Source organism: Trichoplax adhaerens, genomic scaffold (genome assembly GCF_000150275.1).
Source record: "Trichoplax adhaerens TRIADscaffold_7 genomic scaffold, whole genome shotgun sequence".
Lineage (NCBI taxonomy): Eukaryota > Metazoa > Placozoa > Uniplacotomia > Trichoplacea > Trichoplacidae > Trichoplax > Trichoplax adhaerens.
Genome location: NW_002060949.1, coordinates 17,290 through 89,378, shown reverse-complemented (window position 1 = coordinate 89,378; position 72,089 = coordinate 17,290). Strand labels below are relative to the sequence as shown.

The following is a 72,089-nucleotide window of genomic DNA, read 5'->3' as shown; positions in this document are numbered from 1 at the left end:
AGCAAGTTTTTAGGCAGATAAAGTGAAAAATTAACGATTAAGCTTTCTTGGTGCTGGTAATTAAAGCGATATTGGCACTATCCAAAAATCAATAGTCAAATAGTCAAACATTGATAGCAAGTTTTTCCGAATTACTTGAGCTACTGTCAAAAGAAATCAATCTACAGAAATTTTAGTTATGATCTTATAGTTACTGTACCGAGCGTACATGATTTTTAAGTTTTGATAAACTTAACTAGTGTACCTTAAGTAGTCTAGCAAAAGTTTAAAATACAGTGCTTATCATGCTACACTAATACTTTTGGTATAGATTGATCTTAGTTAAAGAAAAAATACTAAAGTTTTTCATCAAGTTTAAGATATTTAAGACACAAATTGATTCAGTGTAAAGATGGGCTAAGATTTAACTTACGTAATGGAGGTAAAGCTAAGGAAAGCAAAGCATAGGGAACTGAGTTAGACATACCGTAGCCTATAATTAACAACATTGATTGGGGTGTAGAACTGTAGATGAATAAAATAATAACGTATTCCACTTTCAATAGAGCTAAAGCTACATACTATTTTGTAACTGCTAAAGATGCAGCAATTACTTTCAAAATAATTTATGATTATTTCGCAAGACCTAATTTATTGATTCCACTTTAGGTGACTTGCCAGATGATTGGGAACGATCAGAAACTGATACCGGTATTCCATATTATGTCGAGTGAGTAATACATCTTGTAAAAGTATCAGTTTAATATTTTAGTAGGATTATTTCACTATTTAATCCTCTATCATTAAGTTAAATAAGACTAAGTACCGTAGATGTTCGTATAAAATTATAAGACTAGCATTTATGATGTTAGTTCAACTGTATTATCTGTACTATGCATAAATAATTGATTAATATCCGATATCCTCGCCTTAAATTAGCGTAAGTTGTAATTTGTAATTTGTATTATATCATCAAACCAACATATACCGTATCATAATCAATTTTTTTATCAACATTTCTTATAATTTGTTTTAAATATCTGATATGATTATCTTAAATAGTCACAAAACGTGTCGAACGCAATGGGATCATCCGACTACAACGGATATCCTACGAGAAATTGGTATGTTAATAATTGTGTTTAAGATTAATCTTCAATTAACAACTCGTATCCTAACCGCACATTATCCAAAAATATTTGCTTGCGTATTGAATAATTTTAATCCTAGTGAGAATAAAGAAATAAGTCTTAGTCGCAACGATTTAATGCGTATAAAATTGAAATAATTAGAGAACATGATCTTATAAAATAGCTTCAAATGAAATTACTCGTGTAAACTGGTAAAATATCACTGCAGCTTCAAGTAGTTAAGGTGTTAAGCTTAGTAGAATGTCAATATACTGTACCATGTTATGAATCATCCATATTTTAGTTTAAGTATACGGTTTTCTTCTTGATAATTTTCAGATCAATTGAATTATATCAAGTTTGCTGCATATAGAACGGCCATTAAAATGCGCATTATTCAGCAAAGATGTGAATGTAAGTTAACCACTCTATATAAATTTCAATATTGAATTATTAAAACAAGAATTATATACCGGTATCTCCTTTGCGTCCCATTATTTTCAACTTCTCTATTTAATCTCTATTCTAGTTGACAAGGTGGAATTCTTAAGATTATTAAGCGTTTTTGATCAGTTGGGCTATGGTACTCAGCAATCAAGTGATGACGATGAAGTCCAAGATATGAATGTATTAGATTTAGAAAATATCTTGGTAAAGCTATTTAGCCAGCCGACGTTGGCCAACGACATAGAACTTGCAAATCCGTTATTAAGCACAGATTTAGCCTTAAATTTTGCACTTAATATTTTCGATCGGTAAGTCAAAATTTTTAGGCCTGTCTCCTTCATGCTAAAGGTTAAGTTTCTAACATTCGCAGAATAGAAAATAAATTTTAACTATTTAATCATTAGTAGATACAAAATTTGGCTAACAATTAGTTATATTTTCAGTAGTTACGTTGCCGTAACCACTTCATTATTATAAGCTATATGTGTTAAAAGCATAAGCATACTATTAAAACAAGATCTAATTTTAGATGAAGGTTTAAAACTTCAGAATTATTATTCATCATTCTGCACAATAATGTATCGGAGTAATACATGACTAGCAAATAAATGATCATTACTACTTTTACCAGTACGAATTATAAGTAGCGATAGGCCATAATTTTATAACATTGTCAAGTAACTAGTATATAGTACTGAAAAACCAGATATGAATTTAGTATTTTTATCGCTATTATTTATTGCCATTAGCAATATCTATCTGTAATGGATATAAACTAACATTAAAACGTCTCATGACCGTCGCTTTTTCGTTTTTTAATGTAGTGATCGTAGTGGTAAATTAAAATTAACAGCGATTAAAATCTTTTTAACCGTCATGTGCAAAGGCTACTTACGGGATAAATATCAATGTAAGTTGAAGTTTTCTTAAACTCATTACTATATTCAAGAACAATTTTACTAAGTGTGTAAATCTACCCTTAAATCAATTCTAATCTAGTTCTATTCAAGCTGATAGCCAACCGGGGTAAATTTGCTAATGCTGAAGGTTTAGAATCCCTCCTAAGTCAATTAATGCAGGTTAATAGAGCTTCAGTTTGATTTTATATCGTTTATATTCTAAGTAACTTTCGTTATAAATGCGTAGACCTACTAAAACCTTCAAATCATTTCGTTTTTATCGCTATACTTATATAATACTACATTTGTATGACTGGATGATTTGGTGTTTGTGTCGTGTATCTGTAGCAGATCAGAGGCAAAATATCTTAAGCTTTCTATTAATTGCGTAATATCTTCATGATACTGTGATTATTAAATGCATTCTTGATCTATAGCTTACAAATTAGGTAGTTACTGCTGCGAAAATTAACGTCACATCTGTGTTACATAAAAAATAGACACGTATCCATCATAATATTTTTGGTAGATTTGTAGTGCCGTATATACGAGCATCTTTATTCTAGTAAAGTAACAATATCTTTATATGTTATATTAACTACCTAGAAATACATATAAAACTCTTTGCAGTATTTTAATTTATTTGATATGTGAATTTTAAAGCAGTTATTATAATTAATTAATAATAGTATGTCTACATTAAATAGAAATAAAGCAGACATATTCGTCACTATATAGTTTATTGCGATGTAGACATGTGGCATATAACTGTATTGTCGCTAAGTCATGTTTTCTAACATCTTATTGTTAACTAGTCTATGAATACTGATACAAAACTTTCATCGTTAGATTGTCAGCTATATTAAGGAAGATCCGTCTTTTGGTGGTATCCACAGTATACAGAATGCTGTCAAAAACTGCTATGATAAAGCTGCTCATCCATCGGTAATAAGTTATCATCAATATATATCGATATTTACATACAATATTTACTCGTTTCGTAACAGTGAAAGAGTAGTCTACATACCTCTATTACATGCCTGAATTAGCTCGTTCATAAAGCATGAACAGTTTCATTTAGAGATGGGCGTGAAATGTGGCCTATAGTTTTACTTTTCAGTATAATTCTAAAACACTGTTCCTTACGACTCTTCCTCTGTTTAAATATAATGACTGATCTCTACCTATACATCAGCTGATATAAAATACTTTGGAATTTTACTAGTTTTCCTTGAAACTACCCTAAATATATATTACTTTACTATTCGTTCTTATCACGGCTGCAGTACCTTTACTGACACTAATATATATTTAGAAAAATGGACCAGATAGATTAGAAGAAGAGGAATTTACGCAATGGGTTCTAGAAGAACCACAAACAATTGTCTGGCTATCGACAATGGAAAGAGTCATTGCGGCTGAAAATGGTAAAAAAACAATTCAATTCTCTTTCTTAGCTCATTATCTCCAACATATGCCTTTCATATTATGTTCAGTTCATAATTTAACTTTCTGCGATAATTATTTTAATATCCATAGTTGTTCATGATGTTAAATGTGGAATCTGTAAAAAGACGCCAATTGTTGGATTACGGTAATTTCATAAATATTGGTTTTAGTTAGAAAATAGGCATGAAAATAAATATAAAAATAAATTTTAGGTCGCATAGTAACCTAGACATTAAGTATGCAATCTTATAAGATTGAATTCATTTCCAATATTAGATTTAAAAGCTTGAAAAAGTTTAATTTTGACATCTGCCAGGTTTGTAACTATACTTTACATACTAACGTTTTTAGAAATGGATTTAAAATAGTATTTTGATGATGATTTTTGTTAACGCTTTCGTCTACACTTTACTTGCTTGTCTCGCGATCTTTAAATACTGCGCTATTTCTATTTATTCCGTGTTTGTCTTATATGTAGAACTGTTTTTTATCTGGTAAATCTGGTAAACACCATAAAGCAGGCGATCCAACTCAAGAATATTGTGTAGCGGTAAGTTATGCAATCCCCTACGGAATTAGTTGTGACTAACGAGCAACTTTATCATTTGTTCATTATCTTTTAAACAATAAAAGTAGCCACTGATATACATAAAACTTTAAGTGAAATACATAGCTAAACTTGCCATGCTATTGCACTCATTCACGTCTAAAATTAATCATATGTTTTACTGATAGGAAAAATAGTGGCTCTATTAGCGATAAATAAGATACTTTATATTTAAAACTACAGCTAAATTTATACGCTCATCCACGTCTAAAATTGATTATAATTGATTATATATTTACTCATAAGTAAACTGGCGGCAAGTAGCTAATTACATTGATGCATCATGTTCTTCAATTACTAGACAACTTCTAAGGAAGGAGTGAAAGATTTCGCTAGAACCTTTCGTAATAAAGTAACGAAAAGATACAAAAGGAAAGCCGCAAAACCACGCTATATTTGTATTGAAAATTCATCTTCCATACTAGAGGAAACCGAACCACAAAATGATCAGGAAGAATCAAGTCAGAATCAGTCTACTAATCCACCTGATCAATCTCAGAATAGTACTTTTAGTCAAAATGATGCGAATAGGGATGGTAATGAGACTGAAGAAGCAGAGGAAAGAGAAACTGCTATTATCGATTCTAGTTTCATAGCAATGTAAGTTAATCACTACTAACTTGCTATTTAATATTACTTGCAATTTCTTAGAACCAATTATATAGCAGCTAATATTGATAACGTTGATAGTTAAGGTTGTGACATGACTAATACTATTCATGAGATGTAGCTGTTTAAGATTAATAGCGATTGCTAATACGATAATGAAGCATGAATATTGATTAATTATGGAATTGAAATTAAAGTTAGGATAGAAGATAATAACGGTAACGATCATTAGTCAACTAAATCGAAAAATTTTCGATGGCTCATTATAGAAGCGAAACACCAGCGTCGAATTTGAATATGCTACCTGATGACGAGAATACAGAGAGCGACATTCACGCTCCAGGTAATGACTCAAAGGCAACCTTATCATCAATGAATCCTGAAGATCAGAATATTGTTAATACAAGCCAACTAGCCTCGAATGGAGATGAAAATATTTCACAAGCTGATCATGTAGACAATTCTACTCAAATAATTTTTCGTGATGATGAACTAGCCAGCCAAGGTGATTTACAACGTCAAATATCAGAGCAATCTCGGCAATTGCAAGAGCGTACTAATGATATATCTGATAATATTTCTGAAAAAGCAAGTACTATAGCATCGACAAGGTATAAAAGAAACAGTTATTGCCTTTTATTTACGTTGGTCGATATGCATTTGTAAATTTTTTCTTTCGATTTTTTACTTGTAATGATGATAATGAGTAGAGGAAGCCGAGCAGTCGTTGGAAGTATTCATGAAGATGAAAACAAATCACAAGCATCGGTTCCACCTGAAGAGGATTTAGTCCCTGTTAGCGATAATTGTCAAAATATTACAAATAAAATAAAATCGAATGCGTAAGTAGTCCGAATAATTGCATATAAAGTTTATTATAAATGTAATTATCAGATGTAATCAGTCATGAATTGGAATAAGTTAATGAACTGCTGAAAATTTTTTTGCATTTTTAGTAGTTGTTTAATTTTATTCTAATGTCAATTTATTCAGTCGTTACTTCGAAGAGTTACACGTTGTTAGTTTATTCGATTCAACTTTGTAATAATTACTTTAATTAAACTTTAATTCAATTTTAACTATTTGAATTCTATTCAGGACGGAAGAACATCAAATCATAGCTCAATTAAGCGCTCATCTGGGCAGTTCTGGTGGGCAGACATCTGAGGTAATGACTTGAGTTAAATTACTTTCTTGAACAACGTCTCTTGATCGCTAATATGGTCGTCCATAGTAACGAAGCCATATGACCGAAATAATTTTAAAGTAACTTTAGTTCTACCATATCTACAATACGCTAAGATTATATATTATGCTACTATGCATTATTGTTATTCAAGTGATGAAATAACACTTAGAATCACTCTAATATTGACATAGGCTTCAGAGTCAGGAACTGAACGAGAAACTCCTAATTCTGTTAGAAGGAAAATAAAATTGTATGAACTGCTGTTAAAACTTTCTCTTAATAATTTTAAGTTATAGAAATACCTAAGTTGGCTTTTACATGTTAGAATTTATTGATTTCTTAAATCTATATTCCACAATTTCAATATAGAAATTTAGCACGAGAATTGACTGAACGCCAACAAATCCATCTTCAGCATCAACAAGAAATGGAAAATGTTATTCGTCAACCTAACCCAAATCCAGACGATAATGATGATGATAATCGTTCTTTAGCTGCTCAATCCATTTCATCTATCCATGATAAATATAAAACAATATTCGATCATGATATCAATCAAGGTGTCGAAATGGTAAATTCTTTGAAAGACCGTGAGGACAAATTACAAGCAACGAAAGAGATAATCATGGAGCGAAACAAGGAGTTAGAAATCCAAATAGAACGCCTACGACAACGCTTGAAGGTTAGTGAAGAATAGCAATGATATTTTATTGATTGATTTCTACAATCATGATTAATGACCATCAGTTTACAAATATAATATAATGACAAAAACTATGTAAGAACATGATTACTATTATAATGTACGCATTTATGACTAATTCGGACGATACTTCATTGCTATGATCATCAATTCACTTAAACATAATATCTAATAACGTAAACTTTTAAAGAATTGCTATTATAACATATACAGTAGTCTATTTGATAATATATTTCTCTGATCATCGATTTACTCATATCACTACATCATATCATATCATTATATAATTATAAACATAAGCTATACAAAACTTAGTACGATGAAAGCATATAGAGATTAACGGATACTGGTACTGTATCTCTTAATTTCAGCCTTAATTTCTGCAATTGCTTATTAAGTAATTGATTAAACTGTTCTAAGAAATATTAAAATTAAATTTATTTCCTAACTAAAATATTAAAATTACGCAAAAATTAGTATGATGTAAACATATACAAGTGCTAATGGATACTATATTTCTTAATTTCAGTCTTAATTTCTATAATTCCTTCTTGATGAATTGATAATTAACCTATTATACAAAGTATGTAAAATTAATGTTACTTCCTAACTCCAAGGTTATTTTCATATTTCATTTAGGCTACTACGTTTGCCGTTGATGGAACACCAAGTCAAACTAACCTCAACGATATTGAGACACTACCATCAGATCAAGAAAATCATGATCAAATAAATGGAGATCATCTTCAATCAAATGGCAATATCTCTAATGGACAATACCGACCTAAGGCAAGTGAAACATCACCCATAACTTCATTTACCTTACCGACTAGGTCATTTTCACGGCCAAAGACCAGCGAAATTTCTCCTGTTTCAACATTAACCTCGTCTACAGCACAGTCGTCATCAAGACCTACTTTCCTATTAAAAAGTCGAGCTGACCCATCAAAAACAAGTGGAATGTCTCCTTTTGCAAACAATTCCGCGTCACCTAATTCATCTCGTTTCTTACAAGATCGATCTGCACATCAAGGAAGAACTAATGGAGCATCACCGGTTCCTACGTATACTAATTCAATAGCATCACAACAACCTAGAACGAGTAGTCCATCACCCGTTATGGGATATAGTAATTCTGCATTGGCAACATCGACATCGCCACTACGTCTGCTGCGAAATAGATCTGATCAGCAACCTAAAACGAGTGAAGCTTCACCAAATCCGATGTTAACTCATTCTGCTTTTGCATCATCATCATCTAATCAACCTAGAGAAAGTGATGCATCACCAGTTGCAAGATTCTCTCATGATGCTTTTGCGTCATCATTGCATCAGCCTAGAGCGAGTGGAGTATCGCCAATTACTACATTGTCTCATTCTGCATTATCGCAACCAGCTATATCACAAAGTCGCCTAGATCAACAACCAAGAACAAATGGGGCATCGCCAATCCATACTTATTCTCATTCAGCGATCAGATCATCATCTCCACCATCACATATTTTACGAAATCGACCAGAAGAAATATCAAGAACTAATGGAACATCACCTATTCCTACTGTAACTCCATCTATCCTACCATCAGCATCATCTCCACCAATTATTTTACAAAGTCGAGTTGGCAATCATTTCACTTCGTCGTCAACGCGTGATCGATTGCAACCTACTAAATCTGCACCCGCCACCAATGGGCATCATTACGATTATAGACGCTATTCTGAATCAAACTCTTCCAATCACGATCATGTCATGGGTCAGAATGTCTTACAAAGTATGGATAGCAGATCAGAAATGGATTATTTTAATCAATATACAGCTGACTATGAAAAAGTTCCACAAAATGGGCTTGCATCATCGGACGAATTAAACAATATCTTGAGTCAGCTAAATTCATTTACTGTAGAAAGTACAGGTAAATATGAATGCTTTATCCTTCATTACCAGTTTTATTTGATGCTATACAGATCATTTTCATGCTATTTGTAAGATTATAGTCTTATAAAACCATGATATTGAAATTGGAAGAAATACAGTGGATTTTTATTTGCTTTACTTCTTACATTATAAATTAGCCAGATTTGGCCAATATATGACTGCTTGTAACTATCTCGTTTCTACAAGAGGAGGCACTGCATTATGTGTTACTGTGAATTATTTACTTTGACTTAAACGATAATGTTGATGATATAAGAACGATTATTTTAGTTGATACATACTGGCCAAATAGATTAATTTGATCGTTACAGTAGCAAACTTTTATCATTAGATAGTAAAAGATTTTTTAGTTAACAATCCATATCAACTTACAACTTAGAATACAGTCCAACCACGTCAAGATTGCTGTCTACTTATATAAATCTATATAGACCATATCGACATATGACATAATTTTCTAGCCAAATTGATACTGAAAAATTTTGTTTTTTATCCATGATACAAGATGAATTCGATCCTGCTGCCTCACCTGAAAATAGTGCATTAATGTCTTCTATTAATGCAACCGGTACTGAAATGTCTAAAGTAGTAAGGAAAATATCTGATGCAGGTAAGACTTGGTATGACGGAATTGAAAATTTTATATCTTTGAAATTAAACGACATAGTTTCTCTTAACGTCATCCGATCAAGAATCAACTTTTATCTCGTACGGCATAGCATAGAATTAGCCCATAGGATATACTGTATGACTTTACTCTCGTTCAATTAAAGTTGAACGACTGTACCATTAGAAATTACAAGTATTGACTACAAGTTATTAAAATATACCTATCACCCATAGTTATGATTATGCCTATTCTCATGTGAGTTATTGTTCGATTTGATATTGGTAATAACAAAACATACTTCTAATTTGTTTCAGTTTATGGTAGAAAATCCCCAACTTATGACAATTTCAGATCCAGTCAATATGACCTTCAAACTTCACCTCGTTACAAGGTAAATCTTTAAGCTGGGTTTATCTACTAGGCAAACAACATGCAAATGGATACGTTCTTTCGTGTGGTAACAGTAGACTTTGAAGATTTTGAATTTATCTTCTTTAATATATTGAATTGAATGGCATTTTAGGGCGATAGTCTGAAACAATCCGGACGATATTCGCCAGCCGTGTATTATACCGATCGCGGAAGTTCTCTACATGCAACTCGCAGTTTACAGTCCAGGTAACTCCGATATTCACGTATGTAAATCATCTTTACAACGTTCTAGAATCATGCATACAATGGTAGATTAATTATTAACTGGAAAAGAAACAATTGAAGATCAAAATTATTTCTGACCATATTTTAACTACTGATCGCTTGTTTAGTTTATACTAGAACAAAAATTCTCAATCAAGAATTATGTCCGTTGAAGAGCTGCACTAACTTCTACAATATATAGTAACTGTAATAGCGACTGTAGCATATTAAAAGGAAACCATCTTTTCGCAACAAACGAACACTTGCTATGTTTGATTCAAGTCGATTCCAGTATTATTCATTTAATTATAATGCGGTCTATCCCATTTGTACTCTATAGTACTTCTTGTAGGATCTGTTTATTACAAATATTGAACCTTTTTCAATCTCCGAAATTTTCTCAAATTTTCTTCTCAGTGTACCATCCGTTAAAATACACCAGAATTGACAAACAGTAATACTAAAATTTTGGTTTCATAATTATATGTCATTTTCTTTATTAATACCATGAAAAATCCCGTTTTAATTGTATAATGACAAGGATGTATTATACAATTAAAATTAGCATATTTTTTGTAGGTAACCTTATAGTGTTAAATATAACATTAGCATGTAATCATACGATAGTAACTTTGTGTAAAAAACTGGTTGTCTGTTGAAATTATATTAACTAGAGTCAATGATTTCTGTTGATTCCTTTTTAAACAATCAGTTACGACAAGTCGTTATATCATTACATAAATAAAGACTTTTTGGTAAAAAATTGTTGCGATTCTTCTCCTTATACGCCAGCGATAAATTGTACAAAAGCCATACAAATAATAATTTAGAAGCTCTTACGTAGAGTATCTCGGTATCTATCGACATATTCACATGTAGAAAGTTCACTTTAATATCAAAATTATAACACTGTAAGGTTATCTGAGCCTGTACAGTAAAAAATCTCAGTTTATACAGTATTGTACATGTCCGGTCATGGTAGAACCTACACATTAAAACATTTTTGCACAGATAGCAAGAAATTCAGCCACTTTGAGCAATTTTAGTTGTTAGTCAATTTAATTACTAGAATTTATCATTTCAAACCACTGTCTTAGAGCGCTTGCCAAGACCTGAGGCAACGAATTAATGTCTCTTAGAACAATGTAATATGGGAAAGGAAATTCATCCATATAAGTTTTAAAACGTTCAATCTAAGGAAAAAAATTATTACATTAATGACATGCAATTAGTATAGAATTTTATAATAACAACATTTACCTGGCCTAAAGCATTAAATACCGGCATCCGAATGTCAATAATTGAATCCTGTTTATATGCATATAGGAAAGCACACAAGAGATATGGTATTAATAATGGATAACAGTGTCTAAAAGGTTTCAAACTTTTAAGTTCATCATCACACACCTTAGTTTTAGGGTTATCCAAGATCACGAAAACAATAAAAGTGCCAGCTTCAATGGCTGCACGGACTGATTTTAAGACAATCTAAAAAAAGACCAGATAGTGTCCAGTGATAAGTTCAAGTGTACGTATTACCACTTTATCGATAATATTTTACCAACCTCAGTTCCTTCAACAAAAAGCCCTCGACCATCTGAGATAATTATCAATAGCTGATTGATATCAACTTGATTAGTTGCTGTCATATATCTTTTGGTAGTCTTTCCGGATGTTAATATTGCTGCACTACTTTGCAACAGCTGTAAAAAAGAATTAATGATAACATAAATTCTAGGAGTTTGGTGTCATGTTATCAAATTTAACAGAGTATTTTTTATACGAATGATTTACCTGCGAGATTCGAGTCTTCTTTTGACTAAAGCTGAACTGTTTTATGATTTTCCCTCCAATTTCATCATTAAATGGTTGATGAAATGGATGTAAGAGTTTCACCTCTTCGCCAAAGTTCATAATAGCTAACTCTCCTGCTTCCAACCATACTAAAGCGTTACTAATAACCGATAAAGACTCGAATGCAAGTTGTTTTGAGTGATTGTCATTCATACTAGATGAATCGTCTATGGCTAAAACAATCTGGTACTGTCGCTTGCTTTTCTTCGATCTACGGAGCCAAATCTTATCCTTTCGATAATTGCTAGCTATATAGGGTATCACTTTTCGAATATTTAATCGTTTACCTGTACGGTAATCTCCCTTCAATTTATTAGCTAGCGTAGGTTCCAATACAAGCCGAAGCTGTTCGCATAATTCTCGGGATAAAGGAGCTGTTAATTGGCAGTAATGCTGCCACATTTGCTGTGCACTGATATCATCCTCAGCTTCACTATCACCAGTTGGTAAAAATAGCCCTTGTAATTGCTGCTCAAGTTGGTGTCGAATATCTTCAAACGTTTCAAAATCCATTCTTAAAGCTGCCTCTGTTGAGTCCTGGAGGCGACTTAATGACGTCATGTGGTATGAGTTTTGAGCCTTATTGCAGATTTCTATCTCTTCCATTGGGTTGCCACTAGAATTTTCTTGCTCAGATTGCTGTTGCTCAGTTTTCGGTAAATCTTTTAATTCACCTCTTTGTGATTTCGCGTCTACATTCTGCACCTTGCTAGTAGTATCTTGAACTTCAGTATCCATAGCTTCAACTAAATTTTGATTTTCTGCTAGATCTTCTTCAAAATTAGCTTGATCATAATTATCCTGATTTTGCGTCAACTGTTCCGATGTTGCAGCATCTATGGCTGTATCTTTACTGCTACTTTCTTCGTCTGGTCGCAAGTGTTGAAAATAATTGCTATTTCGCCCTTCGTTATCGACAGGTTGTTCAGATTCAACCGCAGAACTATTTACTGCTTTGCGTCGCTTAAACGGCATCTCGTTATCTTGTGCCAATTTTCGTTGTAAATTAGATTCACGGAGTTCATTGAAAGGGCGTTTTTCAGTTTTAATTTCATCTTCTACATGTTCCACAAAGTTCGATTGACCTGAATGGCCATATTTAGCATTTCCACTGGCTAAACCATCATTAATATCAGCTGTATCATCATTAGTATTTGGGGTATTATTCTCTATATTTTGCGCAGCATTGACAGACCTTTCCTCAGTAGAATACTGATTGTCGGCGCAAAATACGTTAGTTGTATTCATTCTAGAGTTAGATTCCTGTGTTTCATCATCGTTTATTTGTGATTCTTCTGGCAACATATCAGATAATTGTTCATAATCCTTTCCATTGTCGTCATCAGTTGCAGTTTTATCCATTATATCTTCGTCATCGTCGCCACTGCCATTGCTGCTTTCATTTTCCGTACCACTTTCCCCTAAGTCATCTTCCATTTTATCGCTATTCGAACTTCTAATATCATCATCTAATGAAAGCTCATCTGGAATTTCGAATTCAGAACTGTCTTTCACGTCATCACGTATATGATCCTGATCATGATCTGCCTTTTCATTTTCATCAGCATTTGGAGATGGAGGTGAACCAGAGTTGTTTTCTGAGCCAGATTCATCATCTTCATTATCGGCTGCATTATCTAACTCCTCGCCCGACTTTCCATCATTCGCTTCTCGGTTTTCTTTGGCAACAATTTCAACATCTTCTTGAGCTCCAGACCCTCCGTATTGATCGGACTCTTTAATCTCTTCTCCTTCATCATCGCTATCACTTCCCCATAACTTTTCATCAAGAATCTCTTCATTATCATTATCATCAACTTCTCCCATTTGCTTATCAAGTTCATTTTCATCAACATCTGATTCACTTTCATTTTCACTATCGTCATTTTCCTGTCTAGCTGCATCTTGCATATGACCGTCAAAATCCTCGGACATTTCTATGGCATTATCTTCTGCTTTTAGATCCTTTTGTTCGTCGTTTTTTGATTGTTGACTCTCGCCATCTTGCCTTGCATCTAATAACTATGATAAATTATGCTGTCATATTTTTCTTATTAAATTTATGAAATGGTATTTATTATACCTTTTATGCTGTACAGTAAATATTACCTGATCCTCATTCTCAATCATATCCGATACGTCTTTACTACCTTCACCTTCACCTACACCACCGCTTTCTTGATCTACGAATTCAGTTAAACTATCTCCACCCACTTTACTATCAGATTCCTGTGGTTGACAAAATCCCTACAAATAGATAGGAATTTGATTTATCAAATACAAAAGTCTTTCCGTAAATTCATTATTTGATATGTAAATACCTTTGCCATAAGCTCGACGAAAGTATTCATAAGTATGTGTGATAATTTGCAAGATGTCCGATGCAATAATAAGTATTGATGGAAATAGAATTCGACCAGTAAAACGTAATTAAAAATCAGCGGTTTAATAGTCATCATTACATTACAACAGCATATTAATAATTTTTGGCCAGGAGCGTCATAAAACTCGTCATGTAATTGTGATAATAACCTTATGCTGCTATTGTAGCTCTTAATAATCTTTGGTATGCGCAATTTATCTAAGATATCCAGTACGTTACTCTCCGTAGCAGACAATAGTTCCGGTTGCATTTTCTCGAATTCTCCGTCATCTTCATCTTGCGAAGCTGCTTTAGATTTAACCTGCTCTCCGATGCCTTGGATGTCAGTAGATTGCAACAATATTTGAGCAACATAAAGCGTATGTGTGATTGCGGCATTAACTTCTCGTAAATAATTCTGCATTAAATCGCTATTGATTAAAGCTGTTTCCGCACTAATGTTGATTTGCCAAGTATAAAACTCGTGACATGTTTGAGCAATATCTAGCTTTAACTGAATAAATGGTTCGATACATTTCGATGGTTGGTAAATCCAATCTTGTTCTGCTTTAAAAGCTTCCTCTAAGTCACTAATAATTTCACTTGCAATTTGTAACTTTTCACAAAGCCTCGCTACACTATCAATTTGCAACCACGATACATAATCATTGTATGAGTGATCATCTATTCTACCGCTATTAGTAGAGACAGCAACGCTTATCAAATCATTTCTTGCAATATTGATCTTTTGGATAAAAGCTATTACTTGCACATCACCTGCGATTGCTTTACTTACATTAGGCAAATAGTTTATTTGCCATGGCGTTGGTAATGGTTCAAGTCGGGTTGTCGGACAGCATTCAAGAAGTAGTCGCATTTCTAGTAAACCCTTTAAAGTATTTCTGGTTAATCTTTTAATACGGTTAATCCATGTTATGCTTTGCGTCTGAGGAGGCAAATCGGATGGTTCTATTCCTTCAGTAATCTTATGCCTCGGCTTAATTCTAGCAATACGTTCTCTAATGACATTTAGTTCGTATAATTCGTCAGCTAGCAATGATACCTTACCCTTTTGTACGATGATTTTACGAAGGATCTCTGATCCGAATCCATGACATCTTTCTACGTCATTATAGGTTAAATCTTCAGAAGGGGAATTTAGAGCAGTTATTAAAGCAAAATAGTGAGAGCAGCTTTTATAGAAATATGATTCGCATTTATTCCAAATAGTGGTGAAGGCAGCCGCTGCTTCTTTACTGGATATAGTATTCCAGTGCTTAATAGTGTACTCGTCGATTGGTTTACACAAAAATATTTTTTCTTGGATTCCATCTTTATCATATCGCAAACCTTTACGATAGGACATACCAATAGACTTTAGGCTCAAGAAAAGCATGGCCAATGAACGGCGTTTACGTAACCCTAACAGCTTTACATCAGCTAATTTTTTAGTATCTAATCGTGCTGTATCATCTTGCAGTTCTTTTATAGTTTCAATGATAACTTCACAAAAACCGTTTAATTTTAAAACAAGAGATGAATAGTTTCTCGTTCCAGTTACAGTATCAGAAATTGCACGAAATTTACTAGTCATTGACGATATTCGTGATAACACATTGGTTTGTGCTGTAGCGGCATCGTTAGTAAAAACATTTTGAACTAAAGTGCTCTCAAAAAAAGTTGCCAAATCCACCTTACGTTCATTCTCTTTCAAGTCTCCGTCAGTTGAAGGTTGAAATTCGGCTCCACTGGAGAAAATTGAAATCTCTAAAGGTGGGCTTACATGAAATGATTGAGAGGTAAACACTAATAGAGGTCCAACCGGTTCCGATAAACATTGTCGAAATCTTTTAATATATTTATGTAACGTACGATGTGTGCGTGATATTCCTTCCTTTAGTGACCAATAGTTATAATCATTCCATTTCGATATTTTAACGAAATCTTGTAGCTCCTTATCAATTGGTGAACGCATTGATTTCACCTTATCTTCAACAAGACGCAGAAATTGAAAATAATATTGATATATGTTACCCAGAATACTCTGTAAGTGTTCTATATTGGTGCTAAAAATATTAGTACTGTTTCTGAACGCTGAGTGCTTTTCGTAAGTTAATTGACAATAAAATGAACGTAATAAATCTAACCGAGCCGTGAATTCCCCTAAATTACTGTTCTCAACGAATTGGCTTAATGTCTTGACAATTTCAGAACAACTTAGCTTGTTGCTCTCATTATCTGATTTAATAAATTGAATATATAATTCATAGATATGAAACCACCATCGGTTTGCACTACTCTTAAAATTATGATGAACTAAATCTAATAACTTAGACCAAGATTTTAATTCTATACTTCTCCATCGAATAATTAACTTTGTAACCTCATCCAAGTGGCAACGAATTGAAACTGCTTTACTAGCATAACTCTCCCAATCCTGTGCTTTCTTCAAGATAAATTCTAATCCAGTTAGATATTTCATTAACGGACTACTACTTGAAAATGATAGTACACGTCGAATGGATGTTTGTAATTCATGTAGTACGGGATGATCGGGCCATTCAATAAGTATTTCATCTAAACGGCACATTAAACTTTTCATAACCGCCGGTAACTCTTGAGCTTCACCAATGTTAGGGTCCTGGTAGAAGTCGTAAATGTAGTCGCGATATCCTGGTAAGAAAATTGTATCTTTATCCGCTAAATCGACATCTGTGTCTGTTACCTCATCCAGTAAAAACTTACTCATCAGGATATGAGAACGAATGCAAGATGAATCCAGATCAGCATTAACAGCAAATTTTAATAATTTTTTGATCGAACTAGCCAGCACATATTTACGTTGAAATAATGTTTTATAAACTTTATCTGAATATTTGAGTACGTTATGATCACTTATCTTCTCCAATGTTGATAAAATACCGAAAACTACTCCGTGTAGGCTCGTTAACTCTTGAATATCAACGTCTTGAAAGTCAAATTTCGATAGCGTACTTTCCTTCGTCATCGTACTGTCTTGAGTCTCCTCAAATTCATTATTGTATGTAGGAAATAGTAGTCTAATTTCCTCATTGTCATGAATCTCTTCATCTTCCGTTATATGCTCTTGAATTTTATATTTAAACATACTACGTTGCTGATCTTCCTTTAATTCTTTTTTCATCTGATGGTCTTTCCACATTACGTAATAACACTCAAAAATTGAAAGTACCGGTCCAAAATCGACATCTGCGATACAATAGCTTTGTTCGATGACAGTACTATAAGCTAACAGTAGTAAAATATTTGATAGCTGCGCTTTCAGCTCATTACTTTTACGTGGAGTACTTGTTCCGACGATACTTTTAAAAACAGAGTTTACGTTTGAATCTAGTAAGTATGTAATTGTTCGAGCGTTATCATCAGCTGGGTAAACAATTAATGTTCGTATAATGCTATCGCTAATTAATTTTAAATCCCAGAAATTAGAATTGTCCTGATTATCTGATTTAAAGAATTGGGATACTTGATGAATGTTCATTGTCGGTGATGCTGAAAGTCGCATTCCAAAACGCATAAATGACAATGCTATAGAAAACGGCATATGAATATCAACATAAGCAGGATAATTTGCCTGTATATTATTTATAACCCCTAACATAGATCTTTGCCATGCAATTTCCTTGGCCAACGACGTTTCATCACGTTCAGAAGGTATTCCTTTGCAGTTCTCTACATTTAAACTTTGTAACAGCTGAACAATATTAGCAGGTAACGTTAAGCTTTGTCGAATATTGTTAATATCTAATATTAACTTATCATATTGAGGTGAAGATGGCCTAAAAGCAGTTTTATTTTCCAATTTCTTGATAGATTCTTGCAAAGAACAACGCCTTTTTATCACATTTTCTTCATGAGGTGACACATAATATGGTATCTCAGTACAACTTGGTTCATTATCACTAGTGTAGGGAAATCCGGCCAATAAATTATATGCTTGTAGTCTTACTTTGATTTCAGACTTAGTTTCTTCTAATTCTTCTTTAAGAAAATTTAACTTTGTTGCACGTTTGATTAATGGATCAACAGGATCTGTAGGTGCTGCAAAGATTGATAATAATAATCCAAGTTTGACCCACGCTGAGCCCAAATAGAACAGCATACAACGGTCAGATTTAATCTCTCTATCATCGCTAAGATAACTCTCCATTGCTAAGCGTAAATCTTCCAGTAACCCTAGTACTAAATTCTTCACCAATTGGAGGCTACTGCGGTATGCCATATCTGAAGAATTTTCTATTTCAGTATCAGCAATTGCAGCACTCAACATCTCCAAAAATTTGATGTCTTGGACCTTCCGTATTGACAAGCAATCAGTAATAAAGCTATTACACAGATCATCTAGTCTTGGCATTTCAGTGGCAAAAATTGTTCGATAAGCTAACAATACTCTAGATGTCATGAAACATATAGTATTATAATTTGTACTCCATATATTGTTATAACTGTGACAGATTTGTGAGAAATTGCACCAAAGAAATGAAGCTATAGTATTTAATTGCTTAATTTTTTCCTTCAATTGACCAATCTGGGCTAGATTGTAATATTTATTACTGATTGCAGTTTCCTGTGAGATTAATCCAAACATACTATCAGTGATAATGTTGCCGTAAAATAATTCACACGGTCCTCCCAAGTCATTCTTTATATCATTTTCAGTTAAAGATAAGAGGCTTTGCCATCTAAAGACACCCTCACTACCACTGAAGTCCCAATATGAGTTCATAGTATCAAATAATAATTGTTGCGTAGTTACCTCCAATAGGTCAATCTTATCCTCACATTCAAATTCATTCATTATACGTCGGAACGGAGAGAAGTACTTGGGTGATTGCATAGTATACCGTAAACCGAATTCTACATGTTGACGTAATTCCTTAAAAATACCATGCCAGTTAACATCTTGTCTATTTATGTCATAAAGCCAGGCTATCAAAGTATTTTGGAGAAGCTGTCGGTGAGTAATGATACTTTTTTCAAACACAGGTCCAAAGTAGTTAATTGTACTTGAAAGGTCTATTAAATTCATTTCTAATTCATTCGATTCGTCAATCGTAGTACCGAAAGATTGGAGAGAATTACCAATTTTATCATTTTGTAATGTTTCTTCCACTTTATTGATAGCTGATAATATATTAAGATTATCAACCAAACAGTCACTAATGTTTTCTTTCTTAACGAACATCACTGACGCAGCAATATTTAATATCAGTTGCCGAAAATAATAGTCGGATCGCAAATTAAATTGTAACGCCAGCAATCTCATCATTTTCAATGAATCTACAGGAATATCATAACGATAAATTTTTAAGCTTCTATCAATATGAACTATTTTCATATTTAATTCTAGATGCTTCTGACTTTTATAAGCCATTGGTTTATGAAAGATTTTCAGACCGGCAGTTTTGAATAATTTCGTAGTGCTGTAATCAAGGTAACTGTTTAATTTCTCTACTACAACTTGTAATTCACCTTCGATCGTTGCATTATAAGTAAAGGAAAGCTTGTTTAAACACTTAGACTTGAACCATTTCCATAACAACGATAAAGTTTGAATCTTGAACTTTTCAAGGGGCAAATTACACTCCTGATATAATCTAGCTCGCCAATTTAGGCAATCTAACAGTTCTTCTGCAGCATTATCTGAAATAGTCCAGGACTCATTACAAATTGTATTAAGAAAGCATTTATCGAAATTTCGAAACAAAGGTTCTATATGAGCAATTACTGGATGAGGCAAATCGATTATTGATATTTTCCCCTCCTTTGCAAGCTTCGATGATGACAGTAAAGAATTATTAGTTTTGTGAACATTCCAGCAACGTCGGAAGTCACATAATTCTTGGGCATGATTTTGTATAAATTGTAAAAGAATAGCTTTCTTATTAATTGAAGAAGATGAGCACTGGGCAACTATTTGAGTTGTTGCCTCTTTGGAGATGCCAATATTTGAAAAGAAGCCGTTAGGTAAATGTTTCTCCGAGAGTATAAAAGGAAGAAAGGCAGGTATTTCGTCGTAAAGACACCGTGTATATGGATGTTCGAAAACATCAATTAAGAGCTTTTCGGCGTAATTCAAGTAATGTAATATAGCAGAATCATTAAAATATCCTTTTAGGTAACATATCCAATTCCGACGAAGTTTCCAATCTGCCATCGAGCTTTTTTCAATAAATATCTTTATGGCATTTTGCTTATCACGAGTCAAGCTACTTTCATCGGTGTTCACCAATAATGACTGCAATAGATATCCCTGCCATAAAACGTATCCGTAAATCGGATGAGTAGTCAATTCAGCAACAGACGGAATGAAAATTGCATTTGAATCATCTAGGCGATTTATCGATTCTATGTCAGTTATGCCTATAGTCTTCTACAAGAATAAAGAAATTGTATGACAGCGATTGTTAATATACTGACACATCTACCAATACATTAGTAAATCAAATCTCAGAATGATAACAAATGATCTCACCCCCTCCTTAATCTTAGCGTTAGGTTGTCCCGGAGAATTTAATCGTGGATTGTTTTTGCATATTAGGCCATGAGAATAATACTTACTTGCAAGCTGGGATTCAGATAACATGGTCTGTCGAAAATTGACTATTTTAATGAAAAGAAACAATATTTTAACGATTTTTGTAACCGCCAATCGCTTAATATGATCTTAACATTATTAACTTCATATTCTGACCTGTACCGTCGTCAAGTGATACCATTTGCTTCGCTATAAGATCTAACATAGCAGTATCGCGCAATCCAGTGGCTCTACATAATGTATGAATATCTTGGACGCTAAAAGAATCATTAAGAAATATCTCAATACCACGATTTCTCATAGCCCTTGATAGATCTCCATGCTTAGGGTCAACACACATAATGATTCGGAAATTAGGATGTGGTCGAACGTTTTCTAGTGAACCATCAAGCATGCCACGTTCGGTAATTACTAAAGACCCGTTAGGTTCCAGTAGCGGATTAAGACGATCTAGTACTGACGCATTACAAAAACTAGCGTTGTCAATGAGAAGCCAGTAACCATTCTTCATGGCTTCAACTACAATGCTTTCAATCCATTCAAATTGACCTCCTAGTTTATTCGCATGTTGTTGATACATTTTCTTAACCTTTTGAATTTCTCTTGGTATCTTTTGTAGATCATCATTAAAGCTAAATACTTCAAAAGATTTCGTTATGTTATCTATGATATCGTCCAGATAATCTACTATTTGCCAAAACGAATTTTCAAACCCTAAGTTACTATCGTATATATTCTTAAATGACAGCCACTTATAGAATAACTTGGATATATCAGAATCTCGATTAAATTGTTCCGATGTAAATCTGTTACTGCATAAAAATACCAGATTATCTATGGATTCTATTAACTGTTTTATATGTCGCGTTATTGACACCTGCTCGAAACCTCCGAGCAATTCTGTAGTATCCATTGAACTATTTACAGGAAGCACTTTTAAGATGTTACCAGTAAGTTCGGAAAGTATCCTTACTAAAGAACTTTTACCACATCTACTATTGCCAATTATTATAGGCATCCATTGCATCTCCATACACGTTGCGACAGCTTCTAGCGGCTGCAATATATTTTGTAAAATGTAGTATTCCCTATTTTCAATGTTATTGCCAGATATTAAGCGACGCGGAAGACAGGTATAACCAAGCTGAACAAAGTCAGACGACAGCCAAAATTGATGACAAGATTTATACAGCTGGAGCTTTGGATCCAAATGGTTGTCTTGATCACAAAAGCACTCACTATATAATCTATATATCATTTCTCTATCACCATCAGTTCGCATTCTAGATGCATAAATTAACTCAACAAAGCGTCCCGGGTTTACTTCACCGATTTCTTGGTAACGATACAACAGTTCGCACCAGCGAAACAAGTCTCTTAAATTAAATTCCCACAAATTACCAGTTAAACCCCATTTACGCTCAATCGTGACTTCTTTATAGATTAGAGAATTGAATGTAATCATTTTCTGCAATAAATCAGTATCTAAAGTTGGATATGTACTTTTACAAATAAATAAGTAGTCCTGTTCCGTCAATGGATCGATATACACCTGAGTAAAGCGATTGATAAATGATTTGGGAAGGCCTTTTCTACCACCACCTTGTCCAAGAGGATTTTGGCAAGCAAAGATTCGAGTATTTGGTTGGACATTAAAGGTCAGACCTAGCTCTGGAATAAAGACTTCTCCTCTGTGATCGAAACAAGCATTAAGACCCTCTAAGACTGGTTGCGAGGCTAAATTTAATTCATCTAGTAATATCCATTTGCCTGCTTTTAACGCCGATAAGAATGGGCCATCTCTCCACCTAAATTCACCGCTATTGCCACCCTCAACTGGAAGATCACAGCCAAATAAATCAGTAATATCGGTTTGCTCAGACAGATTTATCCTTACTACTTCATTAAGGGTTGCTTTAGCAAGGGCTGTTACTAAGCTGGTTTTACCAACACCCGGTGAGCCCTCTAGTAGGATAGGTTTATTTAGCTGCAATCCTCGCAGAAGTCGTAACGCATTGAATATAGTTGTTGGAGCTTCTATTGCATAATTAAAGCTATCATAGCTATATTTACTTCCTTTCGATATTGAAAAATATTCAATTGAAAACATTTCGGGTGATGAATTGATAATCAAATTTTTCGGTTGACTACCGACTATCTTGTTTACTTGAATCTGTATGTTATTATAGATACTAGTATTAGCAATTTGATTAATAATGAAGTCAAAACAACTCTGTCTGCTATTTGAAATAGACGCAGTATTATTGGTCAATCCACTGCCAGAACCAAGACCATCGATAAAAACCAGACAAGCCCCATGTATGTATGATAAGCAAGAATTCATTTCATATTTAGCAGTACATACATTAATAAAATTAGTCCACGATAGTAAATCCCTTATACTAAATACGAAGTTATTAATTAACTTTGATTTCGAAAACCAATCAATAAAGTTCAAGATATTTTGGCCTATTAATCTCTTTTCATCGCTGCTAGTAGGTAACGTTAAGTTATTTTCGATAATCATCATTAAGTCGTGACGAATACTAGTTACTGGGCACCAAATCTCTGTAAATCGATTGCGAAGGGCTGGAGATAACTCCTTCTTACCATAGTCACCGCTAGGGTTCATTGTAGCGACAACTTTAAATTTAGGGTGGGCGATAATCTGCTCAACTTCATCAGTTAAGGAAGCATTTGTGGCCCCCTTTTCCGCTAAAACTAAGAGTCTCTTATCAGACTCTAAGACACTATTCAACCTTTCAAGCACCGAATCATCAGCTAAGGATATCTCATCAATAAGAAACATACCTCCAGATTGCATAGCCGTCACTAGCGGACCATCATACCATTTAAAAAGTATGCTATTTTTGGAATCTGCACTTTCAGTGGTATCGCACTGACGTAATGGTCGTAAGTTACCAATAAAATCAGCGGTATCGGTGTGCATGTGGCAATTGACAGTGAACAATTCCTGCCTATATAATTCTGCAAATACCTGACAAACAGTCGTTTTACCGCAGCCAGTTTCACCTACTAGTAATACAGGTTCACCAAAACTCAAAGCACGGCTAACAAGAACAGCGAGCCTTCGAAAATTATGGGTTAGTACAACACGTGGTGTCTCCGTATAGCCATCCTGTAAAGACATAATAGCATTTAATGATGTACGTGTAGTATCCGACCAATGCGTTGAAGTAGTAAGCATTCGTTCATTATTTGATCCATATAGTAATTCCGGGTTAATTTCTCTTTTAAAGTGCTTTTTGATAACATCTATAATGACTTGCTCTTCACTTTCGCAGCGCACTCTACCTGCTAACAGCATATAACCTTCGTCGGCCAGGTGCTGATCCCAGTCATAAAATTTTTTTTCATCACTTCTTTCAGCATTGCGATAACGTTCAGCCCAACGGAACAAATCTCGTAATGTGATAAAGCCTCTTTTACCAGCAAAAACATTAGACTGGCATCGAAGTGTCTGTAGATTATGCATTACTTTGACAAGCTTCTGACCATACGATTCCGGAAGTTTGCAACGTTCACATAGTATTGTTATTAATTCTTTTGATGGAATTTCGTCATAGTGTAATTCAATAAAACGATTTCTAAAGGCTCTCGATAAAATCTTTCTTCCACCGTAATGACCAGCAGGATTTTGCGTAGCAAAAATTCTGAACCGATGGTGGGCTGGAACTACTTCCTGTGTTTCAGTGATAAAAAGTTCTCGGTTATCATCTAAAACTCGATTAAGAGCTTCTAATACATCACTTGGAGCGAGATTTAATTCATCCAATATAATCCAATAGCCTTTACGCATAGCCATGGGCAGAATACCTTCCTTAAAATATAGTTTGCCATTCTCATTGGCAGTGTAACATCCAATATATTCTTGTAGATCGGTATGTTCATGATTATTAATACGTACACAATGATTACCTGTAGCCTCAGCTAGCCAATGTACAAGACTTGTTTTACCAACGGAAGTTTCACCCTGTAATAGTATAGGGAAGTAACTTAGAGAAACTATTCTAGCAAGGTCTTTCAAGTGCTGCTTTACAGTTGGAGTCATAATATAATTTTCATCGATTTTTTTAATTTTTTCTCCGGCATCGATCCAATATCCTTCAATCGGAACATTCTTGCTAGCATGAGGCTGGGGCAGAGGTATCTGTAACACGGAATTCTTTATACTTGTGGTGGAATTAGTATTTACAATGCAAGATCTGATCAAAGATTCAACAATGTCGTGAGAAGGCGCATCCAGCTGTGTCAGAAAGCTTACGCAAAAACATTCGTACAAGGATCTAATACTAGTCCCACAGGGGTTAGTTGATGCTAGGTTTAATGCCCTACATAAAGTTCTAAGAGTAAAATTAGGCCTACGTCCAGTTCCATCACTTAAAGAAACTTCCGATAATTTTCTAGCTTGCAGATAAAACTTTATTATACCATCAATTTGTAAGCCAGATAGCGCTAAACCTTCCATATAATCTGTAACTAATATCTTTAGGTCATTCTCGTGTAATAACTCATCAACAAATACTTCTGTGAATCTGTTCCTAATACCAGTAGGGATGTCCTTTTTACCAATATCGTTAGCGGGATTCATACAAGCAAATAAATGAAATCCTTCTTGTCTCAGGACAGGCATTATATCTCCTTTCTCTGTCAAAGCAATAGAACCAAATTTGCTTTCCAATATGCTATTTAAGCACTCTAGCGTTTCAGATGAAGCCAAGTTAATTTCATCTAATAATATCCATTCACCATTTTTTAAGGCTTCTGTTAAGGCGCCCTACAATAAAATCAATCAGTTTAGGAAATTAATGGCCCGGAAATAAATTAATTAAGCATACATCTTTTTCGACCTACTTCTTTAAAGGAGAATAGCAGCGCACTTTCAACGAATTTAATCTGCTTTTTCAGTGTATCTATTTCGCTTTTTAGTTCGACCCAATTACTTCTTAAAGTATCTTTATGGCTAGTATCTGCTAGATTAATGATGTATAGCACATTACATTTAATCATTGGGAAATCCCTACATACTGCTTAATTATAATATACCTAATTTTGTTATAGCAGAAACTATAGCGTGTTCGCAAAGTTTTAAAATTGCATTCCATTCTTGGCGTCTAAATGATTCCTAAGATAAAATTTTACATAGTTGTCTTATGATTAACAGCGTTAGTTGGAAGGCTCAATGATAGCAACTCACTTGAATATGGCCAAGAAATTTTATATTCTGCTTCTTTGAGAAGGTTTGGCAAAATAAGGTCTCAAACTTTTGACGGAATGGGGTAATTACATATCTTAATTCGGCAGGCTTAAATCTAATTTGAAATTAAATCATTAATTTATCATAATGGCATAATTCAATCATATTATACAATAAAGTAACTGTAGACCTACCCGCCTAATAAATCAACGGTATCACTTTGCTGACTCATATTAATGACAGTTAATTTGTGACCTAAGGGTTTAATAGCAACGAATATATACAAAATTACTTACTGTGAGCCTACACAATTAGTAGAAGCACTAATGATCTTACCTAATTCTCGAGCTAGAAATTGAATAGTACTTGTTTTACCAGTACCAGTCTCACCAACTAGAAGAACTGGTTCCTGCAGTTTAATGCACTTTGTAATACGTTCCAACAGAATGCATGCTTGTCTTGTAAATGAAAATCTTTTAATGTTAACATCATTCCTACAACGTATTACATCGAATTAAAAGATCTTAGCCAACAATAGCCATTAAAGATGCCAATCTACCAAAAATTTACTATTTTCCTAATGAGGTTCCATAGCTTAGTAAGTGCTAACTTACCATGATAACAAATTACGCTTGCTTCTAACTTTGCCAATAATAGTATTACCGATAGTTATTGAGTCCGAATTACTTTGTATTTGCGGTTTATATTTACGGAATATGTATTCTACCTATAACATTTAAAATATTAATATTCTTATTAACTTTTAAATGACGAAATACAAAGAATGCTATAGCTGTATTGTGTCCAAGTATCGAACTGTGTAGCGTACTTTATCTTTTGATAATCCGAATTTTCCTCCAATCGTATGCAATATCAGCAACCTTTCGTCGCGTGCAGCGACAGCAGAACAGAAGCAGTCGTACACCTACCGAAAAAGTAGAATTATAACTGGAGAATAAACTATTTTTGGCGAATTTGTTTGCACACCTCCTGAAAAATTTCAACAGCTTCAATGCCGGACCAAGAATAAGATTGTATAGCTGATGCTATTCGATTGCAACATTTCATGAAATCTCTACATATAGGATAGAATAAGTCTATGAGTTATTGCAAAACCTCTGCATTTCTTCCATTTAACAATAACATAGGGTGCAGCAATCTCAAATTCGTTCATTTTAAAAATGCACATATACCTCGTAGATAATAATCGTGTACTACCGCAGAAATAACTACCACTTAGATTGCGTTTTTCCTCTCTTAGTATTTCGTAAACCTCTAGAATCTTCTTAAGGATGGTGGTTATATTAGGAAATCGGATGGTAGCCACCTTAAGCAGCAATAACGTAAGAGTATTTTTACATTCAAAAGCGGTGCATACCTAACGAGAGACATGAATAAAGATACATTCTATAATCGAAATGTTATTCTATACACACGATATATACCTTCATTAACTCAATATCAGTTAAACTTGGCAGATGGACTCTTGTCAAGTACAAACAGAGTAATGTAAATTCGCTGTACATATTCGGGGTGTAACCTTCTTTCTCATCTAGTGGCAATCTATATAGTATAAAACAATTAAGCCAATCCCAGTAACCTTTCAATTAGCCGTGACATATCTATGCTAACCTGTATGTCGCAAAGAGTCGAAAGTCAGGATGTACTCTAATTACTGCATTTTGTTCTAAAATAGTTAAGCGGCCGGTCTCAAGCAATGGAAGCAGAATCGAAATCTTTGATAGAATAAGGCAATAAAAATCGATTAAATTAAAACAGCTACTCTATGTTAAGAGAAATATTTCAACTTGAACCGAAAGCTTACAACATCCATTGGAGCACAATCAATATCTTCTAAGAGAAGCCAATATCCTTCTTGCACCGCCTGAAAAAGGAAACTGTCTTTAATTTTTATAGCATCTAGTTAACGCTATCAAGCATGATGTTACCCTAAGCCTTAACAGAAGCTGACAGATTAAAGACGATAAGGCATTATATGCTTACACGAGTTAAAGCACCGGGCCTCCATACAAATTCTCCAGGTACGTTAGTACAACAATACGCACCTAATAGAGACTTTATGATACGCAACATATACATATTACAGTCGCAATCCCGGATCAAAAAATTTAATATATACGCGTCCAGGAGTTGACAAAATTACAATGCTAAAAGACTATTTTATGAGTTCTTACTTTACTATCCATTTGATCGCTCATTTGGACTTTGATAAAATTGGGTGGGCCTATGCGTCCTGTCACTTTTGCTAAATATTCGATGATCATGGTCTTACCAGATCCTACGTAACCTTCAAGTAAAATTGATGAACCAGAAGAAATAGCTAATGCCAATATTTGTAATACTCGAGATGTTGTATCAACGAGCACTGTACGATTGGTTTGGAATATTTCCTAATGTAAGCAAATACCATGTTCACTTATGACAAGCCATATCACCCATACGATGAATAGTTAATTGATAAGGTAAATTAGTATTATCGTTTACCTCATTACTTTTCGCTGAGCAGATTGGTAAAAGAACTCCGCAAACGTTAACTACAGTATCTACCAAAGAGGATGATGGTATTTCCAAAAAATTTTCAACACTATTTTCTGAATCTCTTTCTTTTTCAAGTACTATATCAATCATCGAAAGTTCTTTTTCGAACGGCACACAATAGAGAAATCTAAAAATGAAACGAAATTTTAGTATTATAATGAGAACTGAATAAAATATTTCCACATAGGAAATTATAATAAAACAGTTGCACATTGATGTCGGTTGAATTCAGTTTATGTACATGTCAGTGACAGCCATAAAAATATATGAACGTACCTTAAAGTGAGACGATCATCAATTTCGGATGGCACCAATGAGCTCACAAATTTGCGGCAGGCGCCATTATTTAATTTGGTTGTTATAGCATAACATTGGGCAATTAACCTTATAACCAATATTAAAGAGTTAAAAATATAAGATTTACGGCATACCGTAACATTTCATTGCATTATCATATCGAAATATATCTTAGAAAGAACATTTATCAATGCGAATGCTAATTCAGTTAATATTTCCCATACATCGAACATTAAGTTGTATAGAAATATACATTTGGGCCCATTAAGGACTGTTGCCGCACAAAAATCGTACATACCATCTTAAGTCTGAACATGGATGATCGATAAGTTGCAAAAACTTGGACCAATCGTAAAAGTGTACAAAAGTTTCTCTCGAATATCGAAGAAGTCTATATAAAAATGTTCCAATAAAGAATTATATTGACATGAATGAATTTTGATTCTTTTCAGTAATAACCAATGTAAGATTTGTATAACCTAAATGCTGTCTCCGCTATGATGCAACATTCTTCATCATCCATCTAATGCGTTGATATTTACAAGAATGCATAATAAGGGTTAAAAATAGTTAGAAAAACATTACGGTAGATCACATAGATGCAATATCATTATATACGTACATACATATAATTTTTTAGATAATTAAGCTGATCTTAACAATTTACCTTATTATTTTCACAAAGTTGATAAAAAAAAGGTGGATTCGATTTTAGATATTTTACAACAAATCTGAAATGAATAATGTAGCATTGAACACATCATCATAACCACAAAGTAGTCTAATCGTGTGTGTATGTAATATTATTTTATCTTAGTACAGTACTGAAGGATTTTAGACTGAAGTTGTTATGACATAATCATCCATATTGTAAGTAATATGTCTCTGTACAGTATTAATAGCTTACGGAAGAATACGTGGAGTCTGTGGTAAAATTCGACTCAGGCAATAAGAAAAATGCTGATGCCATAGCCAATTGAATTCTTGCGACTTAGGGCAACGCCGATTACATCTTTCGATCAAGTCAAGGATAATCGCACGAAAAGCTGAAGCAACATGTAAAGTTAATTTTGTGTCCAGTAACATATCAGCAACTTTATCGAGTAAAAGTTGGACGTCCTAGAACAAAAAAAGCCATGGTTTAGTACACCGATACAATTAAAAAGTTTAATTTAAGGCGTCAATTATAATTACTGATGATATATAAGTTGGAATTTTACTCATAATTCGCAATCTAGTGGCAATGAATGTCTTTTATGGTATCAAGCACTCTTAAAATTATAATTATGTGATATATATTTTCTACAGTATTAGCTTATTCATTCAATTATTAGCATTTTCATTGTTGAGCTAAATATACGAAAGCAGAGCAAAATAAATGAACTTTTTTAAGTTCAATTAGTTTTTGTAGTTTAAAATGTCGATAAAATGCGCGTTAGCTGAGATAACTTTCAGTAGTGGCGATACTTGACCCGAAATTGGGTACACGAATCCACAATATATATTCAATAAATAATTACATACGGGTATATAATCAATTGATTGAGTATTTCGTGGAGTTCAAGCATGTCCAGTAGTTGCAAGGTAATGCTACAAACGGTGTGTAACCAGAAATCGATTCTACCCATCACATTAATTTGTACTATATACAGCACAATACTATGCTGTCGCAGTAAATGCTTTTACTGCTGGACCGTATACCATCAAGCATATGCGTATTATGTGTGTATATGCTGCATGACGTTGATATTCATTCAATTTCTTAGCCGTAGTATTCAGTAAAAGCATAAAAGACTAATAACTTTAAAATACTTAATTACACATTGAGCATAAATGCAATCGATCTTAGATATTGTATATTAAAGTGAGCACCTATATTACCGTAGAAAATTTCTGCTTTATATCAGACCAGCAATGAAGTAACTATTTCGATTGCTGAATTGGATATCCATCAAGCATATCCAGTCAACGTGCACAACACGGTTTTAAGGTTGATAGTAGGTTTTATTTTATATAAATATAGCTACTAGTAAGCTATAAAAGCCAGGCGGTCTCAAGTTGTTAAACTATAAATGACTTTGAATGGCAAAATCGATTTAGATATGTATACAGTAGTACAGTTGTCTAGTTTAGGATTTAAATCAAGCATAGTTGTACTGGTACTCGTACGGGTACATGATACTGTGCAAATATGCATGCAATAACTTGATCGGTCAACGTGTATTAGATTTGACCTAGCTATTTATTACTTATTTTGCACCTCAATTCTGCCAAACGTCAACAGAGTGATCGTTATAGAAAATACCTTTATTAGGTACATTGTACTGTATAGCATATATACTTCGTGGAACATGCCTTGGTTCCTTCGTTGTACTTACATACTGTACGGGTCTATATTGTGCTTAGTGCTCTAATTTCTAGTTCAACGAGTAAAATTTAGCAGAACACCGTAAGCTATTACATGAGTGACTGCTTCAAAGTTGTGCAAATTCGTTTTAAGATCCAATATAAGCTATAGCAGACAGGTAATTTCAAGATACTCACAAGATTACTTCCATATTGCCTTACTGGCAACATGATATCTTCATCTACTCCAATCTTCTCACACCATGATGATAATTTGGTGAGGTTGATAAAAAAATTAGCTGTATCCATCTTGACTCTCTTTCCAATCAATCAATTCCAATATGATGACGTAATTTCTCCGGGAATGCTATCAGTACAGCAGTCGATAAAGCAACACCATTTACACATGCACCAATTCAATCAGTTTCTAACTCATTCACAGGAATGTCAGGCTAAATTGCAAAATAGCCGGCTTTCCAGAATGAATGATGAAGGGAGTATTGCTATGAATAACTGCAGGTAAGTAAGTACTCCAATCTTGATCGGAGAGGACATCAACTGGTTGGTGTAATTTAACTACAGTACACGTGCGCAAGGACCCAGCGTCCAGTCCGGTCCAGTCCAGTACAGTATCGTAGGGTTGTAGCACCCTGTACTGTACACTGTACTGTACAATACCTAGAACTGTACAACTAGTCACTGTGTTGGCAGTAAGCAGTTCCTATCATTCGTTACAAATATTGACATACTATACTGTTGTGGTCTGTAACCGACTCGTGCATACAGTACTCTACTGTATACTGTGCTCCTAGTGAGGGAATCGGCGATACTATCAATATACCGTGGGAATATTGCACCTCGATTTTTAAGAATTAACCAGTTTATTAATTAATTCAATGATTATAGCAATGTAACTTCCTTTTTATAATTATTGATATATAATAATCTATATCTACATACGAGTATATAATACTGTGCCTCGATTTTTAAGAATTAACCAATTTATTAATTAATTCAATGATTATAGCAATATAACTTCCGTTATATAATTATTGATATATAATAATCGATATCTATATACGAGTATACTGTCCCTGTTACGCATCTCACTTTTACAGATGTGTGTGCGCTTTACAGTTATAAGCAATGAACTACAAATTAGTATAGAAAATGTATCTAAAATAGTACGCAGAAAGCTAATAATACTGTACTATCTTATCTGAAATGTGTGAGCGTAAGTATGGACCTGATAGAAGCAGCTACTCATAAAAAGAGTATAGCATAACATAGTGTATAAAATATGTAATGTGAATGGCATAAATGCTCCATTTTCTACTTGCTTATACTGTATAAAGTTGTATTGCGCAGTATCTGACATTGAAAGTATATATCATGTTGAAAACACGCTAAGCACCTAAAAAACCATGTAAAACGAAGCAAAAATGAAATAAAGTGACGTACAGTACTTGTATTATTAAAAAAAAGATTTTGTGTGTGTGCGTACATATTACAGTGCATACTATCTATAAATATAATTCTTTATGTACTGTACGCTAGCAGGAAATATTATACAATATCCATACGCTTCGGATAGAACGTAACTTTAGTTTCACATAGTCTTACTATAATATTGAGAGAGAAAAGGCGTCACTGTATAATGTCAAATTTATTTATTGTACAATTGTACATCCGATGAAATAATTAACTCTAAATTCTCAACTTAATTAAGAGAAATTTTATAATAATGGAGACTGCACTAATGCATAATACAAGTACGAATGTAATGATAATGTTAACCTTCGAAATTGAAATTCTAGTTTAGGAAAGCAATCGAAAATCAATACAGTACACCGTCATTTACATTTCTTCGATAGTCTCGGAGATAGGAAATAGAAGGATTTCGATGTTACGTTTAAACGAATCAACAAGTTTAAATATCTATCTAGTCAGTCACAGAGTAGGGTTAATCTGCATATTACATATTGTATACAATATGAGTCTCACAGCCACAAATTGTAAGACTATGCACTATCAATGAAAGGGGAAATGATATCTTCACCAAAATACTGCAGTGACTGGCATACACAATGTACATTATACGTCAACTCTACATCCTAACCATTCGGCGCGACTTAGCGCATACACAGTGTTATTTGTCTACTTTGACTCATGATTCGGGTGGTATCGTTCATAAAAATATCACGAACCCCGCCTCACTAGCAGTCATTGAGGTAGTAGAAAATAGAAATAATAGTATTAGTATCAGCGCTAGGGTACAATTTAATAGATGACGATCATAGTACATAAAATGCAACAGTATCCGGACAAAATTTGTTACAATCCGCATCACAGCTCCTGATAGCTCGTTTGTAACTAGTAATATATATTACAGGCTACTTATAGTTCAATCAGAAAATGAATAGTCACATTTTCTAATTTTAATAAATTCTCTTTCATTCTTGCAAGATAACGTATATAACTTGTTTACTTAGCTTAATCTGCTTTGAATATGACGACCATGAAAATGATGTTAAGTACAAGATATTCTTTACCGTTAAACAGCCTATTGAAATACGGCATGCTGGTATTTCAATACTAGCGGTCAATCATTCGATAGTAAAAAGGACTGCAGTAGTTTGTAATAATTACGTTTTAATAGAATACTCAAAATTCTGAACTTTCCCAATCGAAAATAATATAATGGTAATCAGTAAACAATAGACAATTGAGGTAGCCCCTTCGTACATTAACTTGGGTAAAAAGACACTCCATGAAAATGGATGATATCTCATAACATCAACGAGTAAATAATAGAAGGAAATAATTTGCGATCTGGACAATAACAGGACACCACAATATTGCCATAAATTTAGATAGCTGTTGCTGTAAAGATAGTAAAACATATAGAGATACTAATTAGCCCTTCGAATAAATACGTCCATATTTAACGAAGTCAATGCACGCATATTTAGGTTGCAAACCTCTGTTTTAAACTGTATATGATAAAGGACATGGCTCCGATTAGTTGACCAGTGTAGGTACCGACAAACGTTAATATTACCATTGCAATATCATTGTGCCCTCTTAATCCAACGAATCCAGCTGAAATATCAACTGTGGCCAAACTATTAGAATTTCCCTAAACAAAACAATAGCTCGGCTTAGTTTAATATATAGTTCTATTAAAAGGAATGTTAGATCATACTGTAGACTAACAAGTGCGAAATAGCATGCTTGCCCAATACTATAATGAGCACAGGCTACGAGTAAGGAAGAAATTCTCAACCTGTTGCAAAAAAATGTTTTTGTCGATATTAGTAAAAGTAGCATCGAATAAATTATATAATAATCCTTAGTTCTATAACATATTGTATACTTTGGCCAAATGACTTTGTCGAGTAAATATATCTGCAGTAATACCATGGCCAAAATTGTCGCATTGTGACATCGCGCTAACAGCACCGATAATAAAACTACTCCAGAAAATATCAAGTCCAACTTCTTTACTTTACCTGTAAAGTACTTAGCAATTAGTAGGTTCGCTCCAATTCATAGTAAGATAATTCAAATTACAAAGAAAAAGGTCTATGTTCCTCACATCGACAAAAAATGAATGACCGAATGAGAAGGGTAAGTATACACAGATAAGTTATCCTCGCTTCTATGATACCCCTAATAGTTGCAACATTGCAATATGTATCAGTAGCATCACTGTGAAGCTAACTACACAGTAAACTATTTTTACTTACATATTAGATAGAGGTATAGGTAAGATAGTAGTTCCAAGTGCTGCTCGATATGCATAACAGCATAAAAGTCCGCAAGCTATAATTACTTGTTCGAACTTTGTATGGCACGTCGTGCGTAAAATATGAATTGCCAATAAAGACAGGAGGGAAGTAATTGATAAAATAACTTTGTTATCGGGTCTATTCCATAACAAAATTTAAGACCATTTTTAATTATTCTCATTGCATTATATGCAGTACCATGAAAATTTACATCTATAAACTAATTACTTACAAATTTAGCCAGTCTCCGACGTCTGGAAGATGGGACCATTTATCACCTGTTCGATTCCACGACCTGATAAGACGGCTGCAGGCCAAAATGCAAGTAGAACAAAGAATTTCCTTCTTCGCTTGCCAAATGGAGACTTTATCAGTAGTTGTACTGTCATCAAAGTCGGAGGTAGAGACAAAAGATTGGAGTCTTTGGTCTTCAAAATTAGTTAGATTTGCAGCCATGCCCATCCTATCTTGATGAAAAACAGGTCCAGAATGGGCAGTTTGATCATAGTGTGAGCTACTAACAATCTTGCGGATACGTCTTGTTCCACTTCGGGAAGGAATAGTCCTCGAAGATGCTTTAGCAATAACATTCTCACCCCAACGAGTCTCTGAGAAATACTGTCTTAAAAAGGATAGTGATAACATCGCAAAGAACGTCGGGCATATGTAATACCATGTCTATTGTAATTATGGATAGATATAAATTGGACAGTTTATTTACCGACATGCTCATCTTAATCAACCATAAAATTCTTCTATAATAATTAGAATGTTACCTGGTGTTCTTCCTCGATAAAGCTACTGGAAAATAGCGTAAATGTATGAAAGATAATGCTAATAATCAGAAATTGAAATGCTGTATCAAGCCTACAAAAGTCTATAACCATTCTTTTAAAGTCCTTTGCCAAAACTGCAGCTGAACTTAAGCAACATAGAAAATTCGCTATTCCATAACCGAAGCCGCATACAGTAATTAGAACACAGATAGATTCTATAACGGATGTACTAAAAAGTTTAAATAAATTAGTGTATAGTTATCCGTAAATAAAAGGAATAAGTCCTACGGCATCAATTTTTTCGGATACTTACCTACACAATGCGCTTTTAGTAAAATTTAAACCTGTGCACAATACTAAATGTATTAGCATAATCAAAGAAGAGCAAATAAAGAATATAAAACCAGCAACGGTGCTTGTAAGCTTTTCTATAGGGAGGGTCTGTGGAAATGATCGAAATAACTGAAAGTGGATAAATCCATAGAGCAGGAAAAAATATACCTTAATCAATCATAAAGAAGGTTAACAGAAATTATTCAAACAGAAAATTTTCTAATATGATGCTGCATTAATTCCTATGCATACATATACGTACACATAGCGTATATAGTATAGTATGGAATTACAGTACCTCAAATTGTAATAAAAGTCCAATAGCCATAGTATAAAGGTCGTAATTAGATAAAGAAGCAACCAATCTATCACTTACAGCATGTAATTGGTCAGAATACAGATTTATAATATGTTCTGCTTTCACAATTAGGTGATTACTATTTGAGTGATTTGATCGATGGTACTCTCGAAGCCAATCACTATGTGACTGCTGAATATGTTGATAATGACGCCATAGTGAATCTAGTCATTCAAAATATATCGTAAGATTATTCATTAACATATAGCAATAACATTGAGTGAAGCTTTCAGTAAAATATCTTAAGGTATATACCTGATGGAATATTTTTCTTACAGATGACCATCAGTTGATCGATATTTAACTGAAGAGATCTTAATTTATACCTTAAAGACTCAAGATCATCTTCATAGTTGACGCTAGTTAACTCGTTAATAACAACACCCAAATTATTCTTTGGGATAGGAAAGCCAAAAAGCGTTGAAATTGTTGGCACAAAATCAATTTGATTAACTTGCTTTTGTAACAGCTTATCTACCGTGCTGCTTTTGGGGGATGAAGGTAAGGATTTGTCGGCAAAGGTGGGACTCATAAAGACAAATGGTGTCATTATTTCTGCATATGATGCACCGCCATGGCTGCCAGTATCGCTCATGCCATGATCACCACACAGCACAAACAATGAAGGTAATTTCGTATGTTTATCCTGAACATTACAACGTATTTAAAGATTAGATATTAAACTTGGATTTTCCACTAATTAGATTATTTAACATAGAAAGCTAATAGTTTATACTGGGTACTAACTTTTCAAAGGTACCACTAAATTATATATAATAGTTTAGTTTACCTGATCCTCCAAGGCATTATAGATAACTTTAACAATGTCGTCCATTTCCTTCAATTTTGGTACTACAAGGGGACTGCTTGGTCGGGCCGTATGACCAATATGATCTAATCCGAGGTAATGAAGGATCATCACTTGCCAATCTTTTCGACGTAATTCAGGTCGAACGTGGCGAGTCACATTATTATCAACCTACGTCGCGTAGTAAATATATACGTATCAGTTAAATTACTGTTAATTCAACGCAATTGTAAAATTATCAACTACCATGCAAGAAAAGCTACTATGATATCAATGGTCCAGCAACAAACTAACAATATACAGCAGGCCTACAAAACGATTTTTACCTCATAAAAATCCGAAACAAAAAAAGAAATGACGCCATCTTTTCGCAGAAAGTGCCTTATCAATATCATAAACAAATTAAGTCATTATTAAATGCTATAAGAAGAAGTGAAATGATTGTCAAACAAATATACCCGCATAGGCAATATCAGGCTTACTTAGGAAATAATTTCACCCAGGTATCATCGCCAAAGAAAGTGATATTCCATTTTGCACGGAGAAATTGCGATAAAATATTATCATCATTCAAAGAAGTTGATGCCATATTACCAAAAAAATCCGAAAAGCCAGGTATACTTCCGCTAGTCATAGACTGGAATGAATACCAATAATGTCAAAAGAGTCATCAGAGATAAACTAAATTTATGCATTATATTTCCGTAAAATGTTATCTCCTCCAATATAACTACAGTAGCTACCTACCTTACCTGTTAATAACTGATTAAAGTAAAATAAACCAATTAAGTAACTCTTTAAGTTGGTGGTTATGCATCACAGCAGTCAATATGAAGTAATGTACCTTAATTCTTGGAGTAGTAACTGTAGGTGTATGAGTTTTGACCGGATACCTAGAAATAGGTAGTTGATATCGATGAGCTTTTCAGGTTACATTAATACATGCATTCATTTTAATTAATTAGAATATGCTATCAGGGAATAGCTCTGTAATTGATCTACTAATATACATTGTGACTATTGGTATATTGACGGTCTGGTCTCTGATCTCTTCAACGTTTGCAACCAGGCCTGCAAATCATTACACCTTGTGCAGTAAGAAGTGAATATCTATGCGCGTATCATCATGATTGCTGATTTATTACGATGTTTGATTTAATTACTGATAACATCAAATTTACTAGGTCTCTGTCATTATCTACTTACGCTAGTGCTTGACGTGAATTAATTAACTGCTCAACAAATTGCATACGTTGAGTTTGACTTAAGATAAAATCAGCTCGTAAAGCATCGATGACCATAATGACCAATCGACCAAATTGAGGTGGTATTGTATAATTGCTGCCACACCATACTCCATCGCATCTAGCCGGTTTATACGGTTCTGGTGGAGTAGTCACTAAAGTAGAGTACCCTGCAGCATTAGTCTTAATAGGAAAGTAGCCTTTAGCAAATAGCCCTATTGCAACTAAGTGATAAACTACCAAGATCAGTAAGAATAGTTTATGCCGATCGAGGTCCATCTTTGCATGGGGACAGTACTTCAACGAGAAGAGCCACAAATGATGTCTTAATACCGATCCGTTTGAAAACTAACTTTTAGCACTTGACAGCTATATTCTATGACCATTTAATTAACTTAGCTTCATAGTTTACTAATTGAATAAGAGTTGCATCATTAAAACTTGTTGCAAACTTGTCAAGCTTATGAAGCTGCAGCCATTGCAACGTAGGCGAACTAACTATTAACCTACGGAGTGGAGTGCATTATGGACTCTAACTATATTAATATACTGTTTAGAATAGTACATTGCAACGCATACTGTACTATACTACTGAATTGTACATACTAGAACTAATACCATTATCATGTCAGCTACAGTCTCAGATTGGTCCAACCTATTCAATACTTCTGATGGTAAAACCGCTATCATGTAACCCAAAACATACTTCAGCGCCCACATGTTTACAGTATATTGTATATTACACAGTTAATCGTAAGCAAAGCGCTCACTATGTTCGTTGAAAACTCCATGCTCGGAAAGTCCAAAGCAAGTATGCATAGCTCTGCGATGAGCCAACTAGTGCTTCCGTGGAAGGTTGCCGTGGTTATTGTTGATAAATCCAATGTAAAACAACTATTTCCAAGCATTATACATGCTATTAATTCTGCTAGTTTCGTGGCAATCGATCTGGTGAGTATCATCAAATTTACTGAGATTTGATATCTTCTGTACGTGTCGAACTGTTAAGGGGGAAATGGATTACTAGATTCCCGGTACATCCGCTAGATTAGAGTATAGTTGTTGTCTCATCGCAATTTGAACAGCAATAACTTTAGCTATAGATATTTCGACTATTCCAATCTTTTGTTATACGTATTAACGAATTAAGAGAATGGTGAAATCCACTGATATACGATAGCTGTAAAGTATTGTCCAAGTGTTAGCTTTGATCAATTAATTCGTGGTATATTGTAACCTTCTGTCTAGGAATTAAGCGGCCTCGGGAATAGAAAGGATCTTGGAGCGGCGTAAGTAGAAAATTTTTGAAAAATGCACTTGAAAAATTGTGTTATACCAATGAGAAGTGTACGCAATCATTGCAGGATTAACTTCTAGCATAACTATGGACCTATATATCATTCAGAGATCTTAAATAATTATAATTTACTGTAACTTTTTATCTACTGTACGTAGGTTTATGTTCTACTATGCATGAATAATAATTATATAATATGTACAAAAACTGTGCGACTTACTGTACTGTATATCGTACTTTGTATACGAGTACTGTAGTCGTTATCAACATCACAGTTGATCTACTGTTACTTTATGGGAAATTTTCGCAATTGTCAGCTATTTCATCCTTGAAGAAAGTGCAATCAATATGCTGTCAATCTACCTGGTTGGTGTTGATGCCAAATTATACGCGAGTCATGACAAAAGTTCTTTATATTGCCAGCTCCTTTATGTCGAATCTGTTTGGTATTTCTGAAATAAAAATTCAATCACTAGTATGCAAAATATAGTATGCGTGCTTGCACATCGTTTAATGGCTCGCATGAAGTTTAGCAGATGCAGTAGAACGCATTTGGTTAATTTGAATAACCTAGATAGGCGATTAACATTGTGTAATCCATTCCTTTAGCTCGTTGGATGATCGATATAAAGTCCTCAGTCACGTTGCTGCGACAAGAGCTATCATAGCTCTAGGCATATCCTGCTTTCACAGGCTACAAGTATACGACAATGAAGACGGCGATGCAGAATATACTACCGTAATGACACAGACATTTAACATGATGACGCTGTGCGACGAAGCTTACACAGTAGATCCAGAGTCATTGCAATTTCTAGTACATCATGGATTTAATTTCAACCGACAATATTCATCTGGCATTTCATTTCGTAGAGGAAACGATAAGGTAAACAGGATAGTCTTAAAATATTTTTGTGGAATTTATTGTTTTGCTAGCGAGGTGCTATTGCACTACTAGAGATGCAGTATTATTCATTACAAAACAGACTATAACAATATATCAGGAAATAATCGCAATGTATTAATCTTTATTAGACCGGTGATGAAAATCCTAAAATTGGAAATTACTTACGTCGATTACTCTTGGAACTCATCAAATCTAAAAAGCCTATTATTGTTCATAATGGATTAGCCGATCTAGTCTTTTTATACCAAAATCTGTATTTAGAGCTTCCTTTAAAATTAGACACTTTTGTTGCTGACTTATCTGAAATGTTCGAAGGCGGTATCTATGACACAAAATATATTGCTAGAGTGAAAGGCGATGAAAGTAGTACATATCTACAATATGTTTTTAGAAAACTGTAAGTGGCTACGTGGTTATGAAATTTATGCTTTGCATATAATTTTTCTTATTTGCAGTAAATTGCTAATGTCAGTCATATATAAAGAATTTTATTATTTCACTATTTGCACTACAGGCAAAGAGAAAATGTGCAAAATCGCAGTAATAATGACAGACATATTATAACAAAGCAGTGTGATTATCCAAAGATACTTCATGAAAGTATTGACTTGGTGGATTGCTCTGTTTTTCCATTCGATTCCGAGACCAATCTTAGCAGGCCGGTCAACGTGTGCCAACCGTTTGCGGTATGTAAGCAAGTGCTAATTTTTAATCGTAGTATTACAATTGATTAAATTTTACACTGTAATTTCTTTATTCACGTAATTGAAGTACTGTAAATTAGATTTAAAGGAGTTGATAGGAAGCAATTTTAAATTTTACCACTTTCTGACTTTACTAACGTATAAGAATGCTTTAGTTGCAATGATCACAGCACACACATATTATTTGATTTAATATAGAATAAAGTGGATATTTGTACGTGCAATATAAAAATATTTGTATCATTGACTTTACGGCAATGCACAATAATTACCGTACCTTCAGTTAATTCTAATTAGCTTTAAAACGAATGATACTGTATCAAAAATCCTCTTCTACATGGAGGCGTAGTTATTAAGAAAAATAATTAAATATAATCGATATTTTGTAATTAATCCGATCTTGCCATCATTTCCATTATCGTTATAATGAATAAATAAAGTCGTTACTCAACTTCTGTTATCTTTCGCTAGACTCGTGGATACTGTCCATCTGGAATAGAGTGCAACAAATCACATAACATAGACGATGTATTATTTATGGAAGAACAAGCGTTGACAAATAAACGATCGAAAAAGAGAAAGATTGAGAATGATAACGGTACCATTTGCAATATTATACGTACGCATCATTTTCTCACTCTGTATCAGGTCAATTAGCGATAGATTTATTTGTTTTCTGTTGCTACACACTTAGGTGAAGCCACCGAAAAAGCTAAAAGTGAAACTTGTAATCAAGTAAATCGAAAGCTCTTACTTCATCGTTCAGGAATCCATAGAGCAGGATTCGATGCGTATATGACTGGTTTCATTTTTGCTTATTATTCTTTTAAACACAGTAATCAAGATAAAGAATTGACTGAATCAGTTTCAAAAATACTAGGATTAAGAGACTGTCGAAACCGAATACATTTAAATAGAAAAACGATGCCACTACAAATTGTAAAAAGTCAATTTGCTAAGAGTTCCAATTTACATAAAAAAAAATTGAAAGAAATTTGATAGGAAGATTTAGCATAATTTCTATTTATTCGAGTGTAAGTAAACTATTACTACCAGTTGCAACTACGGTATTCTAATAGCATCTCCGGTGATTATTATTATATCTAATAATTTGACTCCTAGTTGAATCTAATGTTACAACCAATTAGGAACAAATAATAAAATTAGTACTCGACCAGTATACGTATTCAAGACACTACTCAATAGATCTAGTAATACAGTATCAAGACGTACAATGTTTTACTAAAAGTTACGAACCATTACAGGGAACTTTCAGCAAAGGCAATCGATGTGAAACATATATAAATTTAGCTCAAACATTTTATATAGATTACGTTTTGCAGCTTACATAGGACAGTTCAATTTTTGAATTACTATTTTGGTAATAACCTACAGTTCTACATTGGTAACATATTATTAAAATACTTGTAAATAAACTAGATTTTTTAACTTTTAATGAATATAATTATGGGTAATACGGTCTACATACGCATATGCAACCTTAAATATAGACAATAGTGTCCGGATAAGGAGCTTCAAAATATTTTAGAACTATTCACTAAACCACTGAAGAAGGTATGTCAATAAATTACAGTTAAATGGAACATTTTCCCCTTCAAAGATACATCAAAAAGCAACTTTTCCGAGAGTCTAACGGAAATACTTTTCGTAACCAGCAAACAATAAAAACAAACATTGCAATCGAAATTTTCTTAGCAACGCATGCAACCAGGTTTCGCTTATTCGAACAATTAAATCGAGATGAATACCTTACACATGATTAATTCAATCGGACAAAACTATAAACACAATTTTATGAGAATTCCAACAACATTCATTCTTTTAATGTAAGTATAATTTAGATTAATGTTATTGACATTAGTCTTCCTTGCTTTCTTGTACGGATTCTCTTTCACTTTCAGTTGACGCTTCCTACATGTGATCAAAGTACAGTACAAGAATAGCATCTAAATCTATACATTCATAAGCTTAAATACTCAAAAATATCAATATTACACTCCTTACTTGAGTAATTACATCCAGTTTCGCTTTCTTCACATCTACATTATTATCTTCATCTTTGCGCTAAAAGTGAGCAATTCCAATGGAAAATATTTCATAAAAAACGTAAAAATGCTCTAACGTAGAGTAAGTGAAATGATAAAATTGCCTAAAAAGATAGCTGAGTTAATTGAAATCTTTGTATCTCGGATACATAAATCAAGTTTACCTTTCTACGAACCAAGTGATTAATACTTGTCGCCTGTGCATTACCAGAACTAGAAGATTGCATACCAAAATTATCACCAAGCGCAGACTCCATTAATTGCTTTACGCTGGCAGCACTACTAGCAATTAACTGTCTTTTTTCTTCTTTTGCATCCTCGATCTAGCCAACAAAATTTAGTAGATAGTCTTAAAATAGTACTCTTATAACAGTATTATCCAATAACGATGACAACATTTCACGTCACGATTATAGTAAAACAAGTACACTATTACCTTTGCATTAATATCTGGAATAATGCTTTGCAATTCTTCAACTTCTCTCCTCTCCTTGGTTAATTCATCAGGTTCTACGAAGATATCACCGTCAAACTTCAGTCACAGTTACGCCCTTTTTCTATATACACAGAAATCTCAACTTTTAAGTGATCTTTACTAACTTTTTCCAGTGCCACCATGATTCTCGATAACCTCTGCAAGGTTTGCTAAAGGAGTAAATTTGACAAATTAATAACACAATTGGCATTACACAACGGCATGTTATTACCGCTTAAATCAGATCATACAAACCTAATCTATTTTTTACAACAGCAACTGCGCCAGTAAAGGACTGTTAAAAGAAGTTTCAACAATTTATTAATTTTATGTATTTTACGTTTACTTCAGATTTAGATAGAAAATAGCTGGGAGTATAAATGTACTTACTTCTACCGCTTCATCATATTGTCTGTTGTATAAGTAGGCTAGGGCAATATTATAATGTCTACCAAGTAAAGGAATCTACTCCCTTTTTATCAGCAGCAAATACGCATAATTACATGCAAAGTACATTATAATTGATTTTAAAGATAATTCACGTAAATTGCTGAGGAAGTAAATAGAGAAAGGATACGATAATGATATCAGTCTACTATCTGACTCTAACGTCTGCAGTTGTAAACTTAAGGCACTTTTAAAGTCAATAATAGCTTGATCATATTGCTCTAAAAAATTTACAGCCGTTAAAAAGTTAGTTAAATTAAATATAAGCATATCAGAATAACCTAGTTCGACATGGCCTTACCGGATTCTAGACCAATTTGTCCCAGTTCGAGATAAATTTCACTTGAACGCAATTTCGAATCCTTATTGTCCTTCCTGAATATTTAATTCACAAGTAATTACATTGTGCTGGTAAAATTTAGATACTTGCTAATGTTTCCGTATGAATTTTTTCCTTATTGTAGATGAATATTCTACCTCGAGTAAATAATACGTGAAAGCTCCAACATTTCCCAAGCTAACTGTAAAACATTGGTGTCTCCTGCATCTTCTTTTCCTTGCTGATTCGACGATAGTACGTAAAAATTCGTAAAAAATTTGTTTTTAAAGAGAAAAAAGGTCACCGCTACTACTCATATGCAAAAATTATTAATTAATTAATTATTTACATCTTCATCACCGGAATCATCATCAACTGCTTGGGGAATTTGTTCTTTCGCAATATTATCTCCTATGCGTATTGTAAATACCACGTGGAAGGTTAGATCATCATTTACAATGAAAGATAAACTGTAAATAAATTATAGTTGAATAGGGCCAACCTGCATTGGTATCATTGTTACCACTGCAACATTCACAGTCATCTTGACTTGAGGATCCCCATCCAGGGTCAAGATTGGCTGTCGCTACTGCATAAATTAAAGCAAAGTTATGAAAGACATTATAAAATCTTGTAAGAATATAGTTCAGGCGAGTTGGCTATTTTAAAATATCAACTTCAATTCCTTAGGACTAAACCGTTGTACGTATATACTACTGCACTACAATAATAACAAACCTGGTAGGGCAGATACGTTATTGCCATCGCTATCTTCACTATCATCAGCATCCTCCGCTGCAGCTTTACCTAAACAATGTGGGTATAGGAATATTTGTTATATACTGTAGATTATTATTATATAACGATACTACGGGTATAATACAATGAAAACAGTGTTTTATACTCATAAACTGATAAGTTATCATCATTATTGTCTGTTCGGTCATCATATACTGTACTACAGTGTACACATGAATAAATAGAAATAGATCATACCGGTAGCGTTGGTAGGATCAAAGAGGCTTGCATCTTGTCTTTATAATAATACGGATATATAAAATAAGGATTAGTAATGTAATCAAAAAATGCCACCAAATGTGTTGAATTTCCGACTCCCGAGTAAAATTATTACACAGGGATGTGCCTCGAATAGATTTCAAATAAAAGATTGGTAAGCATAATATATGATAGAACTCTCTATGGTGTGCTTTCACACAGTACTACGGCATAAAACTTTCACTCATAGTCAGTACTAGGTAATATAGGTCCGTTTTTAGATAGCATAATTAGCATACTAAATATATATAACTAATTATTCATTTATAACGAAGGAATAATATGATAACAACTGCAGAATGTATTCTCACCTCGCCAATTCTAGTAGTGATCTACCATAATAAAAATAAGCTTCACCGCATTCGTCAGCAACCTGGCCGTATTTGGCTGCTCTATGATTGATTATAAGGATTACAAAATAATTTAACTAACAATTTCCATCTAATGTTCTACATAATATCCATTCCAGTCAAAACAACATCCTGACTAAATCATCACATACGCTTACACGTAGCAAGAACTATAATGGCTAATTATAGTAACGATAACGTTACTTATAAGTTAATTAAATTATCAACGCCAAATCCTGGAAATTTTTAACTCTTTCTTCGTAGCTGCATAACAAACTCATGGTTTTTTCCTATTGTACCAAATGAAATGCGGAACTGTGCCTTAGCAGAATGTAGGTGTATGCTGCAATTTTAGCATATATTCTTGTATAGTAAACTAATAGCCATCTAATTCAGAACCCACAGCACAGAAGTCAATCTCACCACACTCTTATATAGAAGTTATAGTACATCCATGTAGACTTGTACAGTAGTATAGCAATATCAATAGCAAATGTTAATAATTCTACAGCAATGCACAAAATAGTGACCCTAAACATGTCCCATTGATTACTTATCATCGTAGATGGTGGTCAGTTTTAACTTCCGCAACAACGCTATTAGTACTCATCAAAATGTCTGGATGTCTAGATATAAAGCAGTGGAATTATAGGTGGAAATTTTTCAGTTTAACGGCTATCTTTCACTACATAAGGGACAAAAACTGTAAATTCTTAGGCAAGGCAGAACTATTGGATATTGTATAGTAACGATAGTAGAGGTTCTAGTCCAATTAGTCCTTTAAAGAGCACGGTATAAAGTATCAAGTACGCACTATCAAGAATATCAACTTTTAGTTTATTGTTCCGGGCTGACTAATACAATGCTCTAAAAATGATAGTACACTGGATACAGCCATGCGGAAATTGCATTGGAATATTAGCATATACTGTAATAAGTTAACACGCTAAATAACTTGTACCGTATATTATTGTACGACCGGAAATAATGTTGCAACGATTGTTGACAGATTAGCCGTTTGGTAATGAAGTGAAATGGTTTTAGTCATCATCAGGGTCAGGAGCATTCCTATACACATTACAATAGATCAATCGATGTCGCTAACGCTTGCGTTATTCTACAGATAATTCAGCTAATCACACGTTTTCCTTCATCTATCATTTTAAAATTATTAAAATAAACTGCATCACTAGAGATGTCGGCATGAGTAGAAAATGATGATGAATGGCATGAATCGCATGATAGATATTACGCGTGAAATGAAGCTCAGCAGTCAATAGAATTTTACATCCATCACTTGAAGATAATATAATAGACTTAGTAGCAGGAGATTGATGATACCTACAGTTTCTCACATGCTTCTTGGAAGTAAGTTGTTGCTACTTCAAAATCTTCGCAATATAAATGTCTTTTACCACGTGTAATCAGTTCAGCAGGTTCATCGCTACTAGAACTTCAAAATGGAAAGTAGTAATAACATTACACTGGACATGAAATCACTTTTCCCTCCATCAACCACGACACCGGTTACTTGAATATCTATAATCGGCTATTTCCACTATTTTATACCTTGATGATACTATAGCACTACAACTCTTCTACTGTACCTGCTCGAACAAGGAACATCTGCAGCTCCTGAACTAGAGGGCTGTAAAATTTCTGGATCACTCATGGCTTCCCTTTCTCCAATCAAGTGGCGCTAGATGGTTTAAGATGACTACCAAAGAAACGATGACGGTCTGGGCAGGCCGTACGAGTTCTACTGTACAGTGTACAGTACTAATACGTTTGGCTCGAACTGTCTAAAAGCTGTACAGTATATACTGTACAGTAAGCTGTACTGTATGCCGTAAGTATGGAGTTTTTGTCCGGGATGCAGTTGTCGTGGAGCGTGAGCTGAATCATCATACTGTAACTGGTCCAGCCGTCGAGTACTGTATCGGAGCCATACCGCAAATTCATACTCTACTGTCTTACTATGAGAGCTGTTCGCGTATCAAGAACAGCGTTAAGTTTACGCTGGCCAACTCGTCTCCTACCATGCCCATGGTAGTGGTACAGGTAGAATTCAATAGCCACATAATACAGTATAAGCATTTGCACTTGTTTTGAGAACTAGCACTATATTGTATCATGATTGTACTCTACATACTGCATAGCCAATATTTTCGCGGTAAAAAAAAAATCATGGAAGGAGTAGTAATTCCAATGTCATCAGGAATCGTAATTCGTCAAGTTACTAGTACTACTACTAGCAACAGACCGTACAGTAGTGTTTACTGTATAGATACTATATAATTTGATAGATTAGAGCACAGAGCAGCGCTATATATCAACCTATCAACCGCCACCATTCTTTCTGTAAAAGACGGTACGATGGATCGATTTAAAAAAAAAATGAATTTTTCTCCGCTAACGATTCAGTAAGACATCAACTCAACTTAATTGTCAACGATATAGTTCAATAAGTGTACAATCAATTTAAATACGTCAAGTGATGCTGATTATGATCCTATAGCTTAGGACTATATAGAAATGCAATGCACTGAGTGACCTATGTGATTTTTCTCCAGTTTTATACGGTTCGGAGCAGAAGCAATGAATGTAAATAATTAAAGAATTTTTTTGCAAGGAACCATTTTCGCGCCATCTACTAAGATGGGTAGATTTACGCATGCTCGAACACTTTTTTCATAATCCATTTATCTTATTTTTAGCAGTCCTTGTCTATGCTATCGTACTACTGAATAGGACACTATACCTACATACAATTATGATAATTATCACTCAGTTGTACATTGTACAATGTATACTACGGTATCATGGACAGCTGGACACCTACAGTAAATAAGCGAGGGCCTCTTTTAAGGTGCATTCACACGATGAACTTTTTGCAGGACAGGACTCGAGACAAGACAGATGATGACGTCATCTATATTCCTGTACCTGGTTAATAAATAAATTAAAATATTACAATCAAATTAAAATTAATGAAATTTTTAGTACTGTACATTTGCACATATATACAGTACTGTAGCTGTTCCCATTTTTGGTAGCTCAGTAGAGTGGTACTGTACCGTTAATGTCATACAACTCCATGCCAATTTTTCGCCAATTATCGGCCTTGGCCGTTCTATCCCTATATCTAGGGTGGCAAACCCTCCATAGGACTTCATGATCAGCCACCTATACCCGTTAATATTATTAAAGTACTACACATTAATACTTATATTTAGTATATAAATTATCATACCTTGACAATTACGATTACCTCAGCAATTAATTTCTTAATTTTAGATACGGTCCATCTAGGTGAAGATGGACGCGTGATGACCTCTTGATCGCTAGACCATGTATCGCTATCCATTTGAATCAATATGATAAAATGATGAACCTCAAATGTAGTCTTTATACTGCATTAAATTAATTAATTATTTTTTAGTTTTAACTACAGTACTATACGTGTGAAATACTGTAGAGAATCACATGACCTTTCTAGGCCAACCACAGCGCAGGGTTGCTACGAGAGTCCCTGTCTTCCAAAGACAAAATATAAATTTTTCTATTTTGTCCTGGAGTCCCAGCGGGACTCTGGCCTGTTTGGGACCACTACGTCACGTTTAGCCCCTGTCCCTCGACTGTCCTTGACGAAGACAAAAATACAGGATTTGACTGGAGTCCTTACCGAGGTACAGCACCTGTACTAAAACAGTAATGGTAGAAGCTACGACACGTACAGTCCTTCGAAAACCCAAATTGGCCCATATAATATCTAATTAATTATATACTATATAATTATAATTAATCAAAATTGGTAACCTAGTTTATTTTAATATACAAGTTAGTTCTATTTTTTTCATATCACTATATGCAGCGTTAGAATATGATTTGAATGATCGAAGTTTAACAAATCATTGACAATCAAGCAAATGCCCCTTAATTTATATATATATCTGTACAACGTACAAAGTACATTAGAGACCATCCGAAAATATTGAAACTACTTACAATAGTCTGATATTTTCGGATGGTCTAATTTGCAGTCATGCCTGAAGATACTGCTGTTCTTGCCATAGAAACAACTGTATTTCACGGCAGTCTTCAAGAGCATGATAATACTGAATACTCCAACTTGGAAGCTGAGCTGAAAGGAGTAAATCGAAAGTTCCGACATCAAATCTGAATTGTTTTCATACACGCTGGCAGATAGATATCTCTTACTATAATAATATAAAAAGTAACAATAAATTAAGATTTTCTCTTTTCTTTTATTTAGATGAAGAAATGGTTATTGCAGAAGATTATTAAACATTAATTAAATCAAATCCTCGGTATCAATGATCTACAACGAGACGAAGAAATCCTGATAGCATAATCGGTATATACGTTATGTATGTTATATATATACCGACTTATGAATGCTACAATGCTTAGTAGCGATGTTAATAACAAGAAAAATAATATTATAGAATCATGATTTATATCATAAGTCAATGGCCAATATAGAAAGGTATAACAGAGCCTCCTGCACATGTGTCCTATTGTATATTCGTATATACCAACTGCTAATAGGCTAATAAAGACAAAAAATATAAAATTTCGCAACCATTAGCCAGGCTAGATGAAATCATAGCAAGTTATCAAATGCTTGATTAGTTCTAACCGCTATATGGAAGTTTCGTCTTTGGATCTGACTTGAATGACTCTGCCATAAGTTCGAATATTTTGTTGCACTCTTCCTTTCTCTTTTAAGTAATAATGCAAAAAAGCAATTATACCCCGCTGACCATTCTATAATATCATCAATTAAATAACATCCAATTAGTAATTTAATATTGCAATATATTCACTTTCGAATAGGAGAAATAATTGAAAGCAATGTTCCTTTTCGGCTATAACGTAGACTGGAATACTATTTTTTCCTAGGCCAGCAAAAATGTAAATCGCACTTCACAGTAGTCCTTACGCGTAACGAATACATGTCCTTTCATTACAAATCTGATTTATAAAATAATCTAATCCAGAATTGGATGTATTTAATACTTTTGATATTCATAAAATAAACTGAAGAAGCTTCTTATACTCGTTATTTGGCAAAGATAATTATATAATCGTATCAAGCTATGTCATCATCATACCATTATTTAATGATTAATTTTATCCCCCTTATGAAATTGGAACCTTATCAAGTAGACAAGAAACCCTTGAAGTCCTACATTAACAATCATAAAATACTACGTGTATATAATCATTTCATTATTGCTAACGATACCGTGCATTGTACCTCTTGAAGATATACAAATTAAATCGTGGAGATACAAATTTATAAAATAATGCACAACTGCATGCGTGCTATTTTTCGTGTCATAAGTAGATTGCAAATTCTGTAATTCGTCATCTTGTGAATCGCGCAGAGTAATACCATTTTTATCACATATTTACTATCAAATAGTGTATTTTACGTCTTTACGAAATATAAATTATTTCATTGTAATTCCAATCAATAAAGATATCCATAACCAAAAATGCTTTGTACTCTAATATCCATAAGTGACAAAGCAGGTTTCTTTTATCCACTATCTTATTAAGCACATTAACACATGGCTACATTAACATCATGCAACGCCTTACTACCCACAATAGGTTAGTTACTTTGAGAAATTCTTGATCTTCTAGAAATCCGTGCAATCAAATAATTTGTGTCATCTCAATTCCGATTCATGAAATAATAAATAACTGCACGTACTTTATGGCTTTCGATGTCTCAAGTAGTTAAAGAAATTTTGGTGCTCGGTATTCCACTAATTACACAGTGTTATATTATTATCATATTACTATCAGCGATCAATGTTACCTCTTTAAGAAATTCTTTATCATCCTTAGCTAAGTTGCCATTGGTCGCTTTTAAATACGAGGTATTAATACCTATCGACCGATTTACGTCACTAGACTGTATAAAAAACAAATCCAGACATTAGAATTGCTATAAAGTACTACAGGAGCATATCCTCCATTAATTTAAATTAATAACAAAAACATTGTAAAATGCTTTAAAATCTTGAAATGTCCTATCTTACGCATAATATATAGATCGATGCAGTATCATGTAACACATATGCGTACCTTTAAAAACCGACTTCTACCGTTTAGTAATAACGTATCCTATAGAAAAAGATAAAGATAAATTATACCAGCACTTTAAGTGTATATGGGCTGTATCAAAGTGATATAGCAGCCCGTCGGCAGTCTGACACATTTGTCTCTCTTCAATCTATAGAAGAACTTACTATTGTTGCTATGGCAAACTGTGCTGGCCCTTTAATTGCAGTTCGATAGTAACCAAGATGATCATGTTTTAAATCGATAAAATTTTCTTGCTCCAAAACGCTTTTTTGCAAATATCGTAAGGATAACTAAGATAAAAGGATGCTATTATTAAGGACTGAATGCATTGCAGCGATATTCGTGCACTAAAGGGACTAATGCTTTATGTTATTGTTTAATTTACAAATAGTACGAGTCAAAACGGAATAACGCTGCTCTACAGTAGAAAAAAATTCAATTTTAAACTTAAATAATAATTATTAAATTACCATTCCTTCTATTTGGCAATCCTCAAGTCTTTTTAAAAGACTATCAAGGCCTTCTGGACATACTAATCGTATGAAATGCTCTTGATCTTTATATGTCTTTATGGAGGAAGGAAAATACGTTGTGAATATCATATACTGAATACAACAATTTAGTCATACCAAAATTAAATATACTGGTAACAAATTTTTGAAATGTAAGTTGCTTTGTAAACACAGAATATAAGGGTTCACATTGATATCTACCCACGTATACATAATAATCAACTTCATATTATATTTACAAATTTCCTACATAAATTAAATGTATAATAATATTAACTTGCAGCTTCTATATCTCTCAGTATTAATTTAGTTAAGAAGGATTTCGACTAAAATAAATGCCTTAGATGATAAATAAACCCTAATTAGAAGTCTATAATCTGCGGTACCGAAATTATACGAAAACTATGTTCTTAACCCAGTAAAAATTGTTAAATTATCCAAGCCACACCCCTATGATGTGGTACTAGCTCTAGTTTGCATTCTTTCTTTCCCTTTTCTACATCTTACGAACATATACGTTCACATTGTACTCCTGCGTGAATTTAAACTGGGTTAAAAAACATAAAATCAATTTATTCTTACTCTTCGAATGAGTTCTTTTGCTTCATAAAGCGGGTAACATGTTGTCCCATCCACAATTATTTTACAAGGCTCCAAAACCTAACAAGATATTTTAATCAAAATCAGAATAGCTTATAGTGCTTTTCCAATATTATGGAACATTAAAGTAAATCGATCAATTTGATGTAAACCAAAATGTCTAGTTAATTTATCCAATATAACAGCGCGCTAAGTGATATTACATGTTTTATCAATATTATTTACCTGAACAATGTCACTAAATGCGGCAAGTGCTTTATCTTTCTTGTCGCGAATACTCTCAGCTCGTAAACTAGCAAATTAACAAGCAAGATATTTTCAATTGTTATATTCACAATATTAAGATCTTAATATAATAATAAATCTGCGCCATATTAAGGACAATTACAACTGTACTGCATTAAACTTGTATTATAACCATAATTCAGTAATAATTATTTCCGTGTAATTTTTACTTGATATAATGTTGATAATATGACTTACAAGTCTTTAAATTACTGCATATTAAGTATTCCTACCAGCTTATATAACTAAACAGGAATAAAATATTGCCCTAGCAAAAGTAAATCTTTCGTACAATTTTAAACATAAAATTTTGAATTGTTACCTTAATTTTGAATGCTCAGATATAAATTTCTTAGGAACTGCTAACGATCCAAATAATTTTTTCTCTCGAGTCGATAAAACTTTGCAAAACATTCCATTACGGTAGGGAGAATACTAATATGCATAAGTAAGCCATAGAAAATATTTCATAGTCAATTATCACAATCATTCTGAAACTACTGAAATAAATGAATATTTTTACGTAACAGTTTTTATGATTATATTTACGGAGACACAACTATGTTGAATGAATATAAAGACTGTACGAAATGTTACCATAAAAAGGCATAACTCTATACAAATAGAAGCTAGAAATAAAATAAGAAAATGAAATGTTTATCATATTAAATTATAAACTTACAAGCATCAAACCTAAAGTTTTAGGATTAGGTGTCATTCCAAACCTATCTTCAACATCGTAAAATCGATCCATATCCGTAAATGGTTGCATTCTTTCGACAAAATGATCTTTTTCATCCATGGACAACCACCACCCTAGTATCGTTGTCATTATTAATATTATTATTACGTAAATTTGTAATATTCGTTCTATACATAGAAATTAAGCTGTTATACTTAAAATTCTAACTAGCGCATTCTATTTCACTAATTTTGAACATTATAATCAGTAAAATTGGCGAAAAATAGCAACAGATTTATAGGCTACCAATATTTTACTATAGAGAAATATGCATTGTAATTTGACACTTTAAGAAAAAAGTATTAGGGAAACTGCTGTTACAATCCCATCGTATTTACTTATAAATAATATTAATTGCTCATATAGAGCCTCCAAAAAATGAAATATTTTATACTTACCATCGAAAACATGGATAGGGTAATTACATCCAACACCACCATCAATATACAAATCATAATTAGCTGAATCTTCACCCCAATTAGAGCAGCATATACAGCAGTATAGACAACAAGGTATTTTCTTCTTTCGTATAATACAGTCATCATTTTTAACTCGATGATGTTTAACTCGAACCGCCTCATAATAGCCTATTTTTAAGATAAATGGCATAAATAATCCTTGCAGGAAATTCTTATTATGGTTATTAATCATGCATATTGTAATCCACTAAAGCCGCAGACCAATAGATTCATCCTCATATCTATAAAATATATTCCATCAATACGATAGTTCAATAGAGTATGCTACTTTGTAAAGTACTATTTTACAGTGTGCATGACCTTAATATTATTAATAAAACAATTTTCCAATTATTTTTGTAAATGCTTTGGTTATCGATGAGGAATATAGTTGATTCAGTATTGATTATAAATCTGTAGATTCATCCATATATCTCTACATTGACTAAATATAGTATACTATTGAATACAGTAAAATTCTATGATATGCAAGATCTTATTATCAGCAAAAACTAGTAAAAATATGATTACAAAAGGAATATAATATATCATTTTAATAATAGAGGGCTTATCAAATGTAAACAAGCTAATAGAAAACATCCAGGAACAAATGGTAAGGTTTAGTTCGGACTTTATTTTTCAGTTTTAGTTAAAGTAAATAGCAACATGTTATGATTATAATTTTATTTGTTATTCGTCAAAAATTTTCCCATTGCTTTGGACTAAAGAGTTGTATGGATCAGTCTTTGTCGAGCTAGATAATAATTAAAGATACCGTTCAACTTATTTCAGAGCTTTTATCTTGTTCTATAAAGTATTAAGACTAAGCTTTTAGATTTTATCGATAATACTATAAACAGAGCTTTCTATTCTATTTGTAAAAACTCAAAGAAATTAATACAATTGAATAGAAATAGCTATAGGATGTCGTTTAAGTGATTTAAATGCTTCAGTACTTGTATTGGCAATTTTCTTGCCTTCACTAAACTCTTAAAAAATTAACACAAGTATAAATAGATCAAGTAACACTTTAACTAATAAATATTCGAGAATTAATAGATGCAATACTTATAAATTTCAACATAAAGGATTAAAAATAAACGAAATAAGATTAGTTCATAGTTTTTATCCTATGTAACTAGATCCAAAATTATTTCAATATCAGAATGATACTAAATAATTTTATCCATTGTCCTCTTGCTATTAAGATGTTGTGACTAAAGTAGGCATCTAGATCATTATACTGGCAAGTGTATTATGATTTATCACTGCATGCTAGTATAATTATTTGTCATCATTTGTTATTACGCTATTGTTGATCGCAATCCTAAAGTTACAACAAGAGGTGAAAGGAATTCGAGATTACGAAAACAACATCAGGTAATCAACTTATTGATATGTCTAATATGGAATAACAGGTTAAAAATTATTATTATTATGCTAATGAAATGATCGAACAATAGCGAGTACAAGCAAGCCCTGGAGCATAAGTTGGCCTGTAAACTTAGAAGAATGATATTTGTTGTGCATATAAAGGATTCTAAATGTAAATACGAATTGAATAATTCAATACAGATTTTTATATATCAGTATATAATCATTATTTCAAAAATTATTCAATATAGAGCAGTAATACGTAAGGAATAAAACTAGACATGAGAGGTAACATTTCACATTATGCAGTTTTATTTCTTATATATTACTGTTGTATATTGAATAATTTCTTAAAATAATAAATACGTATAAATATATAAAGACCAATATTAAATTATAGAACTCCACTACGTAGGAAAGTCTGCCTAAACCTAATCCTAAGTAAGCGTAAAAATTGTATAATTTATTTACCACAACATGTTCAGAATTTATAATACAACAAGACAGAGTAAAGGTGTTGCAATCCCTTCCTTCAAATACGAGTATCGCTAAAATTTACTATTATACAATATTAAAAATCAAATAATTCCCTTGAAAGTAAACTAATACTATTGTTAGTTGAATTAATTAATGAAAATAAATGAGAAATAGGTTACATTTTGAATTAATTGAAAAAATTGAAGAAAATTATATCTTATTGAAAGGATAAAAATAGCGTATCCACGTAGAAAGTAGAACCCACGTTATTGAACTAGGATAAATGTTGTGTTTAAGCAATGGAACATTTTTAAAATTGCTTGATCGTTACTAATATACGAGTAGAAAACGATGCTATGACGTAATTTCGATCATAACATGAAGAGGGCTGAATTTAGATGTTCTTAGCTGTATTTAATAAACAAAATATATAAATCTGTTCGAATTTAACTACTCATGCAACTAAATATAAACCGACCTGGTATAGACATAGACATTCGAACCGCTTTATAAATAGGAAAATCAGGAGTGGTTTTAGGATGAAAATATTCCATAGATAAAAAATTGAGATTGGTTGCAACTATACATAGTTCGGTTCCATCGATATCGTATAGCTACAAAAGTAATTTTGAAAACGATTAAGAAGTTAACCAATAAATTGGCAGTTATAGTGAAAAAATGTTACAATATATAAGTGCATTGTACAATATATCAAAAATCTTTTCAAGTATAATATTGATTACAAGAGTTCAGGGTTAATATTGGAATAAATCGATCATCTCGATTATGATTACATCATTAACTTTTTGATCCTCTTTTCAAGTCACTTTTAGAATGTTTTAACCTTTTTAGTAATCCTAGGTTATATGATAATAGTGGAGCTATAATAATAATTTTATCATATATAAAATAGATTAGAAATAATAGTTCAATTTATACACCCCTATGACACCTCCGTTTATATTGTAAGGTTCATTGAGTAAATTAAATCTACTACAACTACAATAACTATAGTAGGCCTATCGCGTAACTGTCTTGTGTGTTAATAGAGCTAACTCATCCTCTCTGTTGAATACAGTGTATTACTGAAGAAATACAAGTTTAATAGTATAATCTAGAGACTATAGAAGCGATTATTCCAGAATCTATTCTACAAGCTGTCGATAATATATATGGTAACTTAATTATTAATATCTGAAACATCCAATACATTTTCCATTATTTTTATCCTAGCTGGATTTATATTTGCTTTTTCTGTTTTGAAACCCGGAAGTTAAGAGCTGGGACACGTGAATTTTATATTACAGTACGGAGAAAATGCCAATGCGTTATATACTATAGTAATTAAGTGTAAAGACTATTATGTGGGCTCTCCTTAAATCTATTCTATAGCTTTATTATCAAATATATGCATAAAGCTGCGCTATTTTCCCCTTAATATAATTATATCATTTTTTATCTTATTGGAGATTATATTACAACTCTATTAGATTTATCCTTCAAATGGATTGCCCAAAGACAACAATTGTCCTGTATACAGTACAGTAAAAACGGCTTTGATATAGATTATCGTAGCACATTAGCATAACTTATAGAAGCTTTTCATACCTCCAAGACTAATTACTAAAATTAATTTAGAGTATATGAGAACTTTAGCGGAATTACACAAATGGATACTTTCAAGTGCAAGTATTGATGAGAAATTTCGTTCATTAGATAAAAATTGCTTAAAGCTATTAGAAAATACGATACGATAGTATTATGCCTGGCAATGGATTATCCGCAAAAATTCTTATAAGTATATCTTATTCTAGTTTTATGAAAGTTCCACCGATTGCCACTGATAGATGAGTAAATTATAAAATCTAAAATAATTTAGAAGAAACTTAAAACATTTCATGATATCAAATTTAATGACTCACTCACTACCTAATCAAGATTGTTAAACCATTACTTTATGCATTAGTAATGACTAACATAGTAGTATTGAATCACAATTATAACGATAAACAACACTAGATTAGAGCTTATTTTGCAAATGGAAGAAATTTCAATTTGTAAGGAATGATACCGTGTAGTAGGTACATTCTATCGAAGTAAAGATGAATACATTGCCGTTAAAATTTTGTTACTGTAGGTAATTAGGGAAGCAACGTATTATTTTATCATTGATGGATATGGAACTGTTCAATAAAGTACCACCGCAACATACCAGAGCGCAGCAGTAGAAATTTTACTTGGAATGAAAGACTAATAATCTAAATCGATTGATCAGAACAACTGATAGAAAAGTATATTTAGTTAACCCGATGAATAATTCAATGGTAGATTACTAAAGGAGTGTAAAGGCGTTCACTGTAATCTAACGCGATCATCTTACTTGAGGCTCCAATTAATACATTTACGATCGATCAGGGTAAAGTAATTAGTTAAAACATAATTTATAAACTATCTAAATTTGATACAGGCAACAGTAAAGAGTTAGTGAAATAGCCATAAATTTCATGATAACAATCATAAGGCTTTCCCTATTTGCTGTACAACTTTCGGATTTAATGACAGTTAAGGTAAGTACTGGTAAAACATCTTACTGTAACCCTCTAGGCTAATATCAGTAAAACAAAAGTAGACGACTAAGGAACGAAAACGGTAAAAAACGCGGTTATTCAGTAGGTTATAAAAGCATCCTGCTTTACACTCTGTAATAGTAAAGGAATCGATGCATGACTTCCAAATTAGTATGACAAATAACAGCTTTAGCTCTTTATGCTACTTGTTGCATGACCACTTTTATTTGGCAGAGGATTCTCCAGTAGCTCTAATGGATTACTTTGTATTTTATAATACGGAAAAAATATACTGTCACAGTTTAAACAGTCCTTTACTATAATTTAAGATAATATCGATTTGATCTTTACCGAATCAACATAATCAAGCTAAGCTTGGATGTAAGGCTGGTAGGGTGTATTACTTGCATTTAGTAACAGTACGTACTATGCTATTATTGGATAGGATTTTAAATTGAAGTGCTATACAGTAACGATAATATCGTTCAAATTACGTTCTAATATGATGACTAATTCAAGATAGAAAGGAGCAAAAACCTGTTATGATTTTATCTTAAAGAAAATAAATATAAAGCAAACTTTCAAAATCCTGCATCAATATTATATGAGATTTCACAGTTATCTAATTCTTTTCCCTAGCAGTCAGAGATCGAAAGAATGCTGGAACTTGCTATTAATAACAAACTGATACATCAGCCATCAGAATTCATCAGTCATGCCACCCTTGGTAGTCATTGTTCAATAACCCCAACTGGGCATCGCTAATGCTTATTGTTCTATAATTTAATGATTAATTCAATTTGCTCAACTATCATTTTAATGTACCGAAAGTTTAACAAAAGAGCGACACCTTATAAATCAATTAGGAAAAACTAATTAATCGTCCGAAAAGACAAATAAAAATTTTTCCCGCAGCGAATGATGACGATTGAGAAAGGTCTTATTAGGATATGTCCACGTCTGACTAATTTTTTCTTGTCAACAAAAAATATGGTAACTTCATTATTTTCAAATAGGAAACTACTTGATTCATGTAGATTAAGTACCGGTAATTATAATTAAAAGAAAAATCGTCAAATAAATGTAATTTGGACATTCGACAATTGATCAACGAGGAAAATAATCGTCTACGCTATAGATGCTGTGTTACCTCTTTAAATGTAATTTGTTGACATCGATTCAGCGAATAGTTACTTTTAATTTTAGGCCCATTAGCAATAGCATTCTGAAACCATTTCTCTAATTTTTTACCGGAGTTCCAACCAGATTTCAGTAATAGTTTAGGTAACATACTAAAAATGCCAAACGTATGTTTATCTAAAAGTGATGTTTGATTAAAAAATTAAAGGCAGTCTACTTTAATGACTAGCATCTGGAACTACAAATTGATTTGTTCATATTGAGTATTTCAATTTCAACAATACATTAGTGCAGAGTTATATAGTATCCATAATCTCTTCAGCATAGACAAATTCTATGGTTATTGACTGTCTAGGATAACTAACTACATATCCTTTTATCAATTCGATAATATTGCAATAAGATTAGTGTTAGTGTGATCATTTTAAATTCAACATAGAATTAAATCAATTTCGCCAGCCAAGCTTAAAAATATGGTAGTTTGTACAATGTTATTCTCTTGTTTAAATTTCACTTAAGCGTTTAGGTCATGATGCATTCTATGATGAAGAAATTCTCGTCCTTTCACATCCTTACTAATTCAATCATAATTCTAATACGGACATAACTATACAAAAGTGGGAAGAAATTTTTATAATAGAACAGGAGGGAGCTGTTTCAAATTAAGAATAAAAATGGCGTTAACAGTTCTTGACTCCCACAAATTAATTTGTATTGTTATGTTTGGATAATATTTAAATTGCATTTATCAAATTAGACTGGAAAAAAAGGACAAAAATCCGCTATCAGTACCGCAATAATAATAAAATTACTCACAGAAGCAAGAAAATGTAGAAATAACAATGAAGATCTTAAAAACAGAGACTTAAAGGACGGCTTTTACTGTCTGATATTGATTCAGCTTGGATCTATGATAGGAGTGGCGATATGAAAGACATTATTTATTTTAAAAAAAGTATCTAGTGCCACTCTTACTTCTATATTAATCCCTCCAGTATGGCTACCGTATTGTTTCTGTCATTTGCTATCCCATTCTATTAACCTAGAAAGTTGTATTTGAATATCATTGATACTATTTCAGTTAACTAAGATGCTTATAGCCATCTTGTTTTAAGAATAGTATTTAGCGCCCATTCCTATTACTACAGCATTAATCCTATCTAAGATGGATGCATGAGGATATCACGAATATTATTTCGCTATCATAGTTAGTCAGAATTATCCTATTTTTTCCCATGCTAGATGATTACGTTCTAGTACACGCAGTTGTATTTAATTTAGTTAATCTCGAAATCGCGTTGAATTTCACAATGAATAGTTAATAAATAATTATTATCAATGAGCAGGTCAAGAAATGAACTAACAAAGTGCTCTATAGATAGATTTGTAAATAAGATTTATACTTACCCTCGGTAATTTTTCTAATATCTTGGCATAAAAATTCTTCAACATCGTCTACATCGTAGCCAACAGAGAGTAAAGCTGCAAGCATAGCTCCTGCACTTGAGCCAGCAAATCGCTTAATTCCTTGATAAATGCCAACCTTTTGTAATATCTGTTTAATGATCAAAGTATAATATTATAAGAATTTCGGGGATGGAAGGCCATTTCGAAATTCTGCTATAAATTTACTATTTAATATCAGTCAATAGATTCAAATAATTTATATTTATAGCTTTCTAAAATTTACTATGAAGGAAATCAAAACACATGATTGATCATTGTTTGACTGCAGTATGAGTCCGTTATCATGCCTGGCAGATTCTTACTATAAGGTAATTTCGTTTATTATCGTAAACGGCTATTATAAATGGGACGAAAGCAAAATATTAAACAATTTACTATAACTCATGGTAAGATATTATCAAGATTTAAATGTTATCATTTGCAGGCTTAACTTCAAAATTACTGCATCCTTTGCAATGATTAATTTGCCGACTGATATAATTATGAAAGCAATGTCTGAACTAATGTACTTAACCCTACAGTGTCATCATGTTACGTAATTGTTAGATTACTATTCATGAAGTTGATCAATCAGCCTGGTTAATCAATCTAAAGTTTTTAAGTTTTTAGAACGTTATTGATTCTTTAAAATAACCTGATCTTTTAGGAAATAGAAGCAGGAGAAGAATAACTGTTAAAAGATAAGAATTTAACATGATATTACCTTTAAAGCACCAACATAAGCGATACCTTTATAGCCACCACCACCAAATACTAAATTTTCAAATTCACCTGGTTGGAAGACACTATCCACGATCCAGTTTTCAGGTACGATACTGGCACGTCGGCCATTCGGTAAAACGCGTTGATACATGCTGGCATCAATGACTAATTTGTTGCTGTTCTATCTATTAGTCAATCTTGTAAGGATTATAGGTTAGCTGCCAGATTTAGGCTTACTCGACTAAAATAAGTAGATCGTGTTAATATCCTTCTACGTCTAGATACTAATCGACCAACGTAACCGGCAAACATCTCAATCTAGTCTAATACTGTAATCGAATGAATTGATAATGCCAAATACGGTAACAGTGTAAACAACTTATACATATCGGTATAGGAAGTGATAGCACCACAACAAAAGTTAGACGTTATCCTAGACAATTGATAATCTGCTATGATAGCTTAATTATCATCCTATTCAATATAGTAACAATAGCTTTAAATTAATTTAGAACTGCCATGGCAATAGAATTATCGAAATTAAAAAGGTAACTCGTTTACGAAAAGGAGGCTATATAGACACGAAATAGTTAAATTATATTAATAACTCAACAACGAATTGTATTTATCCCAAGGTCTTAGCATTCAAAGAGTTATGTACCATCATTTTACACATTTTAGATGCCTATTGATATAAGTAAAAATACAAAGAATAGATACCTCATTAATTAGTAAGTAATTATAACTAAATATCTGTATAAGGTCATTCAATTGTCTCTTACAATTCAAAATATTATTTTGTGCAATTAACAAGCAAGACCGATATTAGTTGCTGCACGTATTAATCAGTTGTAGAAAACAGTACATTGTCCTATGGAAGAAAAAAATCGATCAAGGAATTTATGTCAATCGCTTTATTATGTATATCTAATAATCGGAATGTTATAATTTTGCACAATTTATTAGAATAGATTATTGCTATCTAGTACTATTCAGTAGTGCCTATGGTATATACAATCTGCGAAAAAAACCATCAAAAAGTTTATTGTATTATTTTATTTAATGTATCCTATAGCTACATGTCGGGATTAATCTCTTGCCATACTAATAGGGGAATGTTATGCTTATTAATAGTCACATTAATTATATTACGCTAGATTTTAAGCGAAATCGATTAGAAAGCTTATATTCCTGTCATTATTTTTATGCATTATAGCTTTTTATTACCATTAATTTAGTGCGATGTACTAGGAATATCAAAATACTATTATTTGTTATAGAGACAGGCATATGTTAGAATAAGAAAATTTCGGCCGAAAAGCTATTTTATTATTCGCAATATTGCAATATACTATAATTATACAGGTATAGTAATTTCATCAAATTATTGAAAGTTCATTTTCTTTGTCGCGAAAAACATTTTGAAATAAGTTCTGGTCTATAAACGTTGGAAATTTAAAATCACTAAATACATCTATTGCAATCAACGCCGAAAGGTGATTAAGTTACTAGATAACACTACGGGTAGCAATGCTAGAAAGCGCAAGAATATACAGTACAAGACAAAACACGATACAAGATCAAATAGGCATGCCACAATCTTGTCTATTGTCTACGGTGTAGCCATTCATCATGATTTTATAACGTGAAAATTCGATCATAATAGCTGTGCTATCCTGCTATAGTATATATTCAAATTATATTAATAGTTGGATACCACCCAATATTGTATTTTATTATTATTTTCTTTTAGCTTTTGTTGTTAGCGTTAAACAATATCATCATAATAGCTAAGCTTACTGCATAGTAAAATTGAAAAGAAAAATTATCATTGAATCATATCATTTGTAGTTACAAAAATAGTAACCGATTTTATTACTGTTAAAATGAAGAGCTTATAAGATTTTAATAAATGTGATCGTTGTCTTTTACGATTTTTTCTTAATTTATAACAGCGCTGAAACTCATATCCGCTTTAATTGAAAGTACAGCAGTTGCTAAATAATATCCCACGTATGTTTTACTTAAATAAACTAACGAAAATTATCCAATTATCTATAAAATATAAGATTGTATTTCAGAGATAACAATATCTATATCTATTATTAAAGTGCTATTGAATCACATATAGATACTTTGGAATTTATGAATTAAGGTTTGAAGTTACACCATTATTGCTAAACGCAGCTGGATACTAAAATCGTGAGTGCTAGCTTCAACCAATATATTTCACGCATCAAGCACACCCAACTTTCTTTGATTCATTGTTGTTTTTCATCATACAACAAATAAATCTTAAAATAATGCGCAGTGTAACGATATTTCGCGCAACAGGTAGCAATAATCAAATGGATGAAAACTTATATGTACCAAGAGATTTAACCTAAGAGATGGTAATATCTCGCATTTACTCGTACATTATCGGTACATATTCGTATACTGTACGATAAAATGATCTTCAACGTTAAACTAAGAACTACAGTTTCTTGTAAATTTCACTTTATTACATAAGTTAGGTTCGTCTAACCTCTACTAAGGACTATCTGACTATCTGAATGATTGCAACAAAATTTCAGATTTATATATAATTAGTTACAGAATGCTGTTTAGCTACATAATTATATCTTGTAAATTACAGTATGAGTACATTAGATAAGAAAAATCTACTAATGCTAGAGTACTGCGTAACAGTATTTCATGCGATAGATTATAGTGATTATAATTGATTTGAAGGAGAACTCAGATATCGTATGCCATGACGTAGATGATAGAATTTCGTATCTACTGGTGTGATTTAGGAAATGAATTTATCTAAAAAGTACAATATGATGTTTTTTGCAAGAGATTTCAAATGCCGGTATCCAAAAAGTGGAATATAATTAAATTTCTTATCCATAATCCACAAAATGAATTTAAGGTACAGTGTAAAGCCACGGATACTAAACGTATCTACAGTATATCTGGTAGTCCATAGTAAAGCCCTTGCATATAACAAGCGGTAAAATTGTAAGAAAAATTAAGATATTTCGGTAAGAGTTCAAGATGTGAATTCTATTCTGCGATAGTATTATAATACATAGCGATTAGACTCTATCTACTTGTAGGCACCTCTGATAATTATAGATATATTAAATCTAATATTAATATAGATAACAAAAGTATTCTACCGTATTTGTCAGATAATGATATCGTAGTTGTGAAAGATACTGCATGTTTATAATTATATTTCATAAAGTATCTAGTGCTATTACAAATATCTATCGAAACAGAACATGGGTGTCGCGTAACTATAAAAATTTCACTTTATTTTTAATGTATCGATGATTAATAATAAGACTGAAGTTAGGAATAACTTCATTGATTCCTTTGTTACTTACAAATCTATTTATGATAACGATGGTAATAATTCACGAATGCTGTTTCACTACGCTTTGATAGCGATTGAAGTAGCCATTATCTCAGTATTTTATATCGTTGAGCACTGACGTATATAGTAACTTGGGTTCACGTTCGTGTATGTGGAAGAAAGGCCTAAAAATTTTTTAGCATAGTTTCGCCGGTTTCATCATTAAATCAAGATAATCATTGAATAAAATTTTAAAAACTGTCACCATCAATAATAACTACATTAGACGTGGTCGTGGACAATTCTACTAGTCATTCTTTGACGAAAATCGTTTATTTTACTTTCTTAAGTATTGTCAATTCATTACACCAAACGACGTAATGATAATAAATTTTATATGTAACCTTTACTAGGATATCCTGCGCATCGTTGATACCGGTTAATTATTTAAAATCTTACAATTTGTTAATTATAATATTTGAACCGTACCTACTTTAGTATTTTTACATTAAGAGTACCATAGATGTTAACTGACAGAAAAAAGTATCATTCAAAGGATAATTATTACAATAATTTGGTAATTGATCTCATGTGCGAAATCAATGAATATTAATACAAATATTTATAATTCAATTCCAACATTACAGTAAGTATAAGAGTGAGCTTAAGCAGTAATTCAATAAAAATTCTTAAAACTGCACAAATTTATGAAAATATCTATTGCTTTAAACGTTATTAATAACGAAGTGTTTATCCGAGGACGTAACTAGGTGCTTAGTATATGATATTACAACTAGCCAGAGATAAAATTTTGACAATCGAAATATTTTAACATAACGAAAAGAATGAAGAACTATATTCTAGGTGACCATAGTGCAAGCGAATGGATAAAACATGCAATTGATGGTACAATTTTGAAAATCTTATTAGAAGTTACTTCCTGATAGTATCATGCACTGCTATAGGCAAAAGGTAAAGTTGATCATAATATTCCATTTGTAATTAGATAATCCCGTTCTGTAGTGTATTACGTACATAACATGAAATTTTTGAAATTAAAAATAACTATTCGAGTAAATAGAATGCTGTATTATCTGTTGAAAAAGTACGTTGTATTGGAAGTTATACAATTACATAAATTCTCCCATCATTTCTATATATAGCTGCTCTATTGTATTATAAACTGCATCCTAGTTTGATTATAGAGTAAGGTCAGCTATTTTCGGTAATAATTTCTACACTGATATTTTTTACAATATTAAGATATAATATCAATTAGTATTATAGTGTGCATGTTAAAGGCCATAAATTAACAAACTTGTATCACGAAATGTCATCGCTGCAGATGTCTTAACGGTTATAACGGGTAACCTATCAGAAAGGCCGAGACCCTACAATAACGATAATACCGCTATACAAGAAGGTTTGATGGCCTGATTTGATGCTTAGTATAATATTACGATGATATAGTCAAAACCAAACTCCCTTTGCTGCCTTTAAGTATGTTTACTGCTTCTTCATGTGAAACATTAAGTAAACTGTGACCATTTGCTGATATTAATTGGTCACCAGCCTTTAGCTCTTGACTTCTAGAAGCTGCTCCCCAAGGGAAAACTTGCTTGATGAATATTGGCAAGTTGCCTTGTACACTATCATTGCCACCGACGATGCTAAAACCAAGACCATCGACGCCGCGTTCTAAAATAACTTGTCTAGATTCTTTGAGCGTAGTGTTATCTGTGTCTATGGTAGTTGGTATATCTTTCACATTAGGAGATGGGACCAATTCAGATGATGTTGAACTTGATATTCTGGTCTTAGTCTTATCAGATTCGGGGGATAAGACTTGTAGACTTATTGTACCAGTAGCTTTTTTTAACATTTTAACCACATCAACGTCGGTTAATCCATCCAAGTTTTGGCCATTGATTTTTAGAATTTGATCATTCACTTTAATTTCTCCATTTTGTGCTGCCAATCCCCCAGGTCTAACAATTACTACGGTTACGGGTACGTCACCTAGAGGACTTCCAGCACCACCCGAGAAACTGAGCCCTAATGAATCTTGCGGATTACGCTTAAACAGTTGTACTATCTTAACTTTATTGTCTACCTTTTGTGCAAGGTTGGTTCCAAGTAGACTATCAGTACTCGAATGTAGTCCGCTACCAATGAGGCTACTTGTAGACGGCCATGCTGACATTACCGAACCAGCTACTGATCCAGCCTTCAATCGACTAATCGTTAAACGCACCGTGCCTTTCGGATCTCTCAGAATTTTAGTAGTTTCTAAATGGGTCTGCTTTTGCACATCTATTCCATTGATAGCGACAATTTGATCACCTTCCAACAATCTGCCATCTTTCTCTGCTAGCCCACCAGTGACAATATCTGAAATAAAAATTTCATTTTCTGTTCCACCTTTAATAATACTAAAGCCAAGTCCCTCCGAAGAGCTACGCCGAAGTTCAACGGTAAAAACATCAAGAATATCATCACGAAAAGCTGCAGTATCAGCATTTTCACGAAATATCAATAGCTTTACGACTGGAGGAGCAATACGTAATGCTGTTATAGCTGCATCATGATCTGCCTTGCGTAAATTGACTCCATTTACTTCTAGAATATGATCACCAACTTGTAATCTCCCATCATCATATATAGCACCATCTTCATATATCTTATATATTACGGTAGCACCTAACAATGTATTAGCACCTCCAATAATTGTTATTCCAAGGCCACCATCACCCTTGTCAATTTCTATTGCAGTTTCTTTCCCAGGGATAACAGGACAAGTTCGAAGAGATATAGCATCATCAAAGTCGATAGGTGGAGTTTTAATAATGGGTGTTTCTGCTGGACTTGCATTTGTTGGCGTAGTTCCGGTACTTTCCTTTTGAGAATCACCAGGATCAGATGATCTAGCTGCACCTTCTAAATTTCTAGGCAGTGTAGCAAATGGGCTAATAGGTACATTAATGCCGCTGTTCGTTGATAACACAGTAAGTGTAACTGCTCCTTCAGCTTCTTTCAAAGCTTCTATTGCCTCTTGATATGTCAAACCAGTTATAGACTTTCTATTAACTGCTAATAATCGATCTCCGACCTTTAACCTACCATCGCGTGCAGCAACTCCTCCTTCTGCAATATTTTTGATAACGTAGTGACCTGAATTTTTCTCAATTCCTCTCGGTTCCCCAACTGCAACTCCTAAACCTTTTACTCTGTCTTTTATTAATGTAACGATGAGAGTAGATTCTGTAGGACTTGCTGCAGGAGAGAGATCTGCATACGATCGACTTCTTGGTACCGTAAGACTTTCGGATGATGCAGAATTTTTCATAACCACGTTAGGTGTTTCTTCTGATATTTCTTGTTTTAAGGTAGAAGATCGTCTTTCCTTTTCCCATAGCGGCCGATATATAATTAGTTTAACATCGGCTGGCATACCTTTTAAAATTGTTAAAGCATCCTTTTGCTGCTTACCGCGTAGTACAGCATCGTTTACTTCTAATAGTTCATCTCCACGGCTGATTTGCCCATCTAAACCAGCAGGACCGTCTGGTTTAACGTTTGCGACAAATATTCTCGGCGAATCCTGATATTTTTTCTCGGTGATACTTATTCCGAGACCACTACTTCCTTTGAATAGCTGTACGATAAAAACGTCTCCACGATCTATATCATATTTTTCCATGATTTGTTCTTCAGGGCTTAGATCAACATCGTTAATAGTTTCGCTCAAGTTACCAGCAACATTTATTTGATCTTCATTATTTGGCACAGATTCAGGAACAGCCTGTTAAATGTTAAAGATATTTGAACATTTGACAATAGCGGAAGCAATACTCATAAAAGTGTATATTTTAAAAAAATTTACCACCACAACGGATTGCTGTAAGGTAGCAGCAGATGGGACAACTGATACTGGCTCTAATACTTGCATCGATTCTACCGGGCTATGATCGTTTTCGTGGTTTTTGTCCGTGTTTGCATTGCTGTCATCATTTGTTGCAATAAGACTTTGCACAACGATCCTTACAGGGTCGGGTGAATTACGAATTACATTTATGACGTCCTCGTGAGTCGCATTGCTTACATCGACGTGATTGACCTGTTGATATAATCGATTATTAAAATTTTGATTACATTAGATCTATAAATAAAAGATGTGGTTACTTTGCTTATAAAAAATTATTTCTTAACCTGTAGCAATCTATCTCCAGGCATCAACATGCCGCATCTTCCAGCTGGGCTATCTGCTTTAATTTGACGAATAAACACTCCTTTAATACTTTCCGAACTTTCCACATCACCCTGACTACTCCCAGCTGCTATTCCAATTCCTAAGCCAGTCCTTGGATCTCTATATAATTCAACGACTTTGTGAAACGGAAAGGACTGAATAGTATTAGCGGTATTGTCGTCCTACAGATAATGTAAAAGGTAAATAAGGCAGTTAAAGATTTCAGAGAAATGTTACATTCGTACGCTTAGATATAGATTATATATGGCAATTAATAGAATATTGATAGACTATTGGTCCTATATTGTTACGTTTGATGTTAGCATAGAATAACAAACTTACCATGAATTCTTCACTGGGATATGTTTCCGCTGATGCCATAACGGCAATAGCTGAATCAGTATCTGCTGCATCACATACATCTTCTTGCGATGCATCAAACTGAGAAAAGTCAGGCATACGTGCATCTTTGACAGTTTCATGTTGACTAGGTATAATTGTATCTTCACGAATTGGATCGGGGATATTGTCATCCGTAACTAATTGCGATACTACCGCAACTTCAGCAACAGTATCAATAGCAGCAGACGGTTGAATATCTCTAGGGGTGGGATTCTTTCTTTTGACTGAAAGCTTTTTCGATGGACTATAATCTGTAGGCTCTGGGACAGGAACTTTACCTACGAGGTTCTTCCTTAAAATACCGAAAGAAATTTGATCTCCATGTAAAGTACATCGACGAAGAATTGCTCTTGATTTTATAGAACTGAGTCCAATGACGCTTTTGTTATTGATTACCATGATAATGTCCCCAACTTCTAGTCTGCTATCATTTTCAACGGCACCACCTGGTAAAATGTTCTTAATCACAGCACCATACCCGTAATCATCGCACATTATATTTAACCCTAGACCAGATTTCCCTTTATCAATAGTAATGTATTCTACATAAGGAGGAATAACTGGTTCTGAGGTATTAGTAATGCCTTCATCTGGTTCCGTAATATTTAAAGGCGTAGGTCTTTTATCACGATAGTTATTTCGTGTACCTTCTGTCATTTCTGTATCAGTGCTACAAACTGCTTCTGCATCGCTACGTTCAATTGCATTTTCTGGAACGGATTCCATAATCAAACCTTTGGACATACGTTGAGGTACTGCTGTGATTGGCTTCGTAATACCTATACGAACAATACCGTGAGCTGTCGACTTTAACATCTCAACTGCATAATCTAAGCTTGCATTTTCAAGACTCTTTCCATTAACAGATATTAGTCGATCTCCAGGTTGTATCCTTCCGTCAGTATCAGCTACTCCGCCTTTTATTACATTTCTTATTAGTATAATCTTGGAGCCTAAGTTAACAGAAAAATAATCTAACAAACTGAAACCTAATCCATGGTCTTCTTTAGCCAATTCTATAACCATTGGTTTGTCCTTCCATCTTGCTGTAGTGGCAAACTGTTCTAAAGAAGCTTTTCGATTAATGGGATAATTTCGAGAGATAGGTGCATCTGTAGATTCAGTAATTTCAGGCGGCTGTATTCGGGAATCATTTTCATCTTCATCATCCATGAATGAAAAATCAATCGCTGCTTCATCTTGGTGAGCAGTTTGAAATTCAGTTGTTTCCTCTATTGGTTGTAACTCTCTTGCAGCTACAATGTAGACGTATGATGGCAGACAACGAATGACTTCAATAACATTCTT

The 72,089-nt window shown here is 33.2% G+C and overlaps 8 protein-coding genes across 8 annotated transcripts in view; 2 read left to right on the top strand and 6 right to left on the bottom strand.

Annotated features, from left to right (window-relative positions):
* Positions 1–1,024: 1,024 nt before the first annotated feature.
* TRIADDRAFT_27823 (uncharacterized protein) lies at positions 1,025–5,115 on the top strand (the record flags this gene model as incomplete). The annotated part of the gene is made up of 11 exons (XM_002114182.1): positions 1,025–1,103; positions 1,449–1,517; positions 1,639–1,864; positions 2,381–2,466; positions 2,556–2,635; positions 3,305–3,407; positions 3,793–3,882; positions 3,995–4,049; positions 4,181–4,220; positions 4,383–4,454; positions 4,813–5,115. The coding sequence occupies 11 exons, from the start codon at positions 1,025–1,027 to the stop codon at positions 5,113–5,115; spliced, it is 1,203 nt and encodes a 400-aa protein (XP_002114218.1).
* Positions 5,116–11,251: 6,136 nt separating this feature from the next.
* Positions 11,252–13,022, bottom strand: TRIADDRAFT_27429 (uncharacterized protein; the record flags this gene model as incomplete). Its single annotated transcript, XM_002113862.1, has 5 exons — positions 11,252–11,386; positions 11,454–11,501; positions 11,601–11,681; positions 11,759–11,857; positions 11,961–13,022. 5 exons carry the CDS (start codon positions 13,020–13,022, stop codon positions 11,252–11,254), a joined length of 1,425 nt encoding a protein of 474 aa, XP_002113898.1.
* An 8,082-nt stretch (positions 13,023–21,104) lies between these two features.
* TRIADDRAFT_27999 (uncharacterized protein) lies at positions 21,105–28,591 on the bottom strand (the record flags this gene model as incomplete). The annotated part of the gene is made up of 13 exons (XM_002113861.1): positions 21,105–25,157; positions 25,272–25,784; positions 25,862–25,980; positions 26,054–26,132; positions 26,205–26,319; positions 26,399–26,459; positions 26,541–26,698; positions 27,284–27,531; positions 27,641–27,767; positions 27,837–27,940; positions 28,030–28,089; positions 28,209–28,280; positions 28,400–28,591. Coding segments are annotated over 13 exons (5,901 nt in total), but the record flags the coding sequence as incomplete, so codon positions are not given.
* A 5,460-nt stretch (positions 28,592–34,051) lies between these two features.
* Positions 34,052–38,995, bottom strand: TRIADDRAFT_57788 (uncharacterized protein; the record flags this gene model as incomplete). Its single annotated transcript, XM_002113860.1, has 14 exons — positions 34,052–34,289; positions 34,388–34,545; positions 34,623–34,692; positions 35,156–35,335; positions 35,430–35,875; positions 35,974–36,031; positions 36,287–36,474; positions 36,683–36,828; positions 36,920–37,310; positions 37,455–37,643; positions 37,799–37,853; positions 37,955–38,109; positions 38,317–38,365; positions 38,679–38,995. 14 exons carry the CDS (start codon positions 38,993–38,995, stop codon positions 34,052–34,054), a joined length of 2,640 nt encoding a protein of 879 aa, XP_002113896.1.
* Positions 38,996–39,529: 534 nt separating this feature from the next.
* TRIADDRAFT_57787 (uncharacterized protein) lies at positions 39,530–42,623 on the top strand (the record flags this gene model as incomplete). Its single annotated transcript, XM_002114181.1, has 7 exons — positions 39,530–39,667; positions 39,965–40,005; positions 40,623–40,899; positions 41,049–41,317; positions 41,435–41,606; positions 42,096–42,222; positions 42,319–42,623. The coding sequence occupies 7 exons, from the start codon at positions 39,530–39,532 to the stop codon at positions 42,621–42,623; spliced, it is 1,329 nt and encodes a 442-aa protein (XP_002114217.1).
* A 705-nt stretch (positions 42,624–43,328) lies between these two features.
* TRIADDRAFT_64051 (uncharacterized protein) lies at positions 43,329–49,704 on the bottom strand (the record flags this gene model as incomplete). The annotated part of the gene is made up of 20 exons (XM_002113859.1): positions 43,329–43,556; positions 43,650–43,709; positions 43,855–44,013; positions 44,127–44,200; positions 44,291–44,335; positions 44,421–44,460; positions 44,556–44,613; positions 44,770–44,833; positions 44,914–44,987; positions 45,090–45,172; positions 45,281–45,342; positions 45,434–45,520; positions 45,670–45,738; positions 45,928–45,965; positions 46,299–46,379; positions 47,683–47,790; positions 47,945–48,036; positions 48,315–48,372; positions 49,429–49,523; positions 49,591–49,704. 20 exons carry the CDS (start codon positions 49,702–49,704, stop codon positions 43,503–43,505), a joined length of 1,515 nt encoding a protein of 504 aa, XP_002113895.1. The 3' UTR covers positions 43,329–43,502.
* Positions 49,705–50,652: 948 nt separating this feature from the next.
* TRIADDRAFT_57785 (uncharacterized protein) lies at positions 50,653–62,935 on the bottom strand (the record flags this gene model as incomplete). Its single annotated transcript, XM_002113858.1, has 17 exons — positions 50,653–50,679; positions 51,033–51,128; positions 52,192–52,287; positions 52,461–52,499; positions 52,625–52,750; positions 52,931–53,026; positions 53,090–53,218; positions 53,555–53,632; positions 53,798–53,864; positions 54,180–54,292; positions 54,540–54,673; positions 54,998–55,186; positions 57,387–57,522; positions 60,626–60,792; positions 62,023–62,170; positions 62,717–62,752; positions 62,786–62,935. 17 exons carry the CDS (start codon positions 62,933–62,935, stop codon positions 50,653–50,655), a joined length of 1,827 nt encoding a protein of 608 aa, XP_002113894.1.
* A 4,651-nt stretch (positions 62,936–67,586) lies between these two features.
* Positions 67,587–72,089, bottom strand: part of TRIADDRAFT_27973 (uncharacterized protein) — a gene marked incomplete at both ends in the record, with an annotated part of 7,612 nt that continues 3,109 nt past the window's right edge. Inside the window, 5 exons of the mRNA XM_002113857.1 lie at positions 67,587–69,932; positions 70,014–70,247; positions 70,340–70,561; positions 70,722–70,882; positions 71,084–72,089. The exon at positions 71,084–72,089 is cut by the window's right edge and continues 441 nt beyond it. Of these exons, the coding sequence (XP_002113893.1) occupies positions 67,587–69,932; positions 70,014–70,247; positions 70,340–70,561; positions 70,722–70,882; positions 71,084–72,089 (3,969 nt within the window). The remainder of the gene's footprint in view (positions 69,933–70,013; positions 70,248–70,339; positions 70,562–70,721; positions 70,883–71,083) is intronic.